Below are 72,089 nucleotides of genomic sequence, written 5' to 3'. Positions count from 1 at the left end.
TTTGTTTGAATTCAGAGTATTATAAAAATAATTTTATTACCATTTGTATCTGGGAAAAGAAGAAATTGATCCTGTCATGTGTCTTTAAGAAGAAATGTAAGACAAAGATCCTGAAGACTTGCAGTAATATAATAACTCAGTTTTCATAATAAAAGAACATTAACTTTAGTGTACAGGGAACTTCTCATGGAGGCAACTATATTTTGTTATTGTATATTTCATAACTCTAATGCTTACAATTTCAGATCTCTGAAGCCTATTAAAGTGTTTATGTGCTTTGCCTAAATTATGTAGGCTTACCTATTGCATTCATGAGGGAAAAAAGTCACAGTTTACTATAATGCTTTTTTTTTTATTTTATTTTATTTTTTATTTTTTATTTTTTATTTTTATTTTTTATTATACTTTAGGTTTTAGGGTACATGTGCACAATGTGCAGGTTTGTTGCATATGTATCCATGTGCCATGTTGATTTCCTGCACCCATTAACTCGTCATTTAGCATTAGGTATATCTCCTAATGCTGTCCCTCCCCCCTCCCCCACCCCACAACAGTCCCCGGAGTGTGATGTTCCCTGTCCTGTGTCCATGAGTTCTCATTGTTCAATTCCCACCTATGAGTGAGAACATGCGGTGTTTGGTTTTTTGTCCTTGCGATAGTTTACTGAGAATGATGGTTTCCAGTTTCATCCATGTCCCTACAAAGGACACGAACTCATCATTTTTTATGGCTGCATAGTATTCCATGGTGTATATGTGCCACATTTTCTTAATCCAGTCTATCATTGTTGGACATTTGGGTTGGTTCCAAGTCTTTGCTATTGTGAATAGTGCCGCAATAAACATACGTGTGCATGTGTCTTTATAGCAGCATGATTTATAGTCCTTTGGGTATATACCCAGTAATGGGATGGCTGGGTCAAATGGTATTCTAGTTCTAGATCCCTGAGGAATCGCCACACTGACTTCCACAGTGGTTGAACTAGTTTACAGTCCCACCAACAGTGTAAAAGTGTTCCTATTTCTCCACATCCTCTCCAGCACCTGTTGTTTCCTGACATTTTAATGATGGCCATTCTAACTGGTGTGAGATGGTATCTCACTGTGGTTTTGATTTGCATTTCTCTGATGGCCAGTGATGATGAGCATTTCTTCATGTGTTTTTTGGCTGCATAAATGTCTTCTTTTGAGAAGTGTCTGTTCATGTCCTTCACCCACTTTTTGATGGGGTTGTTTGTTTTTTTCTTGTAAATTTGTTTGAGTTCATTGTAGAAATTGTGGCAATAATCAATAGCTTACCAACCAAAAAGAGTCCAGGACCTGATGGATTCACAGCTGAATTCTACCAGAGGTACAAGGAGGAACTGGTACCATTCCTTCTGAAACTATTCCAATCAATAGAAAAAGAGGGAATCCTCCCTAACACATTTTATGAAGCCAGCATTGTCCTGATACCAAAGCCAGGCAGAGACACAACCAAAAAAGAGAATTTTAGACCAATATCCTTGATGAACATTGATGCAAAAATCCTCAATAAAATACTGGCAAACCGAATCCAGCAGCACATCAAAAAGCTTATACACCATGATCAAGTGGGCCTCATCCCTGGGATGCAAGGCTGGTTCAACATACGCAAATCAATAAATGTAATCCAGCATATAAACAGAACCAAAGACGAAAACCACATGATTATCTCAATAGATGCAGAAAAGGCCTTTGAAAAAAATTCAACAACCCTTCATGCTAAAAACTCTCAATAAATTAGGTATTGATGGGACGTATCTCAAAATAATAAGAGCTATATACGACAAACCCACAGCCAATATCATACTGAATGGGCAAAAACTGGAAGCATTCCCTTTGAAAACTGGCACAAGACAGGGATGCCCTCTCTCACCACTCCTATTCAACATAGTGCTGGAAGTTCTGGCCAGAGCAATCAGGCAGGAGAAGGAAATAAAGGGTATTCAATTAGGAAAAGAGGAAGTCAAATTGTCCCTGTTTGCAGATGACATGATTGTATATCTAGAAAACTCCATTGTCTCAGCCCAAAATCTCCTTAAGCTGATTAGCAACTTCAGCAAAATCTCAGGATACAAAATCAATGTACAAAAATCACAAGCATTCTTGTACACCAATCACAGACAAACAGAGAGCCAAATCATGAGTGAACTCCCATTCACAATTGCTTCAAAGAGAATAAAATACCTAGGAATCCAACTTACAAGGGATGTGAAGGACCTCTTCAAGGAGAACTACAAACCACTGCTCAATGAAATTAAAGAGGATACAAACAAATGGAAGAACATTCCATGCTCATGGGTTGGAAGAATCAATATCGTGAAAATGGCCATACTGCCCAAAGTAATTTATAGATTTAATGCCATCCCCATCAAGCTACCAATGACTTTCTTCACAGAATTGGAAAAAACTACTTTAAAGTTCATATGGAACCAAAAAAGAGCCCGCATCGCCAAGTCAATCCTAAGCCAAAAGAACAAAGCTGGAGGCATCACGCTACCTGACTTCAAACTATACTACAAGGCTACAGTAACCAAAACAGCATGGTACTGGTACCACAACAGAGATATAGACCAATGGAACAGAACAGAGCCCTCAGAAATGATGCCGCATATCTACAACTATCTGATCTTTGACAAACCTGACAAAAACAAGAAATGGGGAAAGGATTCCCTATTTAATAAATGGTGCTGGGAAAACTGGCTAGCCATATGTAGAAAGCTGAAACTGGATCCCTTCCTTACTCCTTATACAAAAATTAATTCAAGATGGATTAAAGACTTACATGTTAGACCTAAAACCATTAAAATCCTACAAGAAAACCTAGGCAATACCATTCAGGACACAGGCGTGGGCAAGGACTTCATGTCTAAAACACCAAAAGCAATGGCAACAAAAGCCAAAATTGACAAATGGGATCTAATTAAACTAAAGAGCTTCTGCACAGCAAAAGAAACTACCATCAGAGTGAACAGGCAACCTACAGAATGGGAGAAAATTTTTGCAACCTACTCATCTGACAAAGGGCTAATATCCAGAATCTACAATGAACTATAATGCTTTCATAAGTTCCATGAGGAAAGTGATTATTGCTGCACAAAACTTGATTTCAGAGAAGTAACTTGCCAATATTAAAAGACTAACAAAGGCAGAGACATTTTAAATTAAACCTCTTTGACAATAGAACCCACACTCTGAATGATGTGCTAGATCAACTCACCTCTTTGGTTCTAAATGCATATTTGATATATAAGTCAATTTGTATTCACTTTAAGCATGCGGTGCTCCTGTAGAGCAAATGGTATTTCTGCTTGACAGGTGAGGAAACTGATGTACTGATGGCTCAAAGAAATATATGCCTTAAAGGAGTCAACAGCCTACTATTAGATTAAGATTTATGGGCCAGGCACGGTGGCTCACGCCTGTAATCCCAGCACTTTGGGAGGCCAAGGAGGGTGGATCACGAGGTCTAGGAGATCAAGACCATCCCGGCTAACACAGTAAAACCCCGTCTCTACAAAAATACAAAAAAATTTAGCCGGGCCGTGGTGTCAGGCACCTGTAGTCCCAGCTACTCGGGAGGCTGAGGCAGGTGAATGGCATGAACCCGGGAGGTGGAGCTTTTTTGTAGCTAGCCGAACCGCGCCACTGCACTCTTGCCTGGGCGACAGAGTGAGACTCTGTCTCAAAAAAAAAAAAAAAAAAAAAAAAAGATTTATGGCCATGTATTTTCTTTTTAACTGAATCTACAATATTGGTTTACTATATGTACAAAAAAGATTTTAATTCTTTTAGTTTGGAAAATGGATCTCTCTCTGATATTGTAATATACTTGCTATTGATATTTAAACAACATTTAAATATCTATTTTTATATACCCAGACTGCTATTAGGTGACCAAAATAAAACTTATTTGGAAGCATAAATTAGTTAGCTAAATCAAAAGTAGAATTTCAATGTCCATGTATTGGTTATCACTTTTAGTATGATTTTTAAAGTTAATAATCATGAGAAATTAGGCTTCAATTTTTGCCCTTTATCATGGGGTGTCATTTATTTAATTAATTTAAAGAATAATAATACTATTCTAAGAACTTTATATGTGTTATTTCATTTAATTTTCATAACACTTTGTATTGCATTGTTATTACTATTATTATTCTCATTTTATAGATAAATATAGAAATAATAACTTTTTTGGCCAAAATCATTAGTCTGATAAACTATCTGAATATTTAGGCTCTAGAAGTTCTCACAACTGCCTTTTCTTAATGGCCTTCCCAGACACTTTCAACTACTAATAACAGGAAGGACAAAGCTACTGAAAATTTTATTATAAAAGAAAGCATAGAATTTTAAGGAAATTGTTATAGCATATTTAGTTTATCTAAGAGTGTTACATGTTCTCCTTTAGTCAGCAGGAGTACAGCTTTTTGCCTATCTAAAGGATTCCTAGATTAATACAAATATTTGGTCTATGGTTTTGCCCAAAGAAATTGCTGTTTGCTAAGTGACGGAAATGAAATTGGTCACACATCATCTAGAAAAGATACAACCCATGTACGTTTTAAATGCTTTGTAAATTGCTATTGCTAATTGAGGACAGATGCTTCTATGGACATTGGTTAGGTTAAATTATTTAAGCAATCCAGAAATTGCAGATTTAGCAACAAGATGTACCTGCCCAGGTATCTTAGCTTGCTATTGATGTCATCGAAAGGCACTGGCAGATTAAACCATTTTTGATTTTTAGCAACTGAAAAAGCCTTTTCTACTTTCTTTGGCTTGAAAACTTTACATATTCCTTGGGTGGTAAACTCAATGATAGCTACTCTTTAAGCTACTATTTCCTTGGTTTTCTGAAATCTTTTGTTTTTTATTCAGTCTCGTCTTTTAGCCCCTCATTTTTCAATCTCTCTCTTTTCTGCTGGACTGTTACATTTTGAGGACAAGAACTATGTCTTACTCATCTTTGTATTTCAGCACTTATTATAACTGACATATAATCCACTCGGTACTAAAAAACTGTATATTAATAAACAGTAAATGACTCATATATAAAAGATACGTGAATATAACTAAGTTATATATGAAGAATGCAAGCTGAATTAAACATGCAATTTCAGCTATTAAATTTATTATGCATCTCTCTGTGATCTCATAATAAATGAGTTAAATGAGATAAATATCACAGTTCAGTTCATAATTTTTTCTAGCTATTAGGTCTTGGTTCTGATTACAACTTATTTGTCCTGTCACTTTTTGAGGTTTCTATGGTACACTAACATTTTATTGAGATTTGGTCACAGTCCAGATAGTAAACAATGTTTTTCTACCTTTGTCACAAAAGATTCTCCATTTCATTTGAATTGCCTTATCTTAGTCATTGTAAATCTTTGTTTGTTGAATACCCCATCATGTGTAAAGTTCCTTATAGTTCCACTTTATGGGTTGATTAGAAATCTGTGCTGACGTTTAAACTTATCCTAGACAATTTGCTTTCATAATGGTAATTCTCAGATTACTGCTGCATTTTCTGTATAGTTCCACTGTGGTCCCATGCCAAGATGTAGTGACTTCACTGCTCAAATTCTTCTGATGTGGGTTTATTAAATGATATGATTGCAATGAAGTATTGTCCAACTCACTTTCTCTGGCTATGATAGATGATGGTAATACTTGCCCTCTCGTTAAGTTGAACATTTTTCTAGTATGGACTAGACACTCCTGTCCGAGTCTTGCTTTTAATCTTTTCTTTTCTGATCATTAGCTTACTGCACTATACTTTCTCCAAATATGTTATCTTGTGATTTGCAATTGCAAGCAGGAAGACTAATACTAGAAGATAAATGCCTTAGAAAACAGTGTTTTGTTTTCTTCTAATATTCATTAATATCTTCTGCTTCATTCTCTCATAATTTTATTATTGCTGTATCTGGCTGAAATTCTGCCTGTATGATGGGTTGATGAGTCCCTCCAAAATTTGTATGTTAAATCTGAACTGTGAGGACCTCAGAATACGACCTTTTTTGGAAAAGGAGTCTTTGCAGATCTAGTTGTTTAAGACGAGGTCATACTGAAGAAGGGTGAGTCCCTAATCCAATATGATTGGTATCTTTTTAACAAGCGGAAATGTGGACACAGACACACACACAAGGAGAACACTGCATAAACATGAAGTTAAAGATTAAGGCGATGCAGCAGAGGCCAAGGAACACCAAATATTGAGAGCAAATCACCAGGAACTCTAAGAGAGGCATGGAACATATTTTCTTCACGGCCCTCAGGAGGAACCAACTTTTTTGATGTCTTCATGTTGAACCTGTAACCTTCAGAGCTGTGAGACAATAAATTCCTGTTTTGTAAGCCAACTAGTTGTGGTACTGTATTATGGCAACCTACCAAATATATTGACTATAGCTTAATTGTGTTTTTTAAATTTTTACTTGAAATATTAAGGAAGGACTAATTTATTGGACTTAAGTCTAGTTTATTGGGCTTAATACATGCAATTTTAAATTTCCTACCATATTTATTTAGAATTTTTGTTTAGTCTGTTTTATTCAACCTTTTCATATTTCTGTCTCTCTATATAGCTGATTTTTACCTTCGGAGTTAAACATGGTTCATATAGGACAGCAAGGTCATATATTTTAAAACCTGTTGTCTTCCTTTTGCCTGTTTTTACCACATTATCATTTTTCCATATGTAGAACATTATCAAGGTGTTACTCAGTGATGGCTGATCAGGGAAGTTTGGTGTAAAAGATCACTTTATGAAAGCAGAAATAGTGCTGTGAATGTCAAATTACTATCAAAATATTTGTTTCTTCATAGGTACTTGTATTAATAATTATAATAAGTTGAATTTTATTGTATCTACACTGATAATATATACATCATAGTTCTAGTAGTTTGTGATATTTCATAGTTGAATGAGTGAAAATAATGTCATATTTGAAAATAAGATTTGTTATAGTTAATTAAACTGAGTTCTAATTTAGGCATCTCATTAGCGAAGTTACTTGAGAGGCTTACTTTACTTGATATGTGAGGGCTAATTATTATGGTTGGTGTTAAGTAAAAGATAAGAAAGATATATATTATCATTCTTTAAAAATTGTAGAATGTAAAATGGGTAATACCACAATCCTGAGTCCAAGATATTTATTGTTAGAAGTTGTCTAGGGCTTTCTAGGGTAGCAATTTTTAAACTGTATTCCAAGGAGCCTTAAAGATTCTGGAAAGTCTGATTCAGGAGGCAAAACAGAAAGGTCAACATTGTAATGAATGTGCAGCTCCCCAGTCCTTTTAATGGGGGCAACACATCTTTTATCTATTTTTTATTTGTTTTTTGCTCTTTCATAAGATTCATTTGAAAGATGGTATTTGCTGCTAAAACACTTGTAAACCAATGATCTGGTTACTTGCAATGTATAAATAACATAAGAGTTAATTTAAAAAATAATACATGAAAGCACACTTTTCTTGAATTTTCATATTAATCTGTTGACATTCAGAGATAAACAAGATTATGGGGATTATTTACCTTAAATGCAGATGCCTACCAGAGGAGGAAATAGAAGACCAAAAATTTTCGTTGTCTTGTTCAAGATCATACAGTTAATTAATAATGAGCTAAGGATCCAGACCAAAATTTTCTATTTTTTTTCTAAAGTACAGCAATGCCTCCTTCTATAGAAATCACAGGTTTCTAAATATTGAACTGGTCTTTGATCAGTGCCAGTTTTATTACTTTCACATTTACTTTTACAAAAGAAGTTATTTTAGAAGCAAAATATTTGTGATTGAGTTTCTTTATTTTGACTTCTGAGGGGAAAATGTTGTTTGGAATACTTTTCTGCGATACACCTTCAATAAAAATAAGCATTCCAGTCCTGTATGGAACATCATATTCCATTTGGATAGGTTCTCAGTTATCAAGAGTCTTTATAAATGGTCAGTTCCCTCCTGCTAGGAAGTAGAAGGGATTTATTATTTTAAATTGGAGACATTTAAATTTTTAAATTAATCCATCATTTTTTATTTGGCAGACCTAAAAACTGGCTGTATATAGAGATTCCAGTAAAATTTCAATATTCTTCAGCTGCCAAATTCCTTAAGAAAATATACTTAAAACCAAATACTTGCTAAAGCTAGTTGAAGTCAAAAGGTAGGCCCTGTGGAATGATCCAGTGCATTACTCAATGAGTATTTCAGCATTTAAGTCTGGGGAAAGAGATGAAATGAGTGGTTATGTAGCAATCACAGTAAATTAAAAGGAAAACAACCTGGGGAATTAGACAAATTGCTGTACATTTAGAAATTACGTATACAATATTATTATTTTTAAAATAAGTATTGTCTGGGCTTTACATCCTGCTTAATATTTAAATAATCTGAGCCAAATGTAACAGTGGCCCATTGAACAAAACCCTCAACGTTTTTGGATTTGGTTTCCAGGGTATACAATACAACCTTTTTGCCATCTGGCATTTCATTCGGGAATATAGCCTTTGCTTGAAAAGGAGAAATATCACAAGCTAAAATTATAGTTAGCATAGGGTAAACTGCAGTAACATCTGTGCATATGACAGCTTATATTTAGTTGCACCAAAACTTCTTTGGAATTCTAAAGACCGTTTTGAAATTGTGTGAGTTTGTAGACTAAAATAACCCTTATTTTACAAGCACATTGGTTCTCTCATTTGTATTCTCCCATTTCAATAAAGTATACATAGGCAATCAGCTACAGATTTATTTTGAAACCTTTTTCGGAATATTGTTCTTTCTAGTCTTGAGGTTGGCACTTAACGCTTTTTTGTGGGCTTGCCGTTGCCTTTTTGAAATGGCTATCTGCACTCATCCCCATTACCAAATACCCTGTGAGTTTTCCTAGCAAGGAGACACAGTTGTCCTTTATTTCCTCACTCATTAGTCTGAGATTACTTATTACACTACTTCATGTCACTTTTCTGTTTTATTCATGTACTTAATGTTTGTTCATATTGTCATATAGTTAGTATTTGTGCAAAGAAAATAGTGTGCAGATAGCAAGTATATGCCTTGACAATTTTTGAGAAAGTGAAAACACTAGCGTAATTAACACGCATATTAAAAAAAATAAAACTTGAGCCCCTACATGTGCTTCTTTCTAGTCAGTATTACTCCCCTTCCCAAAGTTTACCACTATTTGGACTTTGAAAATCATTGTTTCTTTGATTTAGAGCTCTATGTAAATACAATAATAGAATCTAGATACTTTTACTCAATATTATATATGTAGTATTCCTTCATGTTGTATATAACAGTAATTAATTCTGTATGGCATTTCATTAAATAAAGTAAAACAATTTATCTTATTTTGATGTACAATTTGATTACTTCCAGACTGGGAAATTACAAAAAAGACTGATAAAATTATCATTTATGTTTTGTGTTGACATTATATATATACATATATATGACATTATATATACATGATATTACATGTGATATTATATATCACAGATATATCTATATATATAATTAGGAATATATCTAGGGGTGGAGGTTTCCATAGGTTCCAAATTTGCTCTGCAAATCAATTTTCCAAATTGTTTGAAAGAGTTCCAACTTCTTTCAGGTATAGTTTTATCAATTTACTTTCACATCAGGAGTATATGAGAGTTCCAATGGCTCTACATATATACCAATGTTTGATCATAACAGTATTTTTAAGATCATATTCTTTCTGTTGAATGTATTATAATATAATTTGGAAAATATCTTACCATAGGGCCCTTTTTCTTAATTGTGAGTTATGATATTTTTTCTCATGTTCAATACATACCATGGTCTGATATCTTTACCACTTTCACTTCTAATCCATAAGAAGTGAAGAAACCTGATTAAGATAATGGCAAGAAAGCTGGCTGATATACTACATGATACATATATTGATACCTGTTATGATTTAAAAAAATAATCCAGCTCTTAGTTAAAATTTTGGATGCCATTTGTATTTATCACACTTCCATTAACCACTACGTACGATTCTATGGTCATGTTATCTTATTAACAATGAAAAAAAAGAAGTTACTGTCTCACCAGTTTCCCATTTTTATATATTGATTTCCTATTCACCATATTACTTGCTAGCCAGGCTGTCTTCCCCTCCAAATCATCTATGCCTTTCTAAACACAATATAATCTGTTTTATGTCAATATCACATTCTTAGACGTGCATTCAATTATGCCATGAATGATGTTGTGTTAGGTAGAATAACAGCTCCTATAAAGTGTCCACTTTGTAATTCCCAGAGTGTGTGAAAACATTATGTTACATGGCAAGGATTAATTAAGGTCGCTAAAAGCTGACCTAAAAATAAGGAGATTAACCTGGATTATCTGGGTGAGCTCAATGTAATAACAAGCGTCTTAAAAGGGGAAGAGAGGGGCAGAAACACTAGAACCAGAGAAATGGCATCATGAGAAAGCTTGACTGGCCATTGCTGGCTTTAAAGATGGAAGGGGAGGCAAAGCCAAGGGATGCAGGCAGTCTCTAGAATCTAGGAAAAGGTTAGAATAGGAAATCTCTTCTAGAACCTTCAGAAAGAAAAGCAGTCCTACCAATACTTTGATTTTAGTCCAGTGAGACTCATTTCAGACTTCTGATCCCCAGAACTGTTAGAAAACAAATTTGCATTGTTTTAAGCCACTATGTTTGTGAAGAATTGTTATTGCAGTAAAAACAACAACACTAATACAAATCTGCATTTCTGGAAGTGGATACTGCTGTAACAAATAACCTAAGAATATGGACTACTTTGAGATTCGGCAATGGGCAGAGGCTGGAAGAATTTTGAGAGCAAAGATAACCAAAGTATAGATTCCCTTGAAGGGGCTTTTCAAAGGAATATAGATAGATGTTAGCTACTTTGTTAGTAAGGACTCAGAAAGAAGTGAGAAGATTTTATATTCTTGTCCTGTTTACTGTGTTAGAATGTGATAATATTGAATACTATTCGTTTTGAAAATCTTTATTCCCTCAGTATCTTTAAATGTTTCGTCCATATTTGTTCTTCAAATCTGATGGTGCCATTTGTTTTCTCTTTTTTGCTTGATTCTGTATACATATATTATACAACCTCTTATCTTTTGTAAATCTACATGGTTTCTCTAGATAATACATGTGCAAAAGGTGACTTTACCTGCTTCTACACAGACACGAATCACAAATATTTATCTTCAATATAGACCTCATTGAACTACTGATTTAAAAAATCTAACTGCCTAATAAGCATTCTTAATAAGATATTTTTCAGATAATTGAAAATCAACATGTTAAACATTAAACTTCTTCTATATCTCTCACATCTGCCTCCCCTTTTGTTCCCTCTCTAAAGTGATATTACTACCATCGGTCCAATTAACCTAATAAGAAACTTGAGGTCATCCTCAACTCATTCTTTTTTATATCCCCCAAATTGACATGTCCTGCTTTTTAATTTTCTTTTCTAGTATGTATTGATCATTTACTATGTGTCAGGTACATTCAAAGTAAAGCACATATATTAATTAGCTTAATAACAAACATAGGACATATTTCATTATCACCCTCAATTACAAAAATATTGAGACAAAGAAAAGCACTACCCAAGGTCAAACAGAAGTGAGTAGACAAGAGAGGATTGGGAGGCAAGGAGTCTGGCTATAGAGCTTATGATTATATAAGTATGCTGCACTGTTTTCTTTTGGATTCACCCTCTCAATTTCATTCACAAAACATTCCCTTACCTTTCTCACTGAATTTTTTCTTTTCTTTTTTTTCTGGATTTCTGTTTTGTTTTGTTTTACTACCTAAAAGTCTATCTTTTAATTTTAGTCTTTCTCTACTCTGATTCAAACACTATACCACTGTTCAAGCAGCCTTTTAAAAACATAAATCTAAATAACTCATTCTCTTGATTGATACTCTTTAGTACTTTAACAATACATTCTTAACAAAATCCACTTTTACATAGCATTCAAAAGATTTATCAGGAATCGCATTACTTCTTATAATCTTTTCTCATTTTTCTTTCCTTTCCTTGTATCTTGCTGTTTATTTTCTCCCTAATGAACGCAACACTGGTTCCTTTGCCTTCCTAACCTGTCATGTCGGTTAATAACTGCTTTATAATACTTATCACCAGACCATATATGTGTGTTTGTTCATTGTTTCTCTCCCCTACTTGAATTTAAGCTACCTAATGACAAGGACAACATTTTTGTTCACTGCTTTATTCCTAGTGTGTAAAACAGATCCTGGTGTGCAGTTGGTACTCAATAAATGTTTTCTGCATTAATCAGAAATCAACTGAAGAAAGCATGACTCTTGCTTTCTTTGTATTAAGACCCTGAAATACAAAGCTACTTCAAATAAGAATTAACCACTTTGTTACAACCGCTATCACTAAGCACTGTACATCAGGCTTACCTATTTTACTATATCCTTTATGCTGATTGCTATGCTTTCTTTTCAAGTAAATCTCCACCAATTGATTAAAAACTTCTTAAAGATATGATCTCTTTCCTTCCTTCTTTCCTCCCACCCTCCCTCCCTCCCTTCCTTCCTTCCTTTTGCTTTTGCTCCTTTCTTAATCACAACTTTAAAATCTCCAATTCTAGCCTAATATTTGACCTTAGATAATCAATAAATGCTCTGTATATGTTATTGAAGTGACACCAATTCCATTTAACTTTAGCAACCGATGTCTTTTTTTAACTCATTAAAATGGTTTTACAGTTATCTCTTTAGATGACAATACAATCTGATTGCTGTTTCATGTATTTATTTAGTCTAATTAAACAGTAGCTTGAAGGGTCTTTCTAGCTTCCTTTCCTAACCAGAGTCTAATTTTAGGAATTAAATACTTCTACATAAATTGATAATTTCTTATAAACCAGAAAAATGTCTTTCATTCGTCTAAAGTCCGTATTACTTACTGTTGTTTGAATTTACAGAGCAATGGTAAAGAAACAAATCATGTTACTGGCCTTTACTGCTACACTCCCCTTTTCTCTTTCCAAAATGGTCATTTCAACCTCTCTTGTCTTATCATACTTCTTTTATCCTCACTTCTCTTAACTCACAGGTGATAAAGCAATCACACATAAACTCAGTGTTCTGCATTGTACCACATCTACTAGTATACCAGCATCTGTACTCACACTCCTTTCCTACTCTCCTGTTACTATGGGGGGAATTAACATCCACCTGGGCTCCGGTTCCCCTCTTTTCTAACAGTCTCTTGTTCCTACAACTGGGATTTCTCTCCTTGCTCTATGGATTTCTCTTTCTCTGGTGTGTATTCCCATCAGCTTATGAACATGTTCTCGAAATTCTTACATTTTAACTCTCCCTTGACCTCTAACTATTCTTCAAATCACCACCTTCACAGTAAAACTTCTTGAAAGAACTGACCATAATTAATATTTTCACTTTCTAGTTTTATATTCTGTCTTTATTCCAGCTCTGTAGAGTTTTGACTTTACTATATTCTGAAACTTTTCTATAGCAAGAACAGTTAGTATTCTTGTTGCCTTATTTCTAAATCCATTGAATGTCCTTGATTTATCTTAATTAGCTTAATTCATAGTATTTGACATGGTTGACCAAAACCACTTAAAAAAAATGTACATTTCTATTTAATCATGTTCTTCAATAAGAAAAATATTTGTAATTTTTCAGCAATATTCTCAGAGAACTGCTGCAAAACTTATGATTGTACCACTTAATATATTATCACAAAGTTAATGCACCCTTGTCTTCACCCAAGTGAAGAAATAGAATATAACCAGCAACTCAGAATTTCTCTCATGCCCTAGTTCATTGTGCCCTACCTTGTTCTTCCTTAAAAGTCATCACTAGTCCAGCTTGTAAAATCATAGATTCATTTTGTCTGTTTTTGAATTTTATGTAGATGTTATTAGATAGGTTTTTGACTTTTCCCAATATTGTATTTGAGATTATTTTATAGCTTGTTTGTTCATTTTTATTATGTGTAATATTCCATTATATACAATATACTGCAATTCATGTATCTGTTTTAATATAGATGGAAAGTTTGGTTGTTTCAAGTTGAAAGTAATTATGAACAATAATGTTATGAGCATTCTGTACTTATCTTATGTCACATATGTGCTCATTTGTGTTGAGTAAAATTCCAGGGTCATAGAATATGCACGAGTTTGGAGTTAGTGGAGGTGTCAAACAGATTACCAAAGTGCTTGTCTAAATATACAGTTTCAGCAGCAGTATATAAATTCTAGTTTCTCCACATCCTGGTCAAAACTTGGTATTGTCAAGTTTTTTTTTTTTTATTTTTGTCAATTTGGTGTGTGTTTTTTTTTTGCAGTATAATTGAACTTTTTCTGGGTTTTCCTTACCCTGTTGATCCAATTTCTTGCCTTTTTTTCTGTCATTTCATTATATCTTATATTCCATTACTTGTCATGAGTAAAGTTTTAAAAAGTATTTATTTTTATTTATTAGGGTTTTGGAAAGGGATTAAGTTAAATATATGTTTGCCATCCACTATATTTAGCAAAATCTATGTAAATAATTTTAATTGAAAAGATACAATAAACATGAACATATGTAAAAAAATGCAAGTGTCAGTCTCAAATGGGATACATTTCTATAAATGGTGATTAAATTAAATTCATTTTTATTGTTATTCTGGTAAAGTCTAATATATTAAGTAGAAGTAGTTTAACTCAGTGTATTTTAGATACTCTATATTATTTTAAACTTATTTGAGTCTGTGGGGTGTTCCCCATAGGTTCATTAAAATTGTAGCTATACATTTTAAACCTAATAACTATAGAATTTGATCATGTCATTTGATAATGTTATGTTTCTTGTTGCTCATTTTAACATTCTTAGTTTTTATTCTTAAATAAAAGGAATTCCTTCAGGTCTACTTATTATACAAATATAGTATATTGAGTAAATAATTTAAACTAACACACATAAATTGAAAATAACAATTTCTTGATCTATGGAATCCCAATTTAATTATTTCTCTATAGAGCCTACTTTGGAGACCATATTATATAACAATTTACAATTCTTTTAGTTTTAAAAACTCTGGTCTTTAATATACAATAATTTTTTCTGCTGAATAGAAAAAGCAATCAGGTAAGTGGCACATTAAAGGAAAATATTTTGACATTTTAAAAAAGCTTAATTTTAAGCAATTTCAGGTTATTTGTTCTACAGACACCCCAGATTCCATCCAGCTATGTAGTTTTCTTTACTCGCGAGCACGTGGAAAATAGATGCTGAGTTGTTAGAGGAAGATATATTTAACAGGTAGTTTTAAAAGGAAATATAATATTTATTTTTAGAGGGTCAAGTTTAGGTATTGAAATTCAGGTCCTACTACTTTTTTTTCCAAATTTCTTTGAGTTGATAATCAATAATAAAGCAAATAAGATAATACTTTTATAAATCACCAAGCAAGTTCCCAGCACCCTATATTGTAAGTATCGTTTCCCTGATACTTGCTGGGTGGGGAAATACAGTTCACACAAAAGGCCTAAACAGGTTTCCTAATTCTAGGTCTTTTAAAAGGAAATGAATGCATCTGAGAGATGGAGTCGAGTTCATTTTTCTGGGCAGCAGCATGAACATGTATGATCAGACCTTCACTAGGGGTCTCACAGGTGTGCTTGTTATAGGAAGTCAATAAATAGAGAACCCACAGAGAGAGTGCTGACTTTCACTAGAGTGATGTGGCCTGCTAGTAAAACATGGAATGATGAATGTACTGAAATTCAGGACAAATTCATTATTTTATTGTCTGGGGATAGAGATGATGTGAGACAGTAAATAAAACAATATATTGGCTGGGATGGAGGCTTATGCCTGTAATCCCAGCTCTTTGGGAGGCCGAGGCAGGCAGATCATTTGAGATCAGTAGTTCGAGACCAGCTTGACCAACATGGTAAAACCCTGTCTCTCCTAAAAATACAAAAAAATTAGCCAGATGTGGTGGTACATGCCTATAGTCCTAGCTATTAGGGAGGCTGAGGCAGGAGAATCTCTTGAACCCAGGAGGTGGAGGTTGCAGTGAGTGGCACCACTGCACTCCAGCCTGGGTGACAGAGCAAGACTCTGTCTCAAAAAAAAAAAAAAAAGAATATATAGAAAAAAATCAAAAGTTATTTCCATTGGTTTCGTTTCTCCTGAGGCCTCTCTCCTTAGCTCACAGAAAGCAGCCTTCTCACTGTGTCCTCACGTGGCCTTTTCTCTGTGCCTGTGCATCCATGCATCCTCTCTTCCTTTTCTTATAAGGACATCAGTCAGATTGGATTAGAGCCCACCAGAATAACCTCAATTAACTTTAATTACTTCTTTAAAGGTCCTATCTCCAAATACAGTCACATTCTAAGGTACTTTGTGTAGAATTATATTGGAAATGGGGACACAATTCAATCTGTAACAAAGGGGCACAATTTGGAATATATATTTTTATTTGAGGAACAGAAATGCCCCTTTTCCTTTCCAGCTAAGATGTAGAATACCAACCTGAATACATGCTTCAAATAGCATTTATTCAAGGAAGGCATGCAAGCCCCCAGGTGTTTGGTTCTCCACAAGCTCATCCAAACTCTATCATTTTGGGCTACTATGAAGGCTTAATTAAGTAGGCATGATTGATTAAATCATTGGCCATTGGTGATCAGCTCACCCTTGTTTCCCCTAACAAGACAAATCCTAGTTCTATTGCATGATAAAAATTGCATGATGCAATTTTGAAAAAATTGTTTTTATTAGTAAAGAACTCTGAAAAACAAATCAATGTAAAATCTATCTATGCCTAATGATTTTTTTTCCAAAAACCTTAAATGGTTACGGTCAACAAGAGGTTAGGAACATGATTCCTGTATGGTGGAAGTAAATGTATAACTAATGTTTTGACCTAAACACAAGAAAAACTTCATCTAGCCCTTAGGAAATAGTAATTTTTTTGGTTGATGACAATGAAATGGAGAAAAGATAGAAAAATCAAGTTGGCATAGTAGAAGTATTATTGATTCATTTAGTTTATTTATTTATTTATTTATTATTTATTTATTTATTTATTTTCTTGAGACAAGGCTTTCCTCTGTTGCCCAGGCTGGAGGGCAGTAGTGAAATTATACCTCACTGCAAGCTTGAACTCCTGGGCTCAAGTGATCCTCATTCTTTAGCCTCCTGAATAGCTTCCATTCTATTTAAAATATATAACTAGATATCTCACAAATGCTTCAAACTCATCAGTTTTCACCTATACCATATTTACTCCTTCTTTGAAATTCAGTTTCTTGCAAAATGTCATCCCCGTTCTATCACACCTGACAGGAACTTAGGAGTCATTATTAACTTCTCAAATTCACACTTCCAGTCACCAAATCCTTTAATTTCTACCTTCAGAAAACTGACACACTTAAATTTCTTTATCTCCATGCCCAATGATACTGTTTTTTGTAGCCATACACATCTAAATATGTATAGATATATAGATGTTTAGCTTGCTTTACTCTATTATTTACCAAGCTGTTTTACCAGTCCCTGTCTCTACTACTCTCCTACCAATTTCCCAGTTTGTTTCCAGAAAGATCTTTGTAAAATACAAATCTGATAATACCAATAATTAACAAATGTTTTGTCTTTCATCATCTGCAGGATGCAACTGAAACCTCTTGAGAGGACATACACATCTTTTGACCCTGCTGCTGTCGACATTTCTGACCCCTGTAATTGCCAAATATGCATATATTCAAGTTATACTAAAATATTTTATAGGTTGAAACCTTACGTTTTATATGTTAATCAGTCTGTTCTCTTTTTCACTCCTGGCTACTTCTTCTCTGTTCTTCAGAATGAAAGTTTCTCCCCCACAGGAAACTCTTCTCATTAATACCCCTCCCTTTCGGACTTAAGTACTTGCCTACTTTATTCCTCTAGCAACCCATATATAGCTCTAACACAGGATAAACACTGTGCCATCATTGTTTGCTCACTAATTCTAATGCCTATCTAGAATGTGGATTCCTTGAACTCATGATGAATATCTGTTCTTATTAGTTGCTTATATTGCTTTGAGTAGAAAAAAACAGTTTTTCCCACTCTCTCTTTTTTTTTTTTTTTTTTTTTTTTGAGAGGGAGTCTCGCTCTGTCGCCCAGGCTGGAGTGCAGTGGCGCAATCTCGGCTCACTGCAAGCTCCGCCTCCCGGGTTCACGCCATTCTCCTGCCTCAGCCTCTCCGAGTAGCTGGGACTGCAGGCGCCCGCCACCACGCCCGGCTAATTTTTTTGTATTTTTAGTAGAGACGGGGTTTCACCGTGGTCTCGATCTCCTGACCTCGTGATCCGCCCGCCTCAGCCTCCCAAAGTGCTGGGATTACAAGCGTGAGCCACCGCGCCCAGCCCCCACTCTCTTACAACATGTTTCTAACACCCAATGTCTAGAGATTTCCCCCAGCAGCAAGCAAGCAATCAATTCTGCAGTAGATACCAACTGGGTGTCCTCTAAGTCAATTTAATTTCTGACACGATCTACCTACCTACCTGGGATAGTGACAGATCACACAGATTGAGGACTCCGCCCTGCAAGACTGAGCCCCATTTTTGATGGCAGTCACAAGCCCCAGGTTATTTTGCCCGTGCTTCTGAACTAATGGCTATAATTTGGGGCTCCCACAGCTCCCTCCTTGGGTTTGATTAACTTGCTAGAGTGGTTCAGAGAACTCAGGAAAACACATTTACTGGTTTCTTACAAAATATATTTTAAATAATACAATTAAACAGCCATATAAAAAGATACATAGGATGAGGTCTGGTACAATCCTTAGCACAGAAGCTTCTGTCCCATGAAGCTGAGGTGCACCACACTTCCTGCACATGAATATGTTTTTCACCTTCCTGGAAGCCCCCACGTGTTTGGCCATCTGCAGGCTCCTCCAAACTCTATCATTTTGGGCTACTATGAAGGTTCATTATATAGGCATGATTGATTAAATCATTGGCCATTAGTGAACAACATACCCTTGTTTCCCCTAACAAAACAAATCCTAGTTCTATTGAATGATAAAAGATTTAAATTCTAGGTTTCAAAGCTCTGAGGGAAAGAGTGTAGAAAATAATCCCTTCATTATAATGAACAAGTAAAATAAGCAGGTCTTCAGTGGTGGAATTTTGGGGTTATTTAAGAGATGCTCATAAATTAGAAGCCTGCTTGGATTTGACAAATATTATACATAAATGCATAGTTAATGAATTCTTTTTGGATACTTAACTATTTTAATTACTTATTGGTATGTACAAATCACCAAAATCTCAGACACTTACGGTAACAATTTCCATTGATTATCTGTCAGAATTCTCTGGGTTGGCTGGGCTTAGCTGGAGTAGTTTTGTCTGATCTACATAGCACTGGCTGGACTACTTTGATTTAGAGGCTTGGCTGGGGCTGGGCCAGTCAAGATGACTCATTTATGTATCTTGCTGCTGGTGCTGGCTTTTGGCTGGGGGTTTAGGTAGGGTTGTTGAGAGAGCTTTGGCTTGCATAATAAGAGTAAGATTAAAAGATGAGAAATAGGTTTTTAAGCATTAGATTGTGGAGAGCTTGAATGTCCTATTCAAGAATTTGACTTTTAATTATTGAAGGATGATAAAACACATTAAGAGATTGATTTTTAAATTTGTTTCCTTGTTATTTTTTACTGAATGGAATTTTAGTGACTGGATAAAAGTTGCGTGGGAGTTAAAGGAAACACTTAGGATGCTATTCGTATGCCAGTTGAGAGTTTATAAAAGATGGAATAAAACAGTAACATTGATTAGAGAAAAAAAGCAAATTTGAAAGACATCGATGATATAAAATTAATAGAACTTGATTAATTGCCTTGGGGAGAAAAGAGAGAGATCACATTTGAGGATGACTTTGAAGCTTCAGATTTGGGGATTTAGACGATTCTGACATTATTCATGGAGTTAGGAAACAGGAAAAGTAATAAACTTTCTAGGGAAGGTAAAGAGTTCAGTTTAGTTTATATTAAGTCTGAGGTGGCTTTAGGGCATCCAGATACTTTGAAATATGGCTTTCAGCATGAAAGAGAATGAGGGAATAGAAATACAGATTTTACAGTCATCAAAAATGGACTTTGGAAAATAGCATTACTCAAAATGAGACTGGCGCGGTTCTATGTTATTGTAGAATTATAAATAGGTTCAATGATATTGTCAAAGAAATTAAATAGCATGAGAAATGCTCCTATTAGAATAAGTAGGCGAATGTATCCTAAGCTGGGTATGTAATATGTATTTAACAATTGTCTTTTAGTTCACTGGAATACTTTGAAATGGAAATTTTGTTTCCCCTGACAAAACAAATCCTAGTTCTAGTGCAAGATACAAGTTTGAATTCTAGGTTCAAAGTTCCTAAGCAAAGAGTATTAAAAAACTATCTTCATTATAATTAACAAGTAAAATAAGCAGGTGTTGAGATTACAGTTTCTCAAGCTTAAGAAATAAATCAGGATAGGGTCATTAAATTGTCTTTTATGGAGATAAATGCATTATTTAGTAACACAGGAAAATGGCTACATAATGTCTGCCTCCTTTTGATCTAAATCACATACACTCAGTGTGGATAATAAAAATTTATTTGTATAAGTAAATTGTGCAGTACTCCAGCCCTACTTCCTTTCTAGTTGGGCTTCATATTAAACAGAATGTAGATACTTAAAGATCCAATGAAAGTATAACAACAGGATTTTCTATTCTAAGGATCAAAGTAACCACTGAAGGAAGAAATAAGATTTTGATTTATTCTTTTTGTAAGTAGACATTTAATGATCAATTCAAAGTTTAGTAATAAGAGACCCAGGAACCATTTTTTCTTTTTTTTTCTTTCTTTCTTTTTTTTTTTTTTTTTTTTGAGATGGATGCTCGCCCTGTTGCCCAGACTGGAGTGTAATGGCATGATCTTGGCTCACTCTAACCTCTGCCTCCCAGGTTCAAATGATTCTCCTGCCTCAGCCTCCCAAGTAGCTGGGATTACAGGCTCCCACCACCATGCCCAGCTAATTTTTGTATTTTTAGTAGAGACAGGGTTTCACCATGTTGACCAAGCTGGTCTTGAATTCCTGACCTCATGATCAGCCTGCCTCGGCCTCCCAAAGCGCTGAGATTACAGGCAGGAGCCACCGTGCCCAGCCTTGTAGAGAAATTTTAAGCAGTGCTTCCTCAAGAATGTTGACACAATAGCCTGGAGTGTTTATAGCAAAGGTCAGGAAAACTTTTGTAATATTCCACATAATACCTACCTAGAAGCCAGGAATTGATTGTAACACCAGCACCAACCCTCTAGATGGAAACCAAAGTTTTAACCTGTTATAATAATAGTACTTGTGGAGAGATAACATAAAATAAATGCAACAAACGACAAAGATGAAATTGTAAAAAGATTCAAAAATTTTTACATTGACAAAAGTATGTAAATATATCTAAAAAGTACATGTCTAATGTTTTTCTATTCCTAGTCTATTTGTTACCATTATATAACAAACTAGTATGTTTTACAGAATATTCTGAAATTACAGAAAAGCATAAAGAATAAAATTAGTCACTCATAACCCAATATTAAAAGGAAAGCTCTATAAATATGTAGGTATATAAATATATATCACATACTAAACATAAGAATCTATGAATATACAATTTAAATTTTTATAATTTAAAGAATTACCAATGTTATGAGCATTTTTCTATGTAACTAGAGAATGCATTCATCTGCAGAGAAGTCAATTTTATGGCTCCATCATAATTTATTTCTTAATCATGAGAAATTATAAAATTATTGGATGTCAAGCAGTGATATAGTAGTATATGGAACAGTTATCAAATAAACAGTCCCTAGAACTGAACAAATATATTAAAACCAAAATGAGGATAAAATGATTATAGGATATTTTTATGCAACAGTAATTAGATAAAGTTGATGGGAGTAGGGAGGATAGGTGCAGAGAGCTTAGGTAAGGAAGGACTTTCAAAGTCACGCTTACTGAATACAAATTTTATCCTGAGGGCATGCTTATATACAGAAGCATACTTTAATAAAATCAACGTTTTTAAAAGATTGATCAAGTAGTCTTTTGTTGTGGGAATAGAGTGAGGAAATAGTGAAGACAAGACTAGTAAAGAGGTTATTGTAGTAACCCCTGCAAAAGATGAAAAGAATAGTGACATAGAGAATGGAAAGAACAAGATTTGCTTCAGTAGCACATATACTAAAATTGGAACAATGTAGAAAAGATTAGCATGAACCTTTAACAATAAAAAATACAGTATTAGGAGAAATGTTTCAAATAGCAGTTACATACCTGAGTCATTCTAATCAGAGAAAAACAAAAACAAAACAAAACAACAAACATTACCTAGATTAGGAATAGAAAATTTGAAGCTATGGTAACACTCTCAACTCAAAACTGTGGTGGCTATTTGGAGTATAAGAAATGATTCTGTGTTGCAATTCTGAATAGATAATAGTGCATTTAACTTTACAAGAGTCATCTGTAACATCAGAGCCTTGAGCAAGAATAAGCTTTCTTACAAATAAAAGGAGTAAACAGCAAAACTTGGACCACATCCGAGGGAATGTCCACAGATAGAAGGGCAAGAGGATGAAATATAACCAGGGAGAGAAGAGAGAAAAGCAAAAGCAGCTGGATTTGGGCAACAGTATCAAATTATGGATAGGAATAAAATAATGAGAACGGGAAAAACTGTTGCACGTGAAAAAAACATCTTGGGGGATTCTCAAGAAGGCAGTTTCATGTAACATGGAAGACTGGAGTTGGTCCACAGATTAAGGAGAATAATGAATATCCTTACATGTCATCACTCAGACTAAAATAATGACTAAAGGATGGAGAGAGGAGAGTAGCTATATAAATCAATAGATGGGAGTTGTTTTTAAAAAGAGAGTTAATGAATACATTTGAAAAGAAAGATATTAGCCAGGAGAAACCCTTCCTTCTCCATTCACTTTTTTTTAATTGAAATTTACCTTGAGAATCTGGAATCCATATTTCACTTAACTTTTGACCCTATAGCCATCTCTAGGATACATGGAAGACAGAATACAGAGCGAGTGAAGTTAGCAGAGGAAAAAGCAGGCACATTCATACTATTTGCAAGGAGCTACACATTTATATATCACACCATTCTGGAAATTTCCTGGACTATTTTTTTTTTTTGGTCTCCTATGACCACTCCAGTTTATTTTAAAATGTTTTTGAAATTTTAATAGCTTTAAGGATATAAGTGGTTTTTTGGTTACATGGTTGAGTTGTATAGTGTGAAATCTTGGATTTTTGTGCACCCATCACCTGAGTAGTGTACATTGTACCCAACAGGTAGTTTTTCATCCCTCATCTCTCTCCCACTCTCCCCTCTTACGAGTCTCCGATGTCTATTACACCACTCTGTATGCTTTTGAATATGCATAGCTTAAGTCCCACTTATATGTGAGAACATGCAGTATTTGGTTTTCAATATATGAGTTACTTCACTTACAATAACAACCTCCAGCTCCATCCTAGTTGCTGCAAAAGACGTTATTTTATTGCTTCTTAGGGCTCAGTAGTATTCTACATTGTGTGTGTGTGAATACACACCACAGTTTTTTATCCACTCATCTTTTGATAGGCACTTAGGTTGATTTCATATATTTGCCATTGTGAATTGTGCTGAGATGCACATGCAGATGTCTTTTTGATACAGTGGCTTCTTTTCCTTTTGACAAAGGATTTTTCTGGACCACTTTGCCAGACTTGCCTGGGCCCAGGCTCACGGCAGGAGACACCCTGTCTACTCGGCCCACGGTGCTGCACCTGATTTGCACTCCAGCACAGATCCAGTGACCGCCATGACTTCATACTCAGCCTCTGGCAGGAGTGGGTGTGTGAGCAAGTGAGTGCAGGGTCCAGCCGGCTGTTCTACGTGCCGGCACATTCTTTGTGCCAGCACAAGAACAGGCTCTGTGTGGGGCTTGTGGCTGGACCAAGTGTGTCACAAGTATCTCTGACATCCAGATGAGGGGAATATGGTGGTGCCCAGGCAGGGTTGCCTGTGACCTTGACGCCCTAGATAGGGTGTTACAGCATGCTAATTAGCTCTTTTAGTCCACACGACTATAGCCCGATAGACTGCAGTGTGTGAATAACTCAGTCAGTTCTGTCATTATGCTCTGGCCTGCAGCCCCATGGCTGGCTTGGCCCTACCTCTGCTTCCCACAATTGTTTTCCATCGTGTGGGGTGGCTGCCCTCTGCTGGCAAAGGGCCACAGTGTTACAACCTTCTTTGTACCTGAGTTTGGCGGGTCACCAGTTCTTGTCTCACATCCAGGAAGAATGAACTTATGTCGAATTGAAGGATGAGGAGGGCAGAGAATAATTTTATTGAGCAACAAAATGGCTCTCAGCAGAGAGGGGATGTGAGGGTGGTCATCCACCTGAAGTCAGGTGGTCTGTCTTTCTGTGTGGCAGGGTCTGGAGCTTTTATGGGCTCCAAATTGGAAGTGTGTGCTGATTGGTTTGTGAGTATGCAGAAAAGGCTAAAACAAAGGCATTACTCAAAGCTGGGTAAGACAGTGTAAAAAAACAATTAGGGAAGGGTAGGTATATATAAACCAGGTGAAGGGTGAGGATCAATCAGAGGAAAGCACACCAATCAGGAAGAGAGGTTCTCAGTCAGGTCTGTGGATTTGACTTGTAGCTTGACTTTCAGACTTTAAACTGTCTTTGGCTTGAAAGGGGGTTTCACCGGGGACCAAGCCCTATCTATCTATGGATTTCTCTGCCTCCTGCAGCTATCACTTTGGGCAGATACTCAGTAGTGGGATTGCTGGAGTGAATGGTAGATACATTTTTAGTTCTTTGAGAAATTTCCGTAGTGTTTTCAGTAGAGGTTGTGCTAATTTATATTCCCATCAGCTGTGTATAAATGTTTCTTTTCACCTTGTCTACACCAAGATCTATTTTTTTTTTGACTTATTAGTAATGGTCATTCTGGTGGGGGTAAGGTGGTATCTCATTGTGGTTTTAATTTGCATTTCCCTGATCATTAGTGATGTTGAGCATTTTTTCATGTTTCTTGGCCATTTGTATATCCCCTTTTGAGAAATGTCTACTCACATCCTTTGCCTGCTTTTTAATGGGATTTTCCCCCCTGCTGATTAATTTGGGCTCATTGCAGATTCTGGATATTAGTCTACTGTCAGAAGCATAAGTTGTAAATATTTTCTCCAATTGTGTATGTCGTCTGTATACTCTGATAATTATTTATTTTGCTGTGCTGAAGCTTTTTAGTTTAGGTCTCATTTATTTATTTTTGTTTTCATTGCATTTGCTTTTGGGGTCTTAGTCATAAATTCTTTGTGTAGGCCAATATCCGGAAGAGTTTCTCTTAGGTTTTCTTCTAGAATTTTTATGGGTTCAGGTCTTAGATTTAGAACTTTAATCCATCTTGAGTTAATTTTTGTGCATGGTGAGAGATACGGATTTTCATTTTTCTACCTGTGGCTGTCCAATTTTTCCAACATGATTTATTGAATAGGGTATCCTTTTTCTAATGTATGATTTTGTATGCATTGTCAAAGATCAGTTGGTTGTGTTTGGCTTTATATCTGCATTCTCCATTATGTTCCATTGATATATATATCTACATTTGTAACAGGTACCATGCTGTTTCGGTTACTATAGCCTTGTAGTATAATTTGAAGTTGGGTAATGTGATACCTCCAGATTTGTTCTTTTTGCTCAGAATTGCTTTGGGTATTGGAGATCCTTTTTGGTTATATATGAGTATTAGGATTGCCTTTTCTATTTCTTTGAAGAATAATGCTGGTATTTTGATAGGGATTGCATTGAATCTATAGATTGCTTTGGGCAGTATGGTCATTTTCACGATATTAATTCTCCCAATCTATGAGCATGGGATAGATTTCCATTTGTTTGTGTCATCTATGGCTTCTTTTAGCAGTGTTTTATAGTTCTTCTTGTAGAGATTGTCCACCTCCTTAGTTAATTATGTTTCTAGGTACTTTATTTTCTGTAACTATTATAAAAGGAATTAAGTTCCTGATTTCGTTCTCAGCCTGATCATTGTTGGTGCTACTGATTTGTGTACATTGATTTTGTAAACTGAGGGGCTGGAATGGCAGAGATCTCAGTGTTGAGCACTTTTTTTTTACATTAATTTTCCTCAATATTTTATTCACTGGGTCGAACATTTCAGGTTTCAGGCCAGTAGGAGGTGCCTACAGGTAAAAACCAGCTCTGTCTAAAGCAGGTGGGTAAATGCAATACTCCAATGGTGGGCAGAGGTCCTAGCCTTGACAGAGGCAGCTGGGGAAGCTCTCAGTGAAATGCACTGAGGTCTTTTTAGGGGAAAGGGAGGGAGTCCCCACAGCTCTCCTTCCAGGCCAGCAGGAAAGGAATCTGCCTCCTGGTCATGCTCCTGACCTGGTGTTCTGGCTATTTAGATCAGAAAAGCATCTCTTTTCATCTGCAGGAATACTGATATTCCATGTAGAGAGGGATTATGATTTTACCTCTCATGCAAATCCTAACCTGGAGAGCACTCCTCCTGTGGGAATGCAGTTACCCTGAAGTGTGCAGACTGGCTACAAGTGCAGTCATGATGAGCTCCTGTAGGGGGTGCCCCAACTGTGTTTGCGGTAGTGAGAGATGGGGAGAAATAGTCACTCTCCATTACTTTTCATGTGTACCAGGACTGCCTGACTGTTGGGATAGAGACTTCCCCCACTGAGCCCAGTGTACCTGTGCCTCTGCTGAAATAAACTTCCCACAAATGGAAAGATCTAGGACTCAAGGCCTGCAGTCTGGTTTCTTTTGTCCCATGAGTTTCTTCCCTAATGTGGTGCACTTTCCCTTCCCCAAGGAGTAGCAGTTGCTGAAGACAGACTACTGTGTATCCTGCTGCTCCTCTGAGTCTAGCCACCCAGTGGAGCTGCTACACTTCGGGCTGGTGCTGGGGAATGTCTGCAAGGTATTCAGTGATGTGACCTGCCCTCTAGTTTCCCAGCAGTGGGAACCAGCACCAGCTATCATGGAGATAAGAGAGGAGTGGCATAGATACTGAGGCTTCCTTTGTTGTATATAGCCGTAGTATGTTGGCCTCCTCAGATGCCAGCTGTAATAGTAACATACTGGGTGTGTGGACAGACTCAAGAATTCCTAGTTATTAGCCAGGGTGATGCAGGCAAGGCGATAGCTGAGATCATGCAAAAGTTTTCTACTTCCTGAATGCTGTGCTATTGTATCTACAGATGCTGTAATGGGCTATGCAGGTTGGCCTCTAGCTAGGAGGTGGCATTTGCAGAGAAGCATCACCAGTAGTGCTAGTGGTGGAATTTATGCTTGCCTTACGTTACCAGGGGAGTACTCTGATGTTTCAGGAAACGGCTGGGCCGTGGAGCTCCCAAACGTCCCTGTCTTTTGTGTTATGCTACCAGGGCAGGTACAGGGGCTTATCTGGGTGGGGGCTGGGTCAGGTAAGTCTATGCTCTGGTTCCCCACATGTGGACACTAGCAGTGGCCCCACGGTATTAGAGGGCAGTTGCTGGCTGTGGCGTAATATTCCAGGGAGGAGCACAGCTGCCTCTGTTTCACAAAAGAATCTGCATGGAGTGGGAGTTGGGGTAGCAGGCAGCAGTAAGCCCACTCAGATTCCTTGGCAAGGCAGTTCTCACACAGAACACACAGTGTTCTGCTAGCAGCAGCTGGCTGTGTTCCGGCAGCCTATGCTCAGAACTCAAAACTGCCCCAGGCCATAAGCCTTCTCAATGGAGACAGAAACCACAGCTTCCAGGCCACATGCCATTCCTAGTCAGCCTATGGAGCAGGGGTGTCTAGCTCCTGTACCCATAGCCATAGTGTGCTTCCTGCTCACCCCTCAATTTTGGCCAATGGGGTTCATCTCCACTCAAGATTAGGTCACATATCTCCGTTGGAAGCTTCTGTCAACCGGTGATCACTGGCTGTGTTAACTGGCAGATTTCTGCAAAGTCCCCTGTGAGGTAGAGTTGCAGGACTTTTCCTTAGTTCAGCTAAAGATGGGGTCTTTGTCCCATGACCACAAAAATTCAGGATCTCAGATAATTCAAATGGTGAGTAAAACAGGGTTTTTTTGGGTGAAAAGGGGAAAACAGGGACTCTAGGCCAGAATCCCTGCTAGAGCGCTTCCAGCCTGCAGCTTGAATCCCAGGTTCCACACAGGAAAAAGAGGGGCCAGGCTCCTCCCTGCTGCAAATGGCACAAACTTCCTAAGGCTCCATCCCAGTGCGCAAGCTGGTTGGAGTTTTTCCAGGAACTCCCTCCTACCTGGTTGTCTCATTCCCCTCTCTAAGGTAGTACATCTGACTTAGATTAAGGATAAGGACAAAGACCCATCTTAACTGCTTCCTGCTGACAGAGGGCACTGCTTTTGGGGAAATGACAGTCAGAGCTCCCTCAGAGGCCTATTTAAGGGCTTCCAGCCGAAGGGGCCAGGGTCAGAGGCTCTGGTTGCATGACCTTTTCGAGTTTGATGGCCTACAGTCAAGAACAGACAAACTGGGTTATTAGAAAACATGTATCAAAATGAAACAAAAGGAGGGGTAAGGACAGCTCAAAAATGCCAAGGCCTTTTACCAGTTTGCACAAGGAGAGGGATGCCAAAAGCCCAACTGGTAAAAAACAAAAAAACAAAAAGACAAAAAACTTCACCTTTTGCTGGCATGTTGGCATTCTCAGTTTTCTTCCCCTGAGCTCAGTCCTAAGCCTTGGAAAAATTAACCCTTTCTAGTTTGGAGGATGCATCTGAGGGGAGTGTCCAGTAGTTCGGAGACACAATTACCTGACTGTGAAGAGAGGAGCAGGGAGGAGAGAAGAAAAAGGAGGCTTTTTTTTTTTTTTCAAAGGAATCCCAGGGGCTCAGGATGCATTTGAAAGGGGTACAGCCTGAAGATGAATGGCTACCCATCTATAAAGAGGGGAGCAGTTATCCCTGGTTCCCTTCTCTTCCTAGCAGATACTTGGGCATGAGAGGGGGAGAGAAAAGGGTGTTCTTTTTCCCTCTTCCATCCTTGCATACCCGAGTCCTGGAAACCTTGGCAGGCACAACCATGAGTGTCAAAGCGACTTGCACCCGTAAAGCAGGGAGGACCTAGAAAATAGGAATTATCTGCTCTGACCTATTCCTTTATCCCCTCAACTGTCAGTAGCCTTGGAGTTCCCTTGACCTCATTTATGCCATGGATATTAATGTGGCTTTTATCTGTGAAACGGGAAGCTTGGGGTTGACTTAACTGGCAGAAATCAGCCAGGCTCACCTGCACTGTGCCTTTTATTTTATTCTATTTTATTTTTGTTTATATAATATTTTATTCTATTTTTTTATTTTTTTGATTCTTTTTTTAATTATATTTTAAGTTCTAGGGTACATGTGCACAATGTGCAGGTTTGTTACATATGTATCCATGTGCCATGTTGGTGTGCTGCACCCATTAACTCATCATTTACATTAGGTAAAACTCCTAATGCTATCTCTTCCCCCTCCCCCAACCCCACGACAGGCCCCAGTGTGTGATATTCCCCTTCCTGTGTCCAAGTGTTCTCATTGTTCAATTCCCACCTATGAGTGAGAACATGCAGTGTTTGGTTTTCTGTCCTTGCAATAGTTTGCTCAGAATGATGGTTTCCAGCTTCATCCATGTCCCTACAAAGGACATGAACTCATCATTTTTTATGGCTGCATAGTATTCCATGGTGTATATGTGCCACATTTTCTTAATCCAGTCTATCATTGATGGACATTTGGGTTGGTTCCAAGTCTTTGCTATTGTGAATAGTGCTGCAATAAACATCCGTGTGCATGTGTCTTTATAGCAGCATGATTTGTAATCCTTCGGGTATATACCCAGTAATGGGATGGCTGGGTCAAATGGTATTTCTAGTTCTAGATCCCTGAGGAATCACCACACTGTCTTCCACAATGGTTGAACTAGTTTACAGTCCCACCAACAGTGTAAAAGTGTTCCTATTTCTCCACATCCTCTCCAGCACCTGTTGTTTCCTGACTTTTTAATTATCACCATTCTAACTGGTGTGAGATGGTATCTTATTGTGGTTTTGATTTGCATTTCTCTGATGGCCAGTGATGATGAGCATTTTTTCATGTGTCTGTTGGCTGCATAAATGTCTTCTTTTGAGAAGTGTCTGTTCATGTCCTTCACCCACTTTTTGATGGGGTTGTTTGTTTTTTTCTTGTAAATTTGTTTGAGTTCTTTGTAGATTCTGGATATTAGCTGTTTGTCAGATGAGTAGATTTCAAAAATTTTCTCCCATTCTGTAGGTTGCCTGTTCACTCTGATGGTAGTTTCTTTTGCCTTGCAGAAGCTCTTTAGTTTAATTAGATCCCATTTGTCAATTTTGGCTTTTGTTGCCATTGCTTTTGGTGTTTTAGACATAAAGTCCTTGCCCATGCCTATGTCCTGAGTGGTATTGCCTAGGTTTTCTTCTAGGGTTTTTATGGTTTTAGGTCTAACATTTAAGTCTTTAATCCATCTTGAATTAATTTTAGTATAAGGTGTAAGGAAGAGATCCAGTTTCAGCTTTCTACATATGGCTAGCCAGTTTTCCTAGCACCATTTATTAAATATGGAATCCTTTCCCCATTTCTTGTTTTTGTCAGGTTTGTTGAAGATCAGATGGGTGAAGATGTGTGATATTATTTCTGAGGGCTCTGTTCTGTTCCATTGGTCTATATCTCTGTTTTGGTACCATTACCATGCTGTTTTGGTTACTGTAGCCTTGTAGTATAGTTTGAAGTCAGGTAGCGTGATGCCTCCAGCTTTGTTCTTTTGGCTTAGGATTGACTTTAAAGTATTTTTTTCCAATTCTGTGAAGAAAGTCATTGGTAGCTTGATGGGGATGACATTGAATCTATAAATTACTTTGGGCAGTATGGTCATTTTCACAATATTGATTCTTCCTATCCATGAACATGGAATGTTCTTCCATTTGTTTGTGTCCTCTTTTATTTCCTTGAGTAGTGGTTTGTAGTTCTCCTTGAAGAGGTCCTTCACATCCCTTATAATTTGGATTCCTAGGTATTTTATTCTCTTTGAAGCAATTGTGAATGGGAGTTCACTCATGATTTGGCTCTCTGTTTGTCTGTTATTGGTGTGTAAGAATGCTTGTGATTTTTGCACATTGATTTTGTATCCTGAGAATTTGCTGAAGTTGCTTATCAGCTTAAGGAGATTTTGGACTGAGACGATGGGGTTTTCTAAATACACAATCATGTCATCTGCAAACAGGGACAATTTGACTTCCTCTTTTCCTAATTGAATACCCTTTATTTCTTTCTCCTGCCTGATTGCCCTGGCCAGAACTTCCAACACTACGTTGAATAGGAGTGGTGAGAGAGGCATCCCTGTCTTGTGCCAGTTTTCAAAGGGAATGCTTCAATTTTTTGCCCATTCAGTATGATAATGGCTGTGGATTTGTCATAAATAACTCTTATTATTTTGAGATACGTCCCATCAATTCCTAATTTATTGAGAGTTTTTAGCATGAAGGTTGTTTAATTTTGTCAAAGGCCTTTTCTGCATCTATTGAGATAATCATGTGGTTTTTGTCTTTGGTTCTGTTTATATGCTTGATTACGTTTATTGATTTGTGTATGTTGAACCAGCCTTGCATCCCAGGGATGAAGCCCACTTGATCATGGTGGATAAGCTTTTTGATGTGGATTTGGTTTTGCTGGATTTGGTTTGCGAGTATTTTATTGAGGATTTTTGCATCGATGTTCATCAGGGATATTGGTCTAAAATTCTCTTTTTTGGTTGTTCTCTGCCAGGCTTTGGTATCAGGATGATGCTGGCCTCATAAAATGAGTTAGGGAGAATTTCCTCTTTTTCTATTGATTGGAATAGTTTCAGAAGGAATGGTACCAGCTCCTTCTTGTACCTCTGGTAGAATTTGACTGTGAATCCATCTGGTCCTGAACTTTTTTTGGATTGGTAGGCTATTAATTATTGCCTCAATTTCAGAGCCTGTTATTGTTCTATTCAGGGATTCAGCTTCTTCCTTTTTTAGTCTTGGGAGGGTGTATGTGTCCAGGAATTTATCCATTTCTTCTAGATGTTCTAATTTTTTTTTTTGCATAGAGGTGTTTATAATATTCTCTGATGGTAGTTTGTATTTCTGTGGGATCGGTGGTGATATCCCCTTTATCATTTTTTATTGCATCTATTTGATTCTTCTCTCTTTTCTTCCTTATTAGTCTTGCTAGGGGTCTATCAATTTTGTTGATCTTTTAAAAAAACCAGCTACTTTTTATATATTGGGTTAAATGAAATTTGTTATTAAAATTAAGTTCACCCTTTTTACTTTTTCAATGTGGCTACTAGAACATTTAAAATTGCATATATAATACATATTAGTATTTTTATTAGATAGCACTGCTCTGTAGAATATCTTTACATTTAATACAATATAATTAATAATTATTAACTACATGATGAAATAAAGGCTTTAGGAAGAAATCAGATTAAAGATCATTTAGTAATCTGTACTTAGCATAACACATTCATCTAATCTCAGTGCCACTGAAAATGGGTGTATGTTTTAATATTAAATCACCTTTTACCAACCATACTAAGAAAAGATAAATATTATTTTGTTGTAGAACAGACCAACACAGTAAGACATCATATTATTAAAGGCTTGGGAGTATGATCCATTTACATTATGATTTCTGATTAAATCATAACTAAATCCACTTATATGTAATGCTGAGTAAAATACTGATAATCAATAATTATAATTACTGTATTTCCAAGAACCAAAATATTTGTTTTTTAAAAAAACGTTATTTTCTGCCATCCAATTAGCAAATCTGACCAGGCTTTAAAAAACAAACAAACAAAAACAGAAAACAAAAACAAATTACCTTCTGGGAACAGTTTAAATAATAGCATTGTGCCTTTTAACTTCTGTTGCCATTTGCCTCTGAATCCCTCAGATCCAGTTGTCCTTCCTAGGGCTTTGACCTGAAGCTTGGAATTGAGTTTGGGACAAAAATGTGTCTCAGGATGGGTTGCATGGACTCCTTATCATAAGCCAAATGTTAAGGCGAAACTGTGGAATTGAGTCCTCTTTCAACAAGGGAGAAAAAAGGTTGTCTTATAACACACCCAAATAACTGGTGGCTGTAGTTATGCTTTCTAGGATTTGAGTGTATGGTGCTTGGCTTTGGTTAGCTCCCTTGGTCTTACTTTAAAGGAAATCTCCAAGTGATGGGCATCCTATTTATTCCATTATCTGGCAGGATTTGCAGTATAATTGCTCAGAACTAGAATATTGATTCAGATTTTTACATTATCCATCCATCTTGTTCTTTCTGAGCTGCAGCCAGAGATTGCTGGTTGGTTCACAGGAACAAGCTGGATTAGTCTAAAAATGTAGGGGCAAACTTAAAAAAACAACTAATGGGCTTGGAATTTAATGACACATATGTAAATTTTGAAACATAATTTCTCTCTCTCCAATTCTCATTTTTGTTAAGAAACAAATCATCATAGGATTGAGTGGTGTGTAAAGTAGACTTTAGTCCTATACTTGGTGTGATTACTTGCATAAAGTACAGCAAGAAAAATTATTTCTACATAGGCCTTTTGGATTGGTTTTGATGGAACTCTGTTCCACAAGGTGTCTCAGATAAGACCTTTTAAAGCTGAGCCGAGCCATAGATTTTTATAGTCAAACACCTGTAAGTTGGGTGATCCTTTTCTCTTAAGGTCTCAAGATAAACTTGGAGCTCCTGGACTTGTTAGAAAGTGACATTCTTGGCCAGGCGTGATGGCTCATGCCTGTAATCCCAGCACTTTGGGAAGCCAAGGCAGGCAGATCACGAGGTCAGGAGATGGAGACCATCCTGGCTAACACGGTGAAACCCTGTCTCTATTAAAAATACAAAAAATTAGCAGGGCATGGTGGTGGGAGCCTGTAGTCCCAGCTACTCAGGAGGCTGAGGCAAGACAACGGCGTGAACCCGGGAGGCCGAGTTTGCAGTGAGCCGAGATCATGCCACTGCACTCCAGCCTGGGCGACAGAGCAAGACTCTGTCTCAAAAAACAACAAAAAAAAGTGACATTCTTTACTGAACATATGTGAGGAACCCTGTACAGAGACTGCATAGACCAGGGTATGAAACCAGTTTCTCCATGGGGCTTTTATTGGCTCTGCAAGTTGTGATTGACTCCTTAAAGGGAAGCATACCCTTCCAGTCAAAGCCATGGTAAAATAACCACTTTCTCCAATTGTGCCCTGTTGCAAAAGAAAAGTGAATTCTTATTTGATTTGTGCAAACAAATATATTGCCATAAGTTAAGAATACTTAGTTTCCAAAGTATGGAAACTTTGGAAACTGGTTCTAGAGGAACCAGACAGAGAGAAACATGCTCCAAATTGTGTTCATAGGAGTATAACTTACTCAATTATTAAAGGCCATAAATGGTTTAAAATAAGTTTCTTTGACTCTGAAAAACAAAACAAGGATCAGTAGTATTCCAAGCAAAAGTCAAAATGATTTGCTTCAGCTTTCTGCGTTCAATCTATTTAGTTAATTCTTGCTTTGCTCGATATTAATGAGCATTTCAGCTCTTCATGGGTCCTGTACATTTTCCTTTATTCCAATATTAAAATCTCAAAAGTTTTCAGAAGCCCATATTTGAGAGCACCTGTCAGAGTCTGATAGCTTACAATAAACCATCTTTGAAAAGGATAAAAAAAAAACGATTGCCTGTGAATAGCAAAATGACCAGGGTAGTTACAGTTATAAACATGATTGACAAAGAAGTTTGGTTATCTCTGTGGTTTACAATAACTTAACATAAAAACCTTAATTATGATTGATAGCATATACTCAGACAATAGAATGTTAGAACTCTCATACAATTTTGGAACATATATTGGCATTATTTACCAAGACGTAACCTGAAGAAGATTGAGGATCATTTTGGCAATTCCATGTACCTAAACATGTCAAATAATCCTGTTTACCTTTCTTTTCTGGACACTTCAGGGGCCCTGTGAAGTATTTGAAAAGCCAAGTGTCAGGAAAGACAATTTTGAAACTGAAGTCTGATTTTGGGAAGGCTGTTAAATGTTCAAGGTTTAAAACACTGGATATTATGAAAGAGAATTCCATATTACCATTATTATTATTATTATTATTATTATTATTATTGCCAAAATGATGACTCAGAAATTTGAAAGAAGCAAAAACCTCCTCTCCCAGGGCGTTTCTTAATGCTTTTAGGGGAGAAGTATTTTATGGACTCTCAGGGTTGGGAGAGTAGGTTGCTTCTAATAGATACATTCCAACAGAACCACTTTGGTAGTCTATTAACTCATTTCTTAATCCCGTGCTTTTGAAGTTGCTACATTTCAATGTCACTGATTATAAGCAATTTTTGTTTCCAGGCTTTAATTAGTCATCTGACTGACAATTAATAAATAGTAATACCATTCACAGGTGCTGAAGCCAAGACATTAAAACCCAGATCCTTTGTGGGTACAACACTGTTCATGAATTCAGCCTCATCAAGTCATGTATCTCTTCTCCATATAGACCAAAATCTTTAGAATGCACTCCACAAATACTCCTCAAGATTTTCCTGACATAAAAGCTTCAGTCTTGGAACATTTTTGGTGTAACTGTATCTCTTGCCAAACAGCTCAATATCTGTTTGAGTGAAGTAGAATTCTAAGTCTTTACAGAGACCTAGAGTCAATACTTGATGGAGAGATATTATCCTAATGATAATTTGAGTCAGTTTATGATGTAACTTTCTTAGAGTTATCTATGAAAAGTTTGTTGTTGTTGTTGTTGTTGCAAAGATCTGGTTCCCTAGGGAAGGGGAAGTGCTGCCTTGTCCAGTAAGAAAATGTGGAAGTTCAAAGTTCTCAGGCTCTTCCATGAGTATCCAAACATCCTATCTCATATCTCAGGGTCTCCTACTTTCCCACTAGTGCTCCTACCTGGCATGGTTACACACCTAGTTGGTCCTATAAATCTGTCACTTCTGCAATCCAACCTAACCTTCATCTTCAGTCATGTTTGCCTGCTGTTTTTCTCGAGTATGTTTCTGCTTTCATTACTGTAGATTTTACTTCTCATATTTCCTATGTAAACTCTCTAGAAATATAAGAAGCAGCCAGAAGACTCCACAATCTTTATAATCAATACCATTGGTATCATTAGGAAGTTGATCTTTCAACTCTCTTTCTCTTACCTACACTTCAACCCATGCCACAACAGACGATAATTTGAGTGAATCTTATGTCATTCTTTGACATGGATTTCCCATGGTTCTTTCCTCTATCCAATCTTCTATAAGTAAGGAATTTATTCATACTTATTTACTCTTCAACGAACCCAATCTTAAAATACTATTTCAAGTGTTCGTTAATGAGAATCACCATAGGAGAAAGTTCACACACCCAAAATAGATACTTTAAGAAGATCAATTTCCAAAGGACTATTTACAAAAGTTGTCACGTAATGGAATCATGAGGGATGTACTGGGCTTTGTAAAAGTGACCCTCTTACTATTCTTAATCCCAGTGGAAAAAGGGGTAGTAGTGGTGGTTACAGAAGACCAGAAGGAAATATTTTTCTAGAATTAGTATGGACTTTCAGTCAAAAGAAATAGCCAGCTCAAAGTTCCTTGCTGGGAAAGGCCCAGGAGAAAAAAACCTGTCCACTTTCTTCTACCTTCCTTTGTTTCCTTGCTGGGATTTCCTATCAGCCAAATCAAACCTGAAGCCCAAAGACATTGCAAATTGCTAATATGATTTCTATAAATCTGCTTCCTAGAACAGAGAGGACAGTATTTAGAAGAATGGTGAACAGAATACCTCACAGATCATCAATTATGATGACTGCTTGAAATGTTTACAATTTTATGGCTAAAAACACAGTTTCTTTTTAAAAGAGGAAAGAATTAATCATATTTTAATAGTTGAGCTGTTTTCAAAAACAGCTTAATCAAACATTTACTACCTAGAATATACATAATAATGTGAGCTGTGTCATATTGAATGTGTCTTTTATGTCAAGCACACTCAAATTTATTATATTAACTAATTTGATCTTCAGAAAATTGTATTTTATACCCATTATTAGGGACCATTGTGCCAATTTTGTAGATCTGAAACAGATGTTCGAAGAGGTAATAAAATTGTTTTCAGTCACCTAGATCACAAGTGAGAATTTAATACATGATTCCTGCTTTGTTTGCCTCCAAAGTCAGGTTATTACACTAATAAGTATAATATTTGGAAATGTTTTATAGCAATTATCTCTTCCCATATATATTTTATAGTTATTTATTGAGCATCTTCTATGAGACGGGGAATTTAATAAGAATGATGATAAATATGAAGGAGGCTGTAACTCAGATCTTGTTCATGAGATGATTATAGTGTGTTACAGAGTCAGTCTGCTGGAAGCACTAAGTATATGCAGAACAGGCATGGGAGGCCGTGTTTCCTTGCTGGGATATAATACCTGCCACCATTATATCATAAAAGCTTTCAGTGACCAAAAATAATTCTAGTTTCCAGGATGCAAGGAAATTAGACACTAGTTTATAGGGCAGCAAGTCTCGGAAAACTAGACAGTGTATTTATTGATGGGCACAACTACTCACAGAACAAGTAGAATAAAATCAAGAGCCTAGTATGTACTTGAAGGTGTGAATAAAGTTTGAGCTTCCCAAAAGACACTGGTAATTTAAAAAAAGAGACAACCCAAAATTGACTGGCATTTGAAGAAATTTTGGACAGTGTACTAACATCACTAGAGAGTCTAGCCTACCCTTGGTCATCTTGTTATCCCTTCTGTCACTTTCATGACTTTGAGGTTACCCCTACTTAACAAAATTAACCAGAATGTAAAATGAATACACCCATAATTTTACATGCCCTCCTTCCTCATTTCCTTACCCCAAATCTTTACAAAGAATGCTGTGTATTCACCCTAAACTATCATTGATTCTGGAAAATACTTAAAAGGATAAGTAAAAAATACTGAATGTGAAAGCTATGTGTGTTTTATTTTTCCACCCTGTGGTATTAGGTTGGGTGCTTGCAGATGAAGAAAAATGAAATTCTTTCACAATATCTATCCTCTCATTCATTTAGTAAAAATAGAAAAAGGCATAGGTCTCCACGATATAAATTTGATGATAAACAATAAAAGCAGACTCCTTTCCCTTTAAAATTTATTTTTCAAAATTGGCTCACAGAATTACTAAATGTACACTATTGTTGTGTGTTCTGTGCTTAATTTTCTAGTATCCATTTCATCTCCAATGATTATTACAAGCCTATCCTCACATGACTATTTCATTGCCAGTGATTGGCACATGACCCAACCAGGTTGGGCACATGATATAATTGTTATCAATGAGAACTAAAAAGAAATCTGTATGGGATTCTGAGAAAGTTTTGTGTTTCTGTAAAAGGGAGTTGAAATATGTTTATACATCTTTCTCATATGGTCATTGATGAAAACATATGTTAAGCTGGGAAATTCCATGACCATCTGACTACAAACCTGGTAAAATGGCAACATAAAGAGAAGTACAGAAGCAAAAGGAACATAGAGAAGTGGGAACAACATACCAGAAAACAGATCCTGCTTAGATCTCCATCAGCCGTGATGTCTTTTATATTTGAGTTTATATATTTTTCATTATTTAACCTTATTTTAGTCAGAGTTTTCTGCTACCAGCAAATTTACCCACCCAAAACTACAGCCAAAAGCCAAGGTTTCAGTTGAGGTTGAGTGAGATTGTTTTCATAGATGCACACTACAGAAAATAATTCCAACACTTACTAACTGTGCTCAGAAATCATATAGAGGTGTGTGTATTTCACCTTTGCAACCCCTTTGTCCACACATCTACATTTAACCCCTTTTATTACTGAAGAATATTATATTGCTTTTCATACCCTGCATCTATTACACAGTCTCTTCTGCAAAATCTCTGACTAAAACATTTCCTTATTGCATGCAGTAATTTGGTGAATGTTGATCCTTCTGTCGTTTGACAATGACTTTTATTTGGAGAATGTACCAATTCTCCCATGTGGCATTTGTTCATCATCTTTTAAGAAAATTGAGTGAAACAGGGAAAATTAGAAGTCAAATACAAAATATTATATGGGGTGGGGGTAGAGATATTGGAAAGAGATGGTAGGAAGGAAAAGCAATACATTTTTTTTATATATGTGCCTAAATAGGTAAATAGCATTTTCCAAAAATAAATTGCCAAGTATCGTGAACTGAATGTTTGTGTTCCCCTAAATTTTACATGTTGAAATATTCACCCCCAAGATGATGGTATTAAAAGGTGAGACATTTTGGAGGTAATTAGTTCATGATAATAGAGCTTTTAAGTATGGGATTAGTTTCCTTATAAAAATGTCCCATAGAGTTCTCTTGCCCTTTCTCCACTGTGTGGAAAGTCTGCAGTCTGCAACCTGGAAATAGGCTATCACCAAAACCTTACCATACTGGCACCCTGATCTTGGATTTCAAGTTTCAAGAAATGCAAGAAATAAATTTATATTGTTTATAAGTCATTCAATGTATGATACTCTGTTGTGGTAGTTCCAACTAAGACACCAGGAATTCCTAAATACGCACTGGGGAATAATAAAGAAATTTCAAGGTCGACGTTATTGTTTACTGTTTAAAATTGCAATAGATGAATTTCTGTTGAAATATCTCCTAAGACTAAATTGTGGTTACTTTAACTATAGAAAGAACCGTTATCATTTTATAGGCACTAGTATTTTATATTTCAATACTACCCGTGTTTATAGCTTTCTAAAGTGATTAAAAATTGAGTGGCTATCATTTGCCTTTAGTCTATGATTGAATCATTCTGTAAATCATTGTAATGTTATACGGAGTAAGGCTGTGATTCAATTAATAACATTCTTACTAACTTAAGTAGTAAACAGAGATGAGTTTTTAAACGTTGAATGTATAATAAAAAAAGGCTATTTGACTTCTTTCATGGCTTCATTTTATTTTCATTGCTTCCAAGTGACTAATCATCTGTTTTCTATTAATAAAGTCCATTTTAAGGACATTTTGCAACCAGTTCAATAGCATAAGCTTAGTTTTAGTTTTGTTTATAGTGAAGTTAATAAAGAAATATCAACTTCAATGGAGACTTTAAAATAATGCTCATTTCTTTAAACATTATAAAGATAACATTCTGGTAAAGACAGACATATTGAGCAACTGTCTAAATGGTTCTTCATAGAAAAAAACAGGAATATTCAGAATAGACGTGGAGACATTATTAATGACATTGAGTGTATAGGATTATACTGGATGACTTTGACTTTTCTACAACTCTTTCTCTATTACTTTTTTAAACTCAGAATTATGTTGTCTTGCTTAGAATCATCTAGTTTTTAGTTTCTATATTTTTGAAATCAGGTAATTTTAGAATAAATTTAGTTGAGATATTATGTATATTTATTTGAGATATTTTGTTGATTTATTTTCAATGGTAAACGGTGAGATAGGGAAAGTCTTGGGTTATGTCTCTGGCTTCTGTTGGTAAAATGACAAATATACAAATATTTGTTAAAGACACACACACAAGCACACACAAACATTTTAAACACAAAAAGAAACCTTTCCTCAAACACTGTATAGTCAATTGCTGAGTGGGGCAGTCATATGGGGTAGTGAGTGCTGTAGGAGACATAAAGCAGAAGAATCCTAATGTAGAGTGAGTCAGAAAAGATCCTTTGAAGAGGTGGCTCTAAAGGTTAAATGGAGAGAATAAATTAGAGTTAATCAGAAAAAGCACAGTCTATTTGCTGCATAGGGAACGTTGGATACAATTTTATAGATCTCCAAGAATTTGGGTATATAAAAAAGTTAGGCTAGGAATACCGCGTGGAAGCCTTTGATATCTTGATAATTTGTTGTTACTTTCCCCAGTGCTTTCACAAAATACTGTAAGGATTCAAAATAGTGAAATGACTTGTTCATTTGTGTTATTTGTGATTGAGGAAATTCATGTTCTGACACAGAAGGATAGTAAAAAAGAAAATAAAAGAAAATTCATGTAGATACAATAATGCAGCTTAATTAGAAGAGATTAACTATAAATCAAATTTTAGGCTCTTTGGGGAAAGAAAGCATGCAGATCTTCTTGAGGTTTTGATATTGGAAATGAAGTAAAGATGATGAATTAGAGGAAAACAAAAGAAGGCCAGGCACGGTGGCTCACGCCTGTAATCCAGCACTTTGGGAGACCGAGGTGGGTGGATCACGAGGTCAGGAGTTCGAGACTAGCCTGACCAACATGGTGAAACCCCGTCTCTACTAAAAATACAAAAATTAGCTGGACGTGGTGGTGTGCGCCTGTAATCCCAGCTACTCGGGAGGCTGAGGCAGGAGAATCGCTTGAACCCGGGAGGCAGAGGTTGCAGTGAGCCGAGATTGCACCACTGCACTCTAGCCTAGGTGATAGAGTAAGACTCCATTTCAAAAAAGAAAAGAAAAGAAAAGAAAAGAAATGTTCAATTCATTAATTAACACTAAAGGACATAGGACGTAGTGTTTGATTTTAGGAGAGACATAGGTAGAAATCAAGAGGGTAGGTTGGGGGAAATAAAAGTGGTGCCTAGGTCTGAGAGTAGGAATAATACATACATGATGGCAACATTCTCTTAGATACGTATTAAGAAAATTTCAGGACACTTCAAAAACCAACATAAAAATTCCAGTAACTTTTGCAAAAAATTTTAACAAATAAAATATATGCCAAAATTTTAGAAAGATATCTGTCTCAATTATTCACGGAGAGTATCATCAATGAAATACAAACTAATTATTTAAAAGTCTCTCAAGATTTAATGAACTTGCTGAATCAAGCAAAACTTGATGTGGAATCTGCATTTCTGAAATTTAGTATTTCCCTGTATATCCCATAGGCTCTACTGTCTGATTTAAAAACAAATGAAAAATCCCAGCACCACCACCACCACCACCACAATAAAAAAACATTCTATAAGACAAACCCTAAAAATGACACATCACTTCCTTTTGTTTGAAGCCAGTCTGGTTATGGTTAAGATCTGTATTTGAAGAGGTATGAGATTTCTGAATAGGCATTCAGTTTCTCCCCAAGGACATCTCATGACACTTTCTTTGCTATGAAATGCTGGCTGTCATAGAAAATGTTCTATCTTTGTAGGCTCAGCACATAGGAATCACTTATTCATACCTGATCCACCACTGCTCTTTATTTCTCTTTGATGTTGCATTAAAAATGGCTTTTAGCTAAAGCTTTTTCGTTTGATTTTTGGAGCTGTAGTAAATGCCACCAATTTTAGGAGGAGTAAGTGTGCGCATATGTGTGTGTGATGGACTGTGTAAGTTCCTATAAATTATATTTCCTCTTTTAAAGAAAATTCAAAGAACTTTCATGTCCATTATCACAGCTGGATGTCATTTGGCATAATGATTACAACAATGGTAAAATTTTCCAGCCCTACCTGTTTTCACACATTTTACAGTGTGACTTTGCAGTTCTTTCTATTATACGCTGGAGTTTCTTTCCCCACTCCTTGAATCTGGAATATGAGTGTTGTGGGCAGTAGAACGTGGCAGAAGTGAAAACTTGCAAGTTCAAAACTTAAAGCTCAAGTGTCCTTGCACACTTTTGGTCTCCCTCTTGTTCCTCTGCCTTTGTTATGAGATCAAGCCTGGGCTAGCCTATTGGAAGATGAAAAAGCACATGGACGGGAGTTGATTTTTCATAGTTGATGGCAGACCGACCACAAATACGGGAATGTTCCAGACAAAATTAACACAATTGTTTACCTGTCCCACAGATGGCTGCAGATGCATGAGGAAGCCAAGACAAAACCATAACTTCAAGCCATGCTATAAACTTATTAGCAGTAAGACACAGATATTATTTGAAGCCACCAAGTTTTGGGGGTGTTTTTTAATGCAGCAATAGGTAACTATTGAAGTTCTTTATGTACCATGATTATGGAGGCACCGTCTGTCTTAGTGCCATCACTAAGGTGGATAAGAAGCTTTTTGGTTTATTTTGTCATTCCTCATAATAGTCCTCATAATGGACTCAGATTTTTTCTGCTGACATCATGGCTAGAACCCAAGCCATTATATAAATGAAATCATGATAATGCTCTTTGCCTTCAGCCTAAGTGGGACCATATTAAATATATTTACATATATTTATTTTAATGACAGTCTTTACATCTATGCCATTGAGTAAAAGAGAGGTATGTGCTGTGGCCAAAATATACTTTGCATAACAGGCTTATGCTGCCTCTTTTATCCACCACTAATTTTCTTCAACCTAATGGGCTCAGGCATTCTTCTCTGAGCAAATTATTTCCAGTCTACCCAAGTCTCTCTCTTTTTGTTTTGCGTCAGTAAGAAAGCAAAGTACCTTATAAAATATAAAAATATCCATACCTTGTTGGAAACTTCATCTGCCTTCCTCAAAAAAGTCATTGATTTTGTAGACTATATCAAGCTTGATTAATTATAATTCAAGATTTTTTAACTCCCAAAGTATGATGTGTGTGTGTGTGTCTGTGTGTCTGTTTCAAAATACGCCTTATCACATAACTTTTTACCTACATTATGTCTAATAAGGTATTTTCTCTATATTTAACAATGTATTCTTTAGTGTTTAAACAAATGTCCTGAGTAGTAGTGTTCATTTACTTCTTGTTTTTCTTTTTCTTAACAATTTACAGCCATTAACTAATATACATCATGAAAGTCTCTTTACCTTACAGCCTGAAAAATCTTAACTTACAATTTTTCCTACTTAACCTTACCAACTGAGTATTTCTACTTACAAATAGACACAATCAACTGAATACAAGAAGGTCAGAAGCAATGTTTTGATGTAAATGAGTGTGTACATGTGAAAGTCTATGTGTGTGTGTGAGTGTGTTTGTGTGAGAGAGAAAGAGAGAGAGAGAGAGATCGCCCTATGGAGAACTGTTTAAAAGGTCATACTGAGCGAGGCAATCACTATTAGGGAAATGTTCCAAACTGCTGACCCCCAAGAGGAATTTTGTCTGCAGATCTACAGATGTGTTTTGTTTGGCACACACAGTGTTTACAACAAACTTGAATTAATCACCACATTTAAAAAATGGGAAATTTCTCTCAAAAAAATTCCATCTTCTCTGAAAAAATCAGGAAATATATCCACACTGGGCCCACATGCTTGAGTGACAGAAGTCTGCTGTAGCCTAATAGCAGCTGCTCCTTCTGATGGGGGATGAACCCTCCAGATCTGTCAATCCAAATGTTCTATTGCTAGTTGCATTTGTCTAAGACAAGAAAAAACATAGACATGCTTCTTTAAAAACAATTATGTTTTGAAATTCTTTTGCATGGGACAAAGTAGGACTTTTGAGGGCTGTGGGAAATAAGGGAGCAAGGGTTTAGCCAGCATTTACCTGGCTTTCTTAACCTATTTGCCAGCTTGGCCCCTATAGGCCTCTCAGTTTCAAGCTCTGTTTTAAGATTTTAGAATATTTCAGATAGCTAATACTTTTGGGTTACAAGAGGTAAAACCAACTTAGATTTCCTTAAAAAAATAAAAGTGGTAAGTGATTGGCTCAAATTATTTGAATCTAGGGATATAAATTAATGTCATCAGAAATCTACAAGTTTTGTTCTCTGTTTCTTAACTCTATTGTCCTCTGTGTTGGTAACATTCTAAGGCTGGCTAGAGCCATGAGATGTTAGAGACCACTGGGTATTCCCAGGCTTACATAATCTTTAATACCAATGATTCTAGAAAAAGGGAAAGTATATTTCCCAACTAATCCAACATAACACTTTTGAGACAGCTTTTATTAACCTATCTCAGGCCACATGAACAACCCAACCCATCACTGCTGAACAGGGGCTTTGTATTCTTATTAGCCAGGCCTATGTTTCAGGTTATCTAACTATCTCTGTGGCAGGAGCCAAAAGAGTGAATTTAACCGGAAACTGATAAAGTAATATGCCTATAGTAAAGGATAATTCTGTTAATGGAAGAAGAAAGAGATTTCATCTGGACAAAATGACAGTTGTCGTAGACAATTACAAATTGGGATATTACACAAGGGAACTCTGTGGTTATTCAGAAATGCGTGCTTGAGTTACTAAATGAGTTTCTAGAACAAAGTAAAAATGTGACTTATATATATTTCCCATGAAATCTATGAGGTATGTATAAACATATCATATATTTTTATACAACTGGACCACTGAGGAATAAAAAGAATGAGATGTTATCAAGGAAGTTAAATAAGTCACATTGTAATGGAAAGAATAACACACTGGGAGCCAGAGATTTTAGTGTTATTACTAGCTGTGTTACCTTAAGTATGTCATTTATATATTTTGGATCTTGGTTTTACATTTTTTAAATTGTGAAATATATAATATATAAATACAAATGTACAAATATATACACACATTTTAAGGAATAATATTAAAGCAAGCATCTTTGTTACCACTACTCAGCCTAACAGTGAAAATACTGCCATCTATTTAGAATTCCCTGAGGTGCCCCTCTAGTGTTACTTCTTCCCTTCTCTCCCAACAATCCGAATAATCACAAGTCTGAATTTTGTGTTACTCTTTCTCTTATTTTCTTTTTATTTTTATCACACACATATATTTATGCCTAAAACATGTCATTTAGTTTGGCCTGTTTTGGAAATTTATAAAAATGGAATAATATTTTAGGTTTATTTTCTGTGACTTATTTTGTTCAAAATTATATATGTAAGATTCATTAATGCTGATACACATACCTGTTATTAGGTTTCATAGGGAAATTTCAAATTGCAATGTCTTCCTCACAAAATTAATGTTTACTTATTATAAAGTAAAAGTCTTTATCTTTGGTAATGCCTTTCATTATATAATACTTTCTCAGTAAATTATATAACAATCCCAATTTTCTTGGTTCATCTCTTTCCATTCTTTTACTTTCTATATTTATTTTTAAATGCATAAAAAGCATATACATTGATGTTTAAGTTCAGTCTTAAAATCTTCGTGCTTTAGCTAGAGAATTTAGTCTGGTTGTATTTAGACTGATTTGTAATATAATTGGATTCACTTTTATATATTGTTTTCCTACCAATTCTAAGTATTCTTTTTCTTATTTCTTGCCTTCTTTGGAATTAATTTTGTCTCATGATACATTTTTCTTGCTACCACAGCAGTTGTAAGGTATACACTCTTTTTTTAACTGTGATAGGGATTACCATGGCAATTACAAAATACACATTTTCAATATTGAACTCTGATCAGTATCATTGCTTTCTTCCAAGATCATATAAAATCAACAGAATGATTTAATTTACAAATTGCCATGATTTTGCAGTGGCTGGTACCAGTTGTTCCTTTCCATGGTTAGTGCTTCCTTCAGGAGCTCTTTTAGGGCAGGCCTGGTGGTGACAAAATCTCTCAGCATTTGCTTGTCTGTAAAGTATTTTATTTCTGCTTCACTTATGAAGCTTAGCTTGGCTGGATATGAAATTCTGGGTTGAAAATTCTTTTCTTTAAGAATGTTGAATATTGGCCCCCACTCCCTTCTGGCTTGTAGAGTTTCTGCCGAGAGATCCACTGTTAGTCTGATGGGCTTCCCTTTGTGGGTAACCCGACCTTTCTCTCTGGCTGCCCTTAACATTTTTGACCATCGAGACTAGGAAGAAACTGCATCAACTAACGAGCAAAATAACCAGCTAACATCATAATGACAGGATCAAATTCATACATAACAATATTAACTTTAAATGTAAATGGACTAAATGCTCCAATTAAAAGACACAGACTGGCCAATTGGATAAAGACTCATGACTCATCAGTGTGCTGTATTCAGGAAACCCATCTCACATGCAGAGACACACATAGGCTCAAAATAAAAGGATGGAGGAAGATCTACCAAGCAAATGGAAAACAAAAAATGGCAGGGGTTGCAATCCTAGTCTCTGATAAAACAGACTTTAAACCAACAAAGATCAAAAGAGACAAAGAAGGCCATTACATAATGGTAAAGGGATCAATTCAACAAGAAGAGATAACTATCCTAAATATATATGCACCCAACACAGGAGCACCCAGATTCCTTAAATCAAGTCCTGAGTGACCTACAAAGAGACTTAGACTCCCACACAATGATAATGGGAGACTTTAACACCCCACTGTCAACATTAGACAGATCAACGAGACAGAAAGTTAGCAAGGATATCCAGGAATTGAACTCAGCTCTGCACAAAGTGGACCTAATAAACATCTACAGAATTTTCCACCCCAAATCAACAGAATATACATTTTTTTCAGCACCACACCTATTACAAAATTGACCACATAGTCGGAAGTAAAGCTCTCTAAGAGCTTTACTACTTTTCTCTAAGAAACTCACTCAAAACCGCTCAACTACATGGAAACTGAACAACCTTCTTCTGAATGACTACGTGGTACATAATGAAATAAAGGCAGAAATAAAGATGTTCTTTGAAACCAACGACAACAAAAACACAACATACCAGAATCTCTGGGACACATTCAAAGCAGTGTGTAGAGGGAAATTTATAGCACTAAATGCCCAAAAGAGAAAGCAGGAAAGATCCAAAATTGACACCCTAACATCACAATTAAAAGAACTAGACAAGCAAGAGAAAACATATTCAAAAGCTAGCAGAAGGCAAGAAATAACTAAAATCAGAGCAGAACTGAAGGAAATAGAGACAGAAAAAACCCTTCAAAAAATTAATGAATCCAGGAACTGGTTTTTTGAAAAGATCAACAAAATTGATAGACCGCTAGCAAGACTAATAAGGAAGAAAAGAGAGAAGAATCAAATAGACGCAATAAAAAACGATAAAGGGGATATCACCACCGATCCCACGGAAATACAAACTACCATCAGAGAATACTACAAACACCTCTATGCAAATAAACTAGAAAATCTAGAAGAAATGGATAAATTCCTCGACAAATACACCCTCCCAAGACTAAACCAGGAAGAAGCTGAATCTCTGAATAGACCAATAACAGGCTCTGAAATTGTGGCAATAATCAATAGCTTACCAACCAAAAAGAGTCCAGGACCAGATGGATTCACAGCCGAACTCTACCAGAGCTACAAGGAGGAACTGGTACCATTCCTTCTGAAACTATTCCAATCAATAGAAAAAGAGGTAATTCTCACTAACTCATTTTATGAGGACAGTATCATCCTGATACCAAAGCCAGGCAGAGACACAATCAAAAAAGAGAATTTTAGACCAATATCCTTGATGAACATTGATGCAAAAATCCTCAATAAAATACTGGCAAACCGAATCCAGCAGCATATCAAAAAGCTTATACACCATGATCAAGTGGGCTTCATCCCTGGGATGAAAGGCTGGTTCAACATATGCAAATCAATAAATGTAATCCAGCATATAAACAGAACCAAAGACAAAAACCACATGATTATCTCAATAGATGCAGAAAAGGCCTTTGAAAAAATTCAACAACCTCCACGCTAAAAACTCTCAATAAATTAGATATTGATGGGACGTATCTCAAAATAATAAGAGCTATCTGTGACAAACCCAAAGCCAGTATCATACTGAATGGGCAAAAACTGGAAGCATTCCCTTTGAAAACTGGCACAAGACAGGGATGCCCTCTCTCACCACTTCTATTCAACATAGTGTTGGAAGTTCTGGCCAGGGCAATTAGGCAGGAGAAGGAAATAAAGGGTATTCAATTAGGAAAAGAGGAAGTCAAATTGTCCCTGTTTGCAGATGACATGATTGTATATCTAGAAAACCCCATTGTCTCAGCCCAAAATCTCCTTAAGCTGATAAGCAACTTCAGCAAAGTCTCAGGATACAAAATCAATGTACAAAAACACAAGCATTCTTATACACAAATAACAGACAAACAGAGAGCCAAATCATGAGTGAACTCCCATTCACAATTGCTTCAAAGAGAATAAAATACCTAGGAATCCAACTTACAAGGGACGTGAAGGACCTCTTCAAGGAGAACTACAAACCACGGCTCAATGAAATAAAAGAGGATACAAACAAATGGAAGAACATTCCGTGCTCATGGATAGGAAGAATCAATATCGTGACAATGGCCATACTGCCCAAGGTAATTTATAGATTCAATGCCATCCCCATCAAGCTACCAATGACTTTCTTCACAGAATTGGAAAAAATTACTTTAAAGTTCATATGGAACCAAAAAAGAGCCCACATTGCCAAGTCAATCCTAAGCCAAAAGAACAAAGCTGGAGGCATCACGCTACCTGACTTCAAACTATACTACAAGGCTACAGTAATCAAAACAGCATGGTACTGGTACCAAAACAGAGATATAGATTAATGGAACAGAACAGAACCCTCAGAAATAATGCCACATATCCACAACCATCTGATCTTTGACAAACCTGACAAAAACAAGCAATGGAGAAAGGATTCCCTATTTAATAAATGGTGCTGGGAAAACTGGCTAGCCATATGTAAAAAGCTGAAACTGGATCCCTTCCTTAATCCTTATACAAAAATTAATTCAAGATGGATTAAAGACTTACATGTTAGACCTAAAACCACAAAAACCCTAGAAGAAAACCTAGGCATTACCATTCAGGACATAGGCATGGGCAAGGACTTCATGTCTAAACCACCAAAAGCAATGGCAACAAAAGCCAAAATTGACAAATGGGATCTAGTTAAACTAAAGAGCTTCTGCAGCTGGGCGCGGTGGCTCAAGCCTGTAATCCCAGCACTTTGGGAGGCTGAGGCAGGCGGATCACGAGGTCAGGAGATCGAGACCATCCTGGCTAACACGGTGAAACCCCGTCTCTACTAAAAATACAAAAAATTAGCCGAGCATGTTGGTGGGTGCCTGTAGTCCCAGCTACTCGGGAGGCTGAGGCAGGAGAATGGCGTGAACCCAGGAGGCAGAGCTTGCAGTGAGCCGAGATCATGCCACTGCACTCCAGCCTGGGGGACAGAGCAAGACTCCGTCTCAAAAAAAAGAAAAAAAAAGAGCTTCTGCACAGCAAAAGAAACTACCATCAGAGTGAACAGGCAACCTACAAAATGGGAGAAAATTTTCACAACCTACTCATCTGAAAAAGGGCTAATATCCAGAATCTACAATGAACTCAAATAAATTTACAAGAAAAAAACAAACAACCCCATCAAAAAGTGGGCAAAGGACATGAACAGACACTTCTCAAAAGAAGACATTTATGCAGCCAACAAACACATGCAAAAATGCTCATCATCACTGGCCATCAGAGAAATGCAAATCAAAACCACAGTGAGATACCATCTCACACCAGTTAGAATGGCAATCATTACAAAGTCAGGAAACAACAGGTGCTGGAGAGGATGTGGAGAAATAGGAACACTTTTACACTGTTGGTGGGATTGTAAACTAGTTCAACCATTGTGGAAGTCAGTGTGGCGATTCCTCAGGGATCTAGAACTAGAAATACCATTTGGCCCAGCCATCCCATTACTGAGTATATACCCAAAGGACTATAAATCATGCTGCTATAAAGACACATGCACACGTATGTTTATTGTCGTACTATTCACAATAGCAAAGACTTGGAACCAACCCAAATGTCCAACAACGATAGACTGGATTAAGAAAATGTGGCACATATACACCATGGAATACTATTCAGCCATAAAAAATGATGAGTTCATGTCCTTTGGAGGGACATGGATGAAACTGGAAGTCATCATTCTCAGTAAACTATCGCAAGGACAAAAAACCAAACACCACATATTCTCACTCATAGGTGAGAATTGAACAATGAGAACACTTGGACACAGGAAGGGGAACATCACACTCTGGAGACTGTTGTGGGGTGGGGGGAGGGGGGGGGATAGTATTAGGAGATATACCTAACGCTAAATGATGAGTTAATGGGTGCAGCACACCAACATGGCACGTGTGTACATATGTAACAAACCTGCACATTGTGCACATGTACCCTAAAACTTAAAGTACAATAATAATAAAATAAAAAATAAAAAAAGAATGATTTAATTTGCTTTGCTCATAGCAACTTACTTCTGTTCAATATTTTAATTCTACATATATAACTGTTAAACATTACATTATATGTTTTACTCAGTAACTAGTCATTTAGATATACTCATATATTTATCACTTTGTGTGCTTTCTTTCTTCCGTTAATTTTACTCCTTCATCTGGGGCCTCTTTCTTTCTATCTAGAGTAGTGGGCCCCAACCTTTGGCACCAGGGACTGGTTTCCTGGAAGACAAGTTTTCCACAAATTGGGGTTAGGGATATGGTTTGGGGATGATTCAAGTGCATTACATTTATTGTGCACTTTATTTCTATTATTATTGCATTGTAATATATGATGAAATAATTATACAACTCACCATAATGTAGAACCAGCAGGAGCCCTAAGTGTGTTTTTCTGCAACCACATGGTCCCATCTGGGGGTGGTGGGAGAGAGTGACAGATCATCAGGCATTAGATTCTCACAAGGGGCATGCAACTTAGATCCCTTGCATGTGCACTTTACAATAGGGTTTGTGCCCCTTTGAGAATCGAATACCTCCTCTGATCTGACAGGAGGCGGAGCTCAGGTGGTAATGCAAGCAATGGGGAATGGCTGTAAATACAGATGAAGCTTTGCTTGCTCGCCCACTGCTCACCTCCTCTGTGCAGCCAGGTTCCTAACAGGCCACGGACCGGGGTACCAGTTCGTGGCCTGGGGATCAAGGACCCCTGGCCTAGAGTACATCATTTAGACTTCAGTCCAATTTCACCTGTGATAGATTCATTTTTTTTCTGAAAATGTCTTTTTATTTTTACCTCCATTCTTGAAAGAAATTTTCATTTCCTATATTTTTTGAGGTTGAAATTTATTTCTTTGGAGCCTGTTGAAATTATCATCACTGAATTCTGGCTTCTATTATTGCTATTGAGAAGTGAGTTCTCTGTCAAATTTTACTCCTTTAAATAATATGGTTTTTAGCTTTTTAATTTTCTTGGTGTGCCACTGGTTTTCCTTAATTTTACAATGATATGCCTAGGTGTGGAAGTCCTTTTATTTATCCTTTGTTGGACCATTTTGGCTTGATATCTTTTATCAGTTTTCAAATGTTCTTAGACTCTGTATCTTCAAATATGCATCTATGCCATTCTCTTTCTCTCACCTTCTGGAGCTTTGAATAGAAATGTTATATTTGATTCTATTATTTTTTGTCTCTCTCTATATTAATCTTTTATGACTTATTGTCTAATAGTTCACCACTTTTTTTCTTCACCTGATCCTATCAAATTCATTGAGTTTTTAACTTATGATGCTTTAATTTCTGAGCTTTTGATTCTCTTCATATTTATACAATTATTTTTGTCGTTTATCATTCTCTGTGGATATTGCCAATCTTGTCTGTTATTTCTTTAAACATTTTAACACTGTCATTCATTTATAACCTAGATTGGAAAGCTCCAACTCAACATATTGTGGTTTGGTTTCTGCATTCTGTTATGTAAGTTGGTTCTTGAGCACACTGTATTGTTTCCTTTCATGCTTAGTTTATTTTAACTGGGATTTTTTTTCTCTGCTTGGAAAATTGTGGGAATTCTTTGTGACTAAGTTGAAGTCAAACACTTTTAGAGATTTTTCTTTCCTTCTGTTAATAGGGGTAAATGAAATTTCAATTTGTTTGGCTTTATTTTTTAAACCATAATACTTAGGTGATGTGGGTTTAGGCTGAGAGGGGTTGAATGTGGTTTCCACTTCTAAGGAACGGTTTTTGCCACATCTTGTTAATGCTATAATATGAGTGAAAAGAGGAGGCTTCAAGATCTACAAGAAACTGAACTATATTTCATCCACTACCTTTAACAAAATAATGTTGACTAGAGACTGACTAGAAAGAGCTTTTTCAAATTACTTGTATTCATTATGGAATTATTCAGTGTACCATAAGATTATCTAATATGAAATATCTAATTTATTTAAATTAAGCCTTCCTATTAATACACATCTCACAGACATATTTCACGGGGTTGGTGGCAAAATGCCTTATCTAGGTGGATATTTATGGTGGTCCATTAGTCACCCTCGAGATACGGATTCAGATTCTCTCTCTTCCTCCCCACTTTTGTCTTCTCCTCCTCCTTCTACTCTCTGTGTTTCCTTCTCTCTCCCTCCCACTTAATTATTACAGTGGTGTGGGCCTCTTACAAGGTCTTTGATCAGAGTGAGGTGTGGGCACTGATTAGAGATTTCACTATCTACCGTTAGAAAACTGGAGAAATCTTTCCAGTGGAAACAAATGTCTTTGAGGTACGAAGGTTTGGGGTTTATATATTAGTAATTTGTAAACCATAATAAAATGGCTCTCCATATCATAAGTGCACATACTTGTTGTTAATACCACCCAACTGGTTGTGAGATTTACCTGTACATAAATCAGAGAACTCTAAAATATTAAACCTTGATGTGATTTCCAAATATCTGGTTGTGGTACTGCAGCCATCTTTCTTGAGTTTTATATATATGCAAATCAAACAACCATCATGGGGTGATACTGATTAGATGTGAGGCCTTTTTCTGACTGCAGGCAGCACTTTTGTGTTTGTACTGATAAAGTGCTGTGGCCACAACTGAGACTTAGATTTATTACACACCCACACACAAATACTGTACACACTACCAACTCTGCTTATTGTCAAATTACTTTCCTTGAAATCCCTTGGGAATGGAGAAGTGTAGATGGGTTTACTCCAGATTCACTTTTACATTGTAGCCTTTGGAGTCCTAGCTTTCCTGGTAGAAAGGTATGAGCGGTTTTCTGTCTATACTCTGCACCATGGACAGCTCTAGGTCTTTGAGTTCTGTCCTTACGCCTTACAAGACCAATAAGCATCAGTACAATATTACCATGATTGGCAAATGTCTTCAGGGAAAACATGGCTGCTGTGCTCTGTTTGCTTTTCTGGAAAATTTCATACTTATAGTTTGGCTTATTGATTCATTTTATCTTATCAGTTCTGTGAAGCTTTTAAAACAATTTCTTAGAGTATTTTAATTAGTATCTTAATTGTTTTCAGAGGGAGTGTGGGATTATACTGAATAGGAAGCCTGATGGTTACCAAAGACTTGTTGACAATTTTTCCCATTATCAATACCTGGGAGTAGAGTGGGGATTGGTAGGACTTCAACTCTAATTGTGTGATTCAGTGAATGGATAGGATCCAAACTCTTACTCCTTCTTCATCACTGCCTTTAGCTTCACTACAAAGAACACAGGAATTTTGAGGCAGTCTCTTCTCTTGTTCGAGACCAGCCTGACCAACATGGTGAAACCACGTCTCTACTAAAAATACAAAAATAAGCCAGGCGTGGTGGCACATGCCTGTAATCCCAGCTACTCAAGAGCCCGAGGCAGGAGAATCGCTTGAACCCAGGAGGCGGAGGTTGCAGTGAGCCAAGATCACGCCACTGCACTCCAGTCTGGGCAACAGAGCGAGACTCCCTCTCAAAAACAAAAAAACATAATCATTTATTATAAGAAGTTCTACACTTCGGAGGCTATTTTCTCTACACACAAATTATGTGAAAGATTATAGGTGGTACTTGGCTGATGAAAATTAACCCCAAAAGCCTATTTCCCAAATGAGAAAGATCTTACAGTACTGAGTAAATTCAAAATCACATTCTTCTTTTTTTGCTGGTGTCGTACTTTAGCAATATTTAAACCTCATTCCTTCTTTCTTAAAAGGAATTATAATGTTAGATATACCATTTATTTTTGCTGATCATTAATTGTAGAAGTTTACAAGGTGCATGTCTTCATATTGTGTATTGAGTTGGGAGTAGTGAACATGAACCAACTTCAAATTAAGGACATTTGCTATATTTTATGGATATGGCTCTGCCTTTGAATTTTGAGGCAGTTTTATATGCTAATATAAAGTTTTATGATATTTTGCATTAATATTCTCTAATATAATAATATTGGACTCTATTTGACAGCTTCTGCTGCAAAAGGTTCTGTAACAAATAATCTTTGACTTTCAGTACCTTTCATAACTATAGATTTACTTCTCAGTTATATTTCATGTCAGTGTCTGTGGGTTAGGTACTGACTCTGCTACAAGTTCAATGGCAAATTTAGAGTAACTTCAATGTCTTCTCTCATTCTATGACCGGTGTGGTGAGGCACACATCTGGGATGTCATGTTTTTGTGGTAGTGTACAGAAACAAATGGGAATCAGAAACTTGCCATGCCTTTTACAGCCATTATTCAAAACTGGCAACATGTCACATATGCTTATATTCTGTTAGCCAAAGAAAACCTTATGACTGAGCCGCATATCATTGGGTAGGTAAAAATATGCTTCCTATGAGGTGGCACAAAGGGAGAGTGAAAGTTAGCAGAAAAAGAAAATCTACCTCAGTGACACTTTGGTTATTATTTTATTTTTCTAAAATTATGGAATATTTAAGACAGAAATGAAATTGTATAATATAACATAAAAAGCAATGTACCAGCCAGCTAGTTTTAGGAAAACTATTTTTTTTTAGTATCTGCAACAGATATTTTTTAAAATGTATCAATTCCAGAGATTATTGAAGCCATATGTTCAAGACATTATTCATTTGTCATCTCTTCCTTCCCAATGTTAATCACCATCTTGAAATTAATGTTTCTGTTGTTCATGCATGTGTACACACTTACTATGTATGAGCATATACAAAAATTAGAATGTGTAGATGCGAAAGTTTTCATTGTTATAAAAATATATTCTTGTATTTATTGCATTCTACGAATTGCTTTTATATCCTAATTATTTTTATATTTTTCTATATTAACACATAATCCTAGTTTTGTTTATTTTTTATACAAATATTTGTAGATATTTAGGAGGTGAATTTAATCTCTTGTCAGATGAATAGTTTGCAAATGTGCTCACCGATTTAACAGGCTGCTTCTTCACTCTGTTGATTTTTTCCTTTGCTGAGCAGAAGCTCTTTGGTTTAATTTAATATAGTCCCATTTGACTATTTTTGTTTACGTTGCCTGTGCTTTTGAAGTTTTAGCCATAAAATCTTTGCCTACATCAATGAACTAGTGTTACCCCTACATTTTCTTCTAGTAGTTTTATATTTTTTGGTCTTACATTTAAGTTTATAATCCATCTTGGGTAAATTTTTATATATGGTAAGAAATAAGGGTTCCATTTCATTTTTCTGCATATGGATATCCAATTTTTCCAGCACCATCTATTGAGGAGGGTATCATTTCTCCAAAGTATATTATTGTTGGCTTTGTCTAAAATAACTTGGTTGTAAGCACATTTATTTCTGGGTTCTCTATTCTGCTACATTGGTCTATGTGTCCGTTTTGATACTAGGGCCATGCTGTTTGGTGTATTCTGTGGAGGTTTTTGGATCCACCATCATCAGAGATATTGGCCTACTGTTTTTCGCTGTTGTTGTTGTTGTTGTTGTTATTATTGTTCTGTCCTCTTCTGGTTTCAGTTTCAGGGTAATGTTGACCTTACAGAATAAGTTAGGGAGAATTCTCTCCTCTTTAATTTTTTGAAATTGTTTGAGAAGAATTGGTATTAGTTTCTACATGAAAGTTTGGTAGAATTTGGTAGTAAAGCCATCAGTTCTATACTTGTCTTTGTTTGGAGACTTTTTATTACCAATTCAATTTCATTAATCATTGTTCATTTGTTCAGATTTTCTATTTCTTCTTGACACAATCTTGGTAGGTTGTATGTGTTCAGACATTTATTCATTTCCTCTAGGTTTTCCAGTTTGTGAGTGTATAGTTGCTCATACTAGACTCTGATGATCTTTTGTGTATCTGTGGTGTCAGTTGTAATATTTCCTTTTTCTTCTCTAAATTGTTTACTATGGTCCTTTTTTTTCTTGGTTAGTCTTATTAGTGGCTTATTGATTTTGTTTATCTTCTGAGAAAGCCAACTTTTCATTTTGTCAATGGTTTGTCTTGTTTTTCTTCAGTCTCTATGTTGTTTAGTTCAGCTCTAATCTTTATTATTCTCTTTCCTTCCATGAATTTTCTGTTTGGTTTTGTTTTGCTTTTCTAGTTACTTGACATGCGTTTTTACATTGTTTATATGGAATCTTTCTGATTTTTAAATGCACGTGTTTATTGCTATGAACTTTCCTCCAGAGTTGCTTTTGCTGTTATCTCATCGGTTTTGTAATGTTATGTTTTGATACTTATTTATTTCAAGGATTTTTTTTAATTTCTTAATTTCTTCTTTGATCTAAGTGGACTTTCAGGAGCATGTTAATTTCCATGTAGTTGTACAGTTTCCCAAGTTCCTCTTGTTACCGATTTCTATTTTTATTCTGTTGTGGCCTGAGATTATAATTGATAATAATTTCGTTTTTAAAAAATGTATTGACACTTGTTTTGTGCCCTGACATATGATCTATCCTGGAGAGTGTTCCATGTGCTGATGAAAAGAATGTGTATTCTGTGGCTATTGTGTGAAGTGTCCTGTAAATGTCTGTTAGGTACATTTGGTCTAATGTGCAGTTTAAATCTAATGTTTCTTTGTTAATTTTCTCTCTACCTAATCTGTCTAATGCTGACAGCAGGGTATTGAAGTTCCCAGCTATTACTGTACTTGAGTCTAGCTATCCCTTATATGTGATAATGATTGCTTTATATATCCGAGTGTTCCACTATTGGGTGCACATATGTCTAGGATTCTTATATCATCTCACTGAATTGATACATTTGTCATTATATAATGATCTTTTTGTCTTCTTTTACTTTTTGACTTAAAAACTGTTTTATCTGATGTAGGTATAGGCATTCCTACTGGATTTTGGTTTCTGTTTACATGAAATATCTTTCCCAACCCAACATTTTCAGTCTGTATATTTCTTTACAAGTTAGATAATTTTCTTGTAGGCAGCATCTAGTTGGGTTTTTTTTGTTGTTGTTTGTTTGTTTGTTTTTGATGGAGTCTCCCTCTGTCACCCAGGCTGGAGTGCAGTGGCACCATCTCAGTTCACTGCAACCTCCGCCTCCCAGGTTCAAGTGATTCTTCTGCCTCAGCCTCCCAAGTAGCTGGGACTACAGGCACACACCACCATGTCCGGCTAATTTTTGTATTTTTAGTAGAGACAGAGTTTCACCATATTGGCCAGGATGGTCTCGAACTCCTGACCTCGTGATCCACCCACCTTGGCCTCCCAAAGTGCTGGGATTACAGGGGTGAGCCATTGCGCCTGGCCAGGGTATTTTGTTTTTAATCCATTTAGCCAGTCTGTATCTTTTAAGTGGAAAGTTTAACTTATTGACATTAACAGTTATTATTGACATGTGAGAGCTTATTCCTGTCATTTTATTAATTGATTTCTGATGTTTTATATATCCTTCATTTCTTTTTTTCTTACTGTTCCTCATTATAGTTTGGTGGTTTTCTGTATTGGTATCCTTTGAGTCATTTTCTCATTTGTGTGTTCTTTGTACCAGTGGGTTTTAAGTTTTGTGTGTTTTCATGACAGTAAGTATCATTCTTCACTTATTTTGTGTAGGACTCTCTTAAGCATTTCCTCTAGGGCTATCCTAGTGATGATGAATTCCTTTAGCCTTTGTTTTTCTAGGAAAGACTTTATTTATTCTTAATTTATTAAAGATAGCTTTTCTGGCTGTAGTATCTTGGCTAGCAGGTGTTTTATTGTTTGTTTGTTTGTTTGTTTTTGTTTTTGTTTTCCAGCACCTTAAATATATCGTCTTATTATCCATTGACCTGTAAAGTGTCTGCTGAAGAATTCATTGTTCATTTTATGGCAGTTCTGCGATAAGTAACTACAAGGGTTTCTCTTGCTGTTTTTAGAATTCTTTATTTGTCTTTGACCTTTCACAGTTTGACCATAATGCGCTATGGAGAAGACACTAAATTGTATCTATTTGGAGATCTTTGAGCTTTCTGTATCTGTATGTCTAAATCTCTTGCTAGAATTTTTTCCAGTGATTATTTTGTTAAATTGGCTTTCTATTACTTTGATATTTCTCTTCACTTTCTGGGACACCACAAATGCAAATATTTGTTTGCTTTGTGGTGACCCAAATGCCACATAGGCTTTTCCCATTCTTTTTGATAACATTTTTCTGTATTTTTGTCTGACTGGTTTGTTAGGCCTTTCTTTCTTTGCTATAAAAACTACCCAAGACAAGGTAATTTACAGCGAAAAGAGGTTTAGTGGGCTTATGATTCTGTAGGCTGTACAGAAAGCATGGCACTGGGCATCTGTTTGGCTTCTTAGAAGGCTTCAGGAAGGTTCCAATCATGGCAGAAGACAAAGGGGGAGCACGCACATCACATGGAGAAAGCAGGAGTAAATAGGAGAGAAAGATAGTGGGGGGGTCCAAGGGGAGTCACAGAATTTTAAATGGCCACATATCATTTGATATGGTTTAGTTGTGTCCCTGCCCAATCTCGTTTTGAATTGTATCTCCCATAATTCCCATGTTGTGGGAGGGACCTGGTAGGAGGTAATTGAATCATGAGGGTTAGCCTTTCCCATGCTGTTCTCATAAACAGTGAATACGTCTCATGATATCTGATGGTTTTATAAAGGGGAGTTCCCCTGCACATGCTGTCTTGCCTGACGCCATGTAAGATGTGACTTTAGTCCTCATTTGCTTTCCACCATGATTGTCAGGCCTCTGAGCCATGTGGAACTGTGAGTCAGTTAAACCTCTTTCCTCTATAAATTACCCATTGTTGGGTATGTCTTTATTAACAGCACGAGAAAGGACTAATACACCAAATTGGTACCAGGTAGTGGGGCACTGTGTAAAGATACCCAAAAATGTGGAAGCAACTTTGGAACTGGGTAATAGGCAGAGGTTGGAACAGGTTGGAGGGCTCAGAAGATGACAGGAAAATATGGGAAAGTTTGTAACTTCCTAGAGACTTTGAGAGCTCACAAGATAGGAAGATGAAGGAAGGTTTGGAACTTCCTAGAGACTTGTTGAATGGCTTTGACCAAAATGTTAATAGTGATATAGACAATGAGGTCCAGGCTGAGGTAGTCTCAGATAGAGATGAGGAACTTGCTGGGAACTGGAGTAAAGGTCACTCTGGTTATGCAAAGAGACTGATGGCATTTTGCCCCTGCCCTAGAGATCTGTGGAACTTTGAACTTGAGAGAGGTGATTTAGGGTATCTGGTGGAAGAAATTTCTAAGTGACAAAGCATTCAAGAGGAAGCAGAGCATAAAATTTTGAAAAATTTGCAGGCTGACAATGCGATAGAAAAGAAAACTCTATTTTCTGGGGGGAATTCAAGCTGGCTGCAGAAATTTGCATGAGTAATGAGAAAACAAGCATTAATCACTAAGACAATGGGGAAATATCTCCAGGGCATGTCAGAGACCTTCATAGCAGCCCCACCTATCACAGTCCTGGAAGTCTAAGAGGGAAAAATTAATTCCTGGCTGGGCCCAGGGTCCCTGTTCTATGCAGCCCTGGGTCATCATACCCTGCATCCCAGCTGCTCTGGCTCCAGCCATGGCTAAAAGGGGCCAACATATAGCTCAGGTCATTGCTTCAGAGGTAGGAAGTTCCAAGCCTTGGTGGTTTACACATGATATTGAGACTGTGGGTGCACAGAAGTCAAGAATTGAGGTTTGGGAACCTCCATCTAGGTTTCACAGGATGTATGGAAACACCTGGATATCCAGGCAGAAGTTTGCTACAGGGGTGGTTCTCTCATGGAGAACCTCGTCTAAAGTAACATGGAAAGGAAATGTGGGGTTGTAACCACCACACAGAGTCCCCACTGGGGCAGTGCCTGGTGGATCTGTGAGAAGAGGGCCACCATCATCCAGATTCCAGAATGATAGATTCATGGGCTGCTTGCACTTTGCATGTGGAAAAGCCACAGCCCCTTAATGCCATCCCATGAAAGCAGCTAGGAAGGGGGCTGTACCCTATAAAGCCACAGGGGCAGAGTTGCTTAAGGCTCTGGGAAGCCACATCTTTCATCAGCATGACCTAGATGTGAGACACAGAGTCAAAGGAGACCATTTTGGAAATCTAAGGTTTAATAACTGGCCTATAGAATTTTGGACTTCCATAGGGCCTGTAGTCCCTTTATTTTGGCCAGTTTCTTCCATTTGGAACAGGTATATTTACCCAATCCCTGTATCACCATTGTATCTGGGAAGTAACTAACTTGCTTTTGATTTTACAGGCTCATAGGTGCAAGGGACTTGCCCTGTTCCCAATGAAACTTTGAACTGTGGACTTTCAAGTTAATGCTGAAATGAGTTAAGACTTTGGGGAACTGTTGGGAAGGCATGATTGGTTTTGAAATATGAGGACATAGGATTTGGGAGGGGCTGGGTGTGGAATGATATAGTTTAGCTGTGTCCCCATCCAAATCTCATCTTGAATTGTAGCTCCCATAATTCCCATGTGTCCTAGGAGGAACTGGTGGGAAGTAATTGAATCACGGAGGCAGGTATTTTCTGTGCTGTTGCTGTGATAGCGAGTAAGTCTCACGAAATCAGGTGGTTTTTATAACAGGGAGTTGTCCTGCACACGCTCTCTTGCTGGGCACCACATAAGATGTGACTTTGCTCCTTCTTTGTCTGCTGCCATGATTATGAGGCCTCCCTATAAGTGTGGATCTCGAGTCAATTAAATATCTTTCCTTCATAAATTATCCAGTCTTGGGTATGTCTTTACTAGCAGCATGAGAACAGACTAATATATCATGTGAACTCAGAGTAGGAGCTCACTTATCACCAAAGGAGATAGCCTAAGCCATTCATGATTCATCTCCATGATCCAAACACCTCCCATCAGGCCCTACCTTCAACACTAAGGATTACAATTCAACATGACATTTGGACGAGGACAAATATCCAAACCATATCAATCAGTTCTTTCAAAAGACCTGCCTTCAAGTCCAGAAATTCTTTCCTCTGATTGATCTAGCATATTGTTAATGGTTTCAAATGTATTTTGTATATCCTTCAATAAATTTTTCAGTTCCAGAATTTGTTTTGTTATATTAAAAGGTATTTTTGATAAATTTATCATTCATATACTGAATTTTTTTCTCATTTCTTTGCGTTGAATATCTGAGAACTGTTGTAGCTCACTTTCTTTAATATTATTTTAATTTTTTTCTCCAGAATTGTATACATTTACTTTATTGGAATTTATTGCTGGAGAATTATCATGTTCCTTTGGAGATGGCATGTTTCTTTGTTTTTTATGTTTCTTTTGTCTTTACATTGATATCTGCTGTAACAGTCACTTCTTCCTGTTTTTAAATTTGCTTTTATAGCAGAGAACTTTTTCCTGAATATATATTATATATGTATGTGTGTGTATATATATATATGGTGTTGGTTGGGTAGGACACTTTGCTTCTGGGTACATGCAGTAGTGTAGTCCCCATATGATTTCTTCAGCTTCAAACAATATCAGAAATTTCTGTGATTTCCTTAGTGGCATACACCATGGTTGTTAGTGGAAGTTGTGGCAAAATTTTTCTGGGAACAGGGAAGTTGGGTGGGCCAATCCTCATGCCCCATTGTTGGCAGTGGCGGGGCAAGCATGCTTGTCTTTGGCCCCAGAGCAGCATACATTGGCACTGGTGTTAATGGCTTCAGGCAGACTTATTATTTGGCTTCCAAGGAGCTTGCAGTGGCAGTGGTTTGCCAGGTGTGTGGGTGGGTCATTCGGCTCCCAAGCATGGGAATGGTATGATTAATGGTGGTAGCAGTGGTGGGACAATCCTTTGGCTCCAAAATGGTCTGCACTGTTGTTGGTGGTGGCTGTGATGATCTGGGTGGGCTAATGTCCAAGCCTACAGGTGGTCTATATGGATGTGTACAGGTGTGGTGGTAGCAGCAGGTTTGGTGGACCTGTTCTCATGCCCCTAGGAGGAGTGTTCAGTTGCCACCTGAACACTGGTAGTGGATAGGGCAGAGAAATTCTCAGTCTTCCAGACCATGTGCTCAGGCTCTGAGGAGGGTAAAACTGGGCTGGGTGGGTCTATTTTCAGGCCCCTGGTGGTGCCTGAGTAAACACTGGCTGTGGTAGGCAGGGTTGGGGTAATCTACTGGCACTTGTAGAAATCCTTAGGCATGGGTGGCGGTGGCTACATTGCAGCCCTGTACCTGGGGAGATTGGGGTTGTTGTCAGTGACAAAAGTCATAAACAGTAGGCTGGGGAGCATGAGCTTTGGCCCCATGTGGTGGCTGCAAACAGGGCAGCCTATCCTCAGGGCACTTATGCATGTGGTACAATCCTGCTACTGGGAGTGGTGGGATTGCTGCCAATGCCTTGCACTTTGGATCTGGCAACAGCACCCAGCAGGGGTGCCCAACAGTGGTCAGGGATGTCAGTGGGGCTCCAGGGATGTGGAGATGCAGGAGGTTTTGGGTACCAGGGCAGGATGCAGTCTGGTAAGGGCTCGGCTCTCCAGATGACACTGTACAGCAGCTGCTTAGAATGTGGAGGATGTGTGGGACCCAGTGTGAACTTATGTGGAATATTGTCATTGCATGGTCTCTAGGCAGCTTCCTATGTTAGTCTCAGGGCCCACTTGAATTGAGAGGCTCTTTCATGGCTAGGATTGCAAAAGTCTGTTGTGGGAATGTGAACCGCTAGGGGTCACTCACCCTCCCTGACACTGGGGTGCCTCTCTGGGTTCCCAGCCAATTCCAGCAGAGCAGGCTTCCTCACTTCCCTCTCCTTCCTTGCCTTGGATGTTTCCTGTCACTTCTCTGTTGAATTCCAGAATTCTCTCATAGGTGATATATTCAAAGCTTATTTATCTACTCATTATTTTGGTTCTTCTTTGTTGGGGAGGCAAGTCCCAGATGCCTTTAGTCAGCCATCTTGAAGCCCATTCCTCTAATACAGAGTTTTGACATATGTATCCATTGTGAAATTGCTAAATCAAGCAAATAACATAAGGATTACCTTCTATACCTATTTTTTTGTGTGTAGTGAAAACATCTACAATCTACTCTCAGCAATTTTTGAGTATACAACATGTTGTTATTAATTATATTCATAACAATGTACAGTAGATCTCATAAAATTATTCCTCCTATCTGACATTTTGTACCCTTTGGCCAACATCTATTCAATCTCCCCTTTCTAGTAACCATAACCTTAAAAAACAAGGAAAGAAAATCCTGTCATTTATGACAACATAGATGAACCTGGAAGACCTTATGTTAAGTGAAATAAGCCAGCCACAGAAAGATAAATGCCACATGATCACATGTGTATGTGCATTCTGGAAAGATGAACTCATAGAAGCAGAAACCAGAATGTAGGTCAAACACTTATTTTTGAACATTTATCATGGCCCAAATGTTGTTTTGAATTGAGAGAACCTATCACAGAAAGTAGAATTGGAAATATCATCCTTAAAGGGCAGAAAATGTACCTAGTTTTCCTAGGTTGGAGCAAATACAGTGAAGGCAGGTATAATTGTAAATATAATCATAGAGGACAGCAATTTAAATAAGTTCAATTTTGGCACCCATGATCGTTTCAGTGATGCCACACATAATCAATTTTGAGATAGAAAACTTTTGTAGATTAGAAAAGTTTTATCTAGAGAAGTAAAATGTACATTTTGTTTTAAAAATAATTTTTATAAAAAGTGTGTGCCAACTGGTTAATGGTACCTGAAAGCACCATTAACCTGAAAGTGCTTGAGAGGTCCCTGGGTTTAGTGAATATTAGAGAATTAGGGAGTGAGGTGCCACCGTCCTCCAGGATTGCATGCCTTTCTGTAACACCATTCAGAAACCAAATTTAGGAGCAAATTAGATAGAATCATCTAAGTTAAAAAGTACAGGATCCTGTGGGATTCAAAGGCATGAAGATCAGGATATAGAATGTTAGCAAAACAGTGGATATAGTGTTGCATTTTATGTTGGTGGCAAGGAAATGATGTCATTGAAAGAGTGAGAAAGAAGAAATTGCTACTTCCATTTCGCTTTCCCATGGTTAATTGTGAGTGCTTTGAGATCAAAGTATGTATTTCTTTTTACTACGTATGCATAGTACCTTCTCTGGCATATAGTAGTATTCAATTGAATTGAATTGAATTTGTAAAATAAACTTTGATTTAAAAATTGACAAAACTTCCACAGTTTATAAAAATATTTTTGAACACTGAAAATGGGTTAAAGCCACAGTATCCACATTTTCTTTCATAACCAGATACTAGTGAGGCAATGGAAATTGCTTTCTGTAATGAGTTGCAATGATTTCTATTTAGGGGCGGAAGTTGTCCACTGACAGGCTAGACTTTCTCACTGAAATCTCTCCAAAACCATGCATTTTAAGCTTTTTTGGGTAGTATTGAATAAAAGAATCCAAAGTAGAACGGCTAACGCAGAAAAGAATGGCATGATGCTTTGTGTTAATCTTTTTCATGTGTGAGATGTAATAGAGGTAGAAAGACAACTAGCCACTGATAACATTTAAAGAAAACCAAGTGAGAACCATAGTGTGGGTATATTTAAAATTCCTAAGTATAAAAGGAAAGTAATAACCTATCATGAGGTTAAATTCTTTTTTGTTCTGCTTCTGCTTTTAAATACAGCATGTGACAGGTTCTGCAATAACATGAGACTTAAAAGTAATACAGTGCTTGAAGTAGCACTTTACACTTTGACTGCCCAGTGAAGAAATGTATATGTTGCTGTGAGGTTTTTTCTTAGTATATATTAGCAACATTTTTACAATGCTGGTAAAGCTAGTGTTTCACTAATGTACAAAAAATAAATATGTTTATCAAAGGCAACTATTTTATAGCATGAATAGAGAATTTTGCAATAAAAAATTGCTGTACTTCATTGCATTCTAGTAATTATTGGTTTAATGGAACTAAGATAAGTTTCTTGAAAAACCTTATTAACTTTAATTAGTTAATTAATTTATTTATTTCTGAGCTGGAGTCCTGCTCTGTCACCGAGGCCAGAGCGTAGTGGTACGATCTCAGCTCACGGCAACCTCTGCCTCCCGGGTTTTTAAGTGATTCTCCTGCCTCAGCCTTCTGAGTAGCTGGGATAATGCACATCTACCACCATGCCTGGCTAATTTTTGTATTTTTAGCAGAGATGGGGTTTCACTTTGTTGGCCAGGCTGGTCTTGAACTCCTGACTTCAAGTGATCCACCCCCCTCAGCCTCCCAAAATGCTCAGAGTCATCGTTCCTGGCCTTGATTAACTATAAAAGCTTAGCTTTATTGTCACAATTCTAAAATTGAATACTTGTAAAGACAGGGTTAAAACGTCCTGTAGAATAGGAGTGGTGAGAGAGGGCATCCCTGTCTTGTGCCAGTTTTCAAAGGGAATGCTTCCAGTTTTTGCCCATTCAGTATGATATTGGCTGTGGGTCTGTCATACATAGCTCTTATTATTTTGAGATACATCCCATCAGTATCTAATTTATTGAGAGTTTTTAGCATGAAGGGTTGTTGAATTTTGTCAAAGGCCCTTTCTGCATCTATTGAGATAATCATGTGGTTTTTGTCTTTGGTTCTGTTTATATGCTGGATTACATTTATTGATTTGCATATGTTGAACCAGCCTTGCATCCCAGGGATGAAGCCCATTTGATCATGGTGGATAAGCTTTTTGATATGCTGCTGGATTCAGTTTGCCAGTATTTTGTTGAGGATTTTTGCATCAATGTTCATCAAGGATATTTGTCTGAAATTCTCTTTTTTCGTTATGTCTCTGCCAGGCTTTGGTATCAGGACGATGCTGGCCTCATAAAATGTGTTAGGGAGGATTCCCTCTTTTTCTATCGATTGGAATAGTTTCAGAAGGAATGGTACCAGTTCCTCCTTGTACCTCTGGTAGAATTCAGCTGTGAATCCATCAGGTCCTGGACTCTTTTTGGTTGGTAAGCTATTGATTATTGCCACAATTTCAGAGCCTGTTATTGGTCTATTCAGAGATTCAACTTCTTCCTGGTTTAGTCTTGGGAGGGTGTATTTGTCGAGGAATTTATCCATTTCTTCTAGATTTTCTAGTTTATTTGTGTAGAGGTGTTTGTAGTATTCTCTGATGGTAGATTGTATTTCTGTGGGATAGGTGGTGATATCCCCTTTTTCATTTTTTATTGCATCTATTTGATTCTTCTCTTTTCTTCTTTATTAGTCTTGCTAGCGGTCTATCAATTTTGTTGATCTTTTCAAAAAAACCAGCTCCTGGATTCATTAATTTTTTGAAGTGTTTTTTGTGTCTCCATTTCCTTCAGTTCAGCTCTGATTTTAGTTATTTCTAACCTTCTGCTAGCTTTTGAATGTGTTTGCTCTTGCTTTTCTAGTTCTTTTAATTGTGATGTTAGGTGCTCGAAGTTCTGGCCAGGGCAATCAGGCAGGAGAAGGAAATAAAGGGTATTCAATTAGGAAAAGAGGAAGTCAAATTGTCCCTGTTTGCAGATGACATGATTGTATATCTAGAAAACCCCATTGTCTCAGCCCAAAATCTCCTTAAGCTGATTAGCAACTTCAGCAAAGTCTCAGGATACAAAATCAATGTACAAAAATCACAAGCATTCTTGTACACCAATCACAGACAAACAGAGAGCCAAATCATGAGTGAACTCCCATTCACAATTGCTTCAAAGAGAATAAAATACCTAGGAATCCAACTTACAAGGGATGTGAAGGACCTCTTCAAGGAGAACTACAAACCACTGCTCAATGAAATAAAAGAGGATACAAACAAATGGAAGAACATTCCATGCTCATGGGTTGGAAGAATCAATATCGTGAAAATGGCCATACTGCCCAAGGTAATTTATAGATTCAATGTCATCCCCATCAAGCTACCAATGATTTTCTTCACAGAATTGGAAAAAACTACTTTAAAGTTCATATGGAACCAAAAAAGAGCCCGCATTCCCAAGTCAATCCTAAGCCAAAAGAACAAAGCTGGAGGCATCACGTTACCTGACTTCAAACTATACTACAAGGCTACAGTAACCAAAACAGCATGGTACTGGTATCACAACAGAGACATAGATCAATGGAACAGAACAGAGCCCTCAGAAATAATGCTGCATATCTACAACTATCTGATCTTTGACAAACGTGACAAAAACAAGCAATGGGGAAAGGTTTCCCTATTTAATAAATGGTGCTGGGAAAACTGGCTAGCCATATGTAGAAAGCTGAAACTGGATCCCTTCCTTACACCTTATACAAAAATTAATTCAAGATGGATTAAAGACTTACATGTTAGACCTAAAACCATAAAAACCCTAGAAGAAAACCTAGGCAATACCATTCAGGACATAGGCATGGGCAAGGACTTCATGTCTAAAACACCTAAAGCAATGGCAACAAAGCCAAAATTGACAAATGGGATCCAATTAAACTAAAGAGCTTCTGCATGGCAAAAGAAACTACCATCAGAGTGAACAGGGAACCTACAGAATGGGAGAAGATTTTTGCAATCTACTCACCTGACAAAGGGCTAATATCCAGAATCTACAATGAACTCAAACAAATTTACAAGAAAAAAACAAACAACCCCATCAAAAAGTGGGCAAAGGACATGAACAGACACTTCTCAAAAGAAGACATTTATGCAGCCAAAAAACACATGAAAAAATGCTCATCATCACTGGCCATCAGAGAAATGCAAATCAAAACCACAATGAGATATCATCTCACACCAGTTAGAATGGCCATCATTAAAAAATCAGGAAACAACAGGTGCTGGAAAGGATGTGGAGAAATAGGAACACTTTTACACTGTTGGTGGGATTGTAAACTAGTTCAACCACTGTGGAAGTCAGTGTGGCGATTCCTCAGGGATCTAGAACTAGAAATACCATTTGACCCAGCCATCCCATTACTGGGTATATACCCAAAGGACTATAAATCATGCTGCTATAAAGACACATGCACACGTATGTTTATTGCGGCACTATTCACAATAGCAAAGAGTTGGAACCAACCCAAATGTCCAACAACGATAGACTGGATTAAGAAAATATGGTACATATGCAGCATGGAATACTATGCAGCCATAAAAAAGGATGAGTTCATGTCCTTTGTAGGGACATGGATGAAACTGGAAACCATCATTCTCAGTAAACTATTGCAAGGACAAAAAATCCAAACACCGCATGTTCTCACTCATAGGTGGGAATTGAACAATGAGAACACATGGACACAGGAAGGGGAACATCACACTCCGGGGACTGTTGTGGGGTGGGGGGAGGGGGGAGGGACAGCATTAGGAGATATACCTAATGCTAAATGACGAGTTAATGGGTGCAGCAAACCAACATGGCACATGGATACATATGTAACAAACCTGCACATGGTGCACATGTACCCTAAAACCTAAAGTATAATAAAAAAAAATAAAAAAATAAAAAATAAAATGTCCTGTAAAACTTAAACTATGTTTTTTTCTTTTTAAAATATTATTTGTATTTTTCTGGTAGCAAATTTTGTTTTTGTTTCAAAATGTGCTTTGTAAAAAAAATTATAAGAAATAAATAACAATAATTCCTCAGCCTTTTTGCTAAGATCGAATATAGGAATCAACATATTCAAACAACTCCATTATGTATGTTTGTTTATGTATGTGCATATATATGTACATTTCATTTAAATAACAGAAAGATTCTATGGAATCATAGAGTATAAAAAGAATTTTTAGAAATCTTCTAAAATAATCTCTTTATAGAAACTCAAGTGAGGATCAGAGAGATAAAATATCCCAATAAATGGATTTAGTTAAAAAATATTTTTATTTTCAGCACATACTTTTGTATTAGTCTGTTTTCATGCTGCTGATAAAGACATACCCAAGACTGGGAAGAAAAAGAGGTTTAATTGGACTTGAAAGCAGCTCCACATGACTGGGAAGGCATCAGAATCATGGCGGGAGGTGAAAGGCACTTCTTACATGGCAGCAGCAAGAGAAAATGTGGAAGATGCAAAAGTGGAAACCCCTGATAAAACCATCAGATCTCATGAGACTTATTCACTACCATGAAAACAGTATGGGAGAAACCACCCCCATGATTCAAATTATCTCCCACTGGGTCCCTCCCACAACATAACATGTGGGAATTATAAGAGTACAATTCAAAATGAGATTTGGGTGGGGACACAGAGCCAAACCATATCAACATTCATATACCTGCTGATATTTTTTGAAGAAAAAATGATTCTATATGAAAATGCATACATAAATTGAAAAATTAATACAAAATAATGGACTATCAATAGAACAGAGGAAGTATTATTGCATTGATTCTGTCCAACTCATGCTTTATGGGTAACAAAAATATACTGACTCCTTATTTTTGAAGGTTTTATGAATTAAAAGTCAGAAAAAGCAAAAGCAAAATGAGTTAATGTGACACAAATTCTTCCAACCTGTACCTTGTAAGAAACTTAGAAGTACAATTATATGCTTATGTTTCTGTATTTCTAATTTTCGGAAACATGAATATAAAGAATATTATGTATACGGATTAGTTAAGTCACTTATTTTTGACTTATTATCCCAGTATATTCTAGAAAATGAAAAGGAGCAATTTTAGACAAGCTCACAGTTGCCTCTTCAGTACCTAGCAATGTACTTGATGTTGAAAAATGATTTTGAATTAGTAAGTGAATGAGTAAATGTTTGATGGAAGAAAGATGTGTTTGGCTCATATATGGTGTATGTTCATCGTACCTTCTAACAGCAGGCATCTTGCTAAAGCTTAAGCAATTTCTGGTGTCCCTGCCTAAATATATTTAGGAAACAATGATAGCCATTTGTTAATTTTCATAACAGATTTTGAGCCTATTTCAATGCTGAGGTAAACAGTAGAACCACTATATTCAAACGCTGGGAGAAACCTGAGGTCTCTTATTCTAGCCACATCATTTTGCTGTTGAAGCTGGAGCCCAGCAAAGTTAGATAACTTCCCTGCAATCATACAGCTAATAGTGCAGAGGATGAGAGTGCTTGCCTTTTCCTATTTCAGTGTTCTTGTCACTATCCAACACTATAAATAAAAACTGGAAAGCTCTAATTTTTTTCCCTAACTTTATCTTAGTTTATTTTCTCTGTTTGTTTTTCCATGTAAGTCAGAATCACTTTAAAAAATTAAATGTCTATGAATGATAGACTGGATTAAGAAAATGTGGCACATATACACCATGGAATACTATGCAGCCATAAAAAAGGATGAGTTCATGTCCTTTGTAGGGACATGGATGAAGCTGGAAACCATCATTCTCAGCAAACTGTCTCAAGGACAGAAAACCAAACACCACATGTTCTCACTTATAGGTGGGAATTGAATAGTGAGAACACTTGGACACAGGATGGAGAACATCACACACCGGGGCATGTTGCGGGATGGGGGGAGGGGGGAGGGAGAGCATTAGGAGATATACCTAATGTAAATGATGAGTTAACGGGTGCAGCACACCAACATGGCATAAGTATACATATGTAACAAACCTGCACATTGTGCACATGTACCCTAGAACTTAAAGTATAATAAAAAAAAAAAGAAAAAGAAAAAATGGTCTTTAAGTAATGGGCATCTAACTAAAGGCAGTTTAGCTGAAGCTGCGATTAGAGGTAAACTTAACTCAAATGTACGTAACTATCATTTTTATCATTGAGCGTTTGCTATATGTAAACCCACTTCTGAGTGCCTTATTTCATTACCATTATTATTTTATTTAGTCCCCACTCTAACCCTAGAAAATTAGTTCTATATTACTGCCATTTGTTTAGGTAAAAGAAAATTATAGTGGTGGGTAGTTCAGTGGT

This window comes from Nomascus leucogenys, chromosome 10 (assembly GCF_006542625.1).
Source record: "Nomascus leucogenys isolate Asia chromosome 10, Asia_NLE_v1, whole genome shotgun sequence".
Lineage (NCBI taxonomy): Eukaryota > Metazoa > Chordata > Mammalia > Primates > Hylobatidae > Nomascus > Nomascus leucogenys.
This window is presented reverse-complemented; position numbering follows the sequence as displayed.